Source organism: Humulus lupulus, chromosome 8 (genome assembly GCF_963169125.1).
Source record: "Humulus lupulus chromosome 8, drHumLupu1.1, whole genome shotgun sequence".
Lineage (NCBI taxonomy): Eukaryota > Viridiplantae > Streptophyta > Magnoliopsida > Rosales > Cannabaceae > Humulus > Humulus lupulus.
The window spans coordinates 69,111,659-69,183,747 of NC_084800.1; the positions used below are offsets into that span (position 1 = coordinate 69,111,659).

The following is a 72,089-nucleotide window of genomic DNA, read 5'->3' on the forward strand; positions in this document are numbered from 1 at the left end:
CTTTATTTAATTAGTTACATATATATATATACTTTTATACAAATTATATACATTATCAAATAATTGATATATTAATGAAAATAAAAAGAATTTAAAAAATTACATTTCAATATATTTTATTTAATAAAATTGGAATATATTTATGCATAATGCATCCGGGTTTTGAGTTATATTATTCTATTTAGTGTTATGTAAATTATAAAAGATATAGTTTTAATTATTATTATTATTATTATTATTATTATTATTATTATTATTATTATTATTATTATTATTATTATTATGACCTAATAATACTCAAAAATCGTCACCATTCCTACTTTTAATCAGTTGGTCAACAAATACAAAATAGAAATTTATTAGAAGATTTTATTGATAAATTTTATAAATATGGATTCATTCTTGATTGAGCAAAGCAACAAGTAATAATAACACTATTTAATATTAACAAATAAGATGAGCCAGAAAAGCCCTTAAACAAATAAAATATTATTAATGATAACAAGTTTGGCATGAAAATGAATTGCCACCATTGACTATATTGCAAGCGTAAACTATTTCATCATTGATTCTGCACGTGTGACATGACAATGAATCATCTGCACGAGGCCACGAGTTTCGCTTCCGTTTTGGAAATTGGTACTCAAAAAATTTTGGTTTGAGAAAGTCATGATTTGGAGTAAGCCACAACGAGTTGGCTATCTCATTTAGTTTCTCTCGACACTCTTGCATTTGGGCACTTGTTTTAATAGTGCCCAACAATTGTAACTCTTTCTTAGTGCCACTTTCATCATCTTCTTTACAAATTAGGATGATACCCATGAAATAACATGCCCCAAAGTGGCCTGCATTGACAACTTTTTTCAATAATTCTAAACCAGACTCTTTTTTCTGATGGAAGTTCAGATATTCAATCTGTGAAAATATAATAAAGTAAAATTAAGTGATGATAAATACATATATTAAATTAATCTCTTTTTTTTATTGAGTAATAAATAAATAAAAATTGACTAAGGAATATAAAATTTATGTGCTTACCACACCTTGTCGATACATAGCTTCTGAATTTTAATTCTTTAGACACTTCATAAAGAGGGAAGTTGCTTCCTTGCACAAATACAGGTCCAGTGGGTGACAAGAAAGCTCATCAAGTGATAGTTTGTTGTACATATAGTCATCACTATCTTTGGCTAATCTACTGAACAATTTCCAACTGCACAAAAGTGACATATTTATAATAATTAGGAATATTTCTAATATAAAAGGCAAATAATCCTGATACTAAATTTGAAATAAAAATTAGCTAAAGATTATATATTTGGCATAATATTGTATATAATATTATTTGTAAACAAAAAAAATATATAAATCAACAATATTTAATTACGTGATAGACTATATGAGAATGAAGTTTAAAAAAACAATAATTTGATTGATTAAAACCGTAATTATTATAATATATGTATTTACTAAGAAAAGAAAAGAAAGAGAGATAGTTACCTTAGTTTAGCGTTGAAGAAATCAGAGATGATTGTAGCAGAACATGACCTAATATATCCACAATCAAATCATTGGGAAGCCAATCAATAGTCTTCATTGAATTTGGAAGACCATTCTCATCAACTGTAAATTTTGGGTCACTCTTGCTTTTTTTCTGTATTTTCTTTGCAGAAGTCATGCTGATTTTTGAGTCATTTTTTGTTTTCCTGATCGGCCTCATTATTCTTCGAGTCCTACATTTACAAAATCAACATTGTATTTTATGTCATTGAAAAATTAGAAGAATCATATCATATATACTCATATATGAAAGCTATGTATATTTATGTATGGTGTGTTATGGAGAGGTCGACGTATGAAAAAATAAAAAAGAAAGGTTATAATTTGTATAGTAACAGTGAATTAACGTACCTGAAGTTAAAAGAAACTGCTAATAATTTAATGGATGGAGGGTGGTATGAGAATAAGCAGATTTTTTTGCTTGAGAAAACTATGAAATATTTTGATGGGATTATAGGTCCTTAAATAGAACTTAAATAGAGTAATTACTAACCCTAGTATGATTAGGAGATGTCCACACATAATTCATGGGGGGATATTTTGTTAATTTTAGGACTTTCCTAATAGGATTAGAATTCAGTTTCCTCTTTAGATTTTATTAGTTTGACTAAGTTTCCTTAATTATCTTATTTTATAAAGTTTGAAATAGATTTAAATAGAGATGATATTATTGTCACTCTTCATGGATAAAAAAATAATATATTAAATAATTGTATTTTTTTATTTTAAAAATTATTATATTTTAATATATTTTTTAATAACTAATTAACATTTCAAAATAACAAAGGATTTAATAAATATTTAATTCTACTAAATTAGTATAATATTGTAAATTAATATTAGTAGATAATAAAAATAATTAATTAATTATTGAGCAAGTAACATATTCTTTAAAGGAAAATTATTTTTAGTGTAATATTAGGTAAGTTGTGATAAATAAAATTATGAATCTAGACCAAACGAGTGTAAAATAAAAGTTACACAAAGATTATGTTAGTGATTGGAGATAATCTAAATAATTGTATCATTTGGGTTGATACTTACCAATTTAGGATCTTATACTTACTTGTGTATGTTTATTCGATATAAGTTGAAGAAAAACCATTCAAACTAATGAAAATACAATATACGGGAATATATAATAAGTTTATGTAAATATTGCTTGATGGTTACATACCATATGAACATAGATTTTTAATGTTAAAATATTATTTAATTGTATGATCACATTCTTATCATTTTGGGTAGGAATATATTTCTGGGCTTTTGAAGTTGCAAAAACACTTTAATTTTGGTTAGATTTCTAATGCATTTTAGATTTGGCTATTTAGGGTTTTTACCCCCCGAACTATTACCACTACCGTATCGTGCCCCCTAATTTTTTCAGGCCGTTAAAAATTTCCCTTGAAATATTCACAGTAATGTAAAGAAGGACTTCCGTTAACTTTCAACACAGAATAATAACTTCTCTGAATTCGGAATACGGCATATTGTTTCCTCTGAATTCGGAAAGCCTGCCGAGGGCGAAGGAGGGTATGCTAATCAGCGACAATGTAATGAGGAAGATCGAAGGTGGTGGTGGGAAGAAGGAAGAACTGCACAAAATGCAGGACTCACCTTGTGGGTATGAGTTTCCACTCAGCCCGCACTCGACTCCTTCAGCACGAAATCGCAGGTTAGTGATTTTGATGTCGTCGTCTTTCTTCCTCTGGTTTTCTCCAGTTGCTTGAGGAAGACGAAAAGGTAAAACGATTGTTCCTTTCCTTTTACCTCTTCTATTTCATTTATTTAATTCTTTTTATTTTTAGTTTTTCTTTATAATATATTAAATTCATTAAATAAATTTTCTAGTCTTTTAAAGGGAATTTACTAATTTGGTACTCTTTGTTTGTGCAAAGTATCATTTTGTTACTATCTATTTTTAATAATGCTCATATGGTTTCCTGAATTTTAAAATTATACATATTTGATACCCTAGACTCCGATTTGATAAATAAAATTTTGTCAATATAATCAAACTGTCATCAATTATATGTAATTAAGTAATTAAATTTAAATTTGGAACTTACATAATTGACAGCAGTTTGATTAAATTGGTAAAATTTTATTAATTGAATTTGAGTTTAGAATACCAAATATGTACGATTTTAAAATACAGGGTACCATATGAGCATTATTGAAAACAGAGGGTACCAAAATGATACTTTGCAAAAATACAGGGTATCAAATGATTACCTGCCCTATTTTAAAACCTAAAAACAGAGGGTATTTTAGGGATATTTAAAATTTTGTTGACCAAAATTGATTTCAGGGGCTTATTTTTTCTATTTTAATAAATACAAAGTCCAAAAAATAATTAAACAAAATACGGGGTCCAAACGTGTAAGGGAGAAAAACACAAGGACCAAAAACGTATAAACTCTTTGAATAATAAAATTATTTGTGACAAAAAAAAAACTAAAATACTTAATTCCCTACGTATCATAAGTTGTTCCTAAAATTTAATCAAATCATTTAAATTTTTTTTGGTCAAAGTTAATGTTAGTAGTACATCAGCCATACCTAGACATAACGTGTAAATGCCAAACAAACCGCAACATTTTAAAAAAAAAATTATAATTGTAGAGAATTAAACCTTTAATTATAAGGTAAAAATGCAACAATCAAGGCATCATATTGCATGATAATTATGATTTGAGGTGCTATATATCAATTTTATTTATTATATTTCTATATAATAAACCATATTTAAAATAAAAACAATATAAATTCTCCTCCCCATTCTCTCCTATATATACAAAATACCAAAATATAAATTTATTTCATGACTTTATTAATAAATTTGATTCTTTCATGAATTAGAAAACGTTGGGATAAGAAAATTCAAAGGTGAAATAAGAAAATGATCAGTGTGACAAATGCCCAATGCCATTAACCAAATAATAAATCTCTAATAACAAGCTAGACATGAAAATGAATAGCCACTAGTGGCTATGTTGCAAGCGTGAACAATTTCATTATTGACTCGGCACGTGTGACAGCACAACGAATCATCCGCACAAGTCCACGAGTTTCAGTTTTGTTTTGGAAATTGGCTCTCAAAAAGGTATGGTATGAGAAAGTCACGATTTGGAGTAAGCCACAACAAGTTGGCTATCTCCTTCAGTTCCTCTTGGCACTCTCGCATTTGGGCACTTATTTTAATACTGTCCAACAATTGTAACCCTTCCTTAGTGCTACTTTGGTTTGTGTTACTTTCATCCTTGATACCCATGAAATAAGATGCTCCAAGGTGACCAGCATTGGCAGCCTTTTTCAATAGTTCTAAACCGAACTCTCTTTTCTACTGGCAATTCAAGTAATTAATATGTAAAAATATAATAAAATAATTTTAAGTTATAATAAATAAATATATTAAATTAATTTTTTATTTTTCATTGAGTAATAAATAAAAGAAAATTGAGTAAGAAATATAAAAGTTTTGTACGTACCACCCTTTGATGATACATTGCTTCTGAATTTTGACTCTTTAGGCACTTCATAAAGAGGAAAGTTGTTTCCTTGCACAAGTACATATCCAATGGGTGACTAGAAAGCTCATCAAGTGATAGTTTGTTGTTAATATAGCAATCACTATCTTAACAGATTGTTGTGTTCAAGGTAACGAAGTTCAAAATAGTGAGCTTAACAGATTGTTGGTCGAAGCTTTATGGGTTTTGGGGAGATTCAAAACTCCAAATGCTTCCTTTGCTTCTTGTTATTCACCCAAAGTAAAGAAACCATAGAAGTGGAGCTCCAAACCATGGATTGGGTTTTATTTCCACTTTGCATCATGGTTGATTTAGCAATTTTTTGTTTCATTCTTTGTATTTATGAAAAAATCTAGCTTTATGAATTTTTGGGTTTTTTATGTTTTGAATTGAGTTTGGTAGAGATTGTTGGGGGGAGTGAGATTACACCACCACAATATTATGAATCTTGACGGAGACCAATAAAAGATTGAGTTAGATGATGCAAACCCTAGTTTGTAGACAAAACTTCTTGAGTCTTCTTGGAGATAAAAAAAACATTGCTTAGAACACCACCTTCAATTTCTTCTTCCTTTGCAAAACCACAACCAAGACTTATGCACGAGATGTGTCGATGTCCTTATTCTCTATTTCCTAGCCCTCAATGGATGCTTGAGGCTTTTCTAAGAGGAAATGAGAGTTGGGATTGAACAAGTCTTTTAAACTCACAAAGTTAAGCACTTTCTTTATGAATTTCTTGGAGAAAACTTGAGATCTTGAAAGCGAGAGGGAGAGGGAGGTTAGAGAGTGATCAAGTATATCAAAACCCTATGAGATTTTTTTTATAGATAGGTTTAAATAATAGGAATTAGAGCCTCAAAAACACATCATTTGGAGTTAAAACATGTGTCTGTGCAGACACGTTAGGCAACGCGTCGACTGCCAGCACGCAATGCATCGACTGCTAGGTTTCTTGAAACCTTAAGGCACTAGGCGATGTGTCTCTTACTAGGTGGCGAGGTTAAACCTCTCAAAAATGACCTTAAACCCCTCCAAATGCTCCAGAATTTTTTGGGCTTCCTTAGATATCTCATTGTATAACTTTTGACCGAAAAACACAATTTCTAAGTGTCTACAATTGAAACTCAAATTTCACATCCTCACTATGTGAAATTTTTAAGTGTTTTATATCTAGTTTGTATAACAACATACTTATTATTTTTATTTAATTAATCATAATCGAGATTATGTTTCTTTGGTGGGAGAAATCTGGGATGAGAATAGAATATTGATTTTGATTTTGGGTTTGGTTATTCAAGTCTGAGATGGGATATTGATTTGATGATGATAACATTTTGTTTTTCTTTGAATTTGGTTTTGAGATGAACTCAAGAACACATTTTCATTATTTTTGGTTTAGTTATTTCTTTGAATATATGGGTTTGAGATATTGATTTTGTTTTAATTAAGTTTCATTTAACATTTTAGTTTAATTTAATTAAGTTTACCATAAAGATTAAAATTTTAATTTTGATTTTGAATTAATTTTTAAATTAAATATTACATTTTTTAATTTTTATTTAATATAATTTAAAATTAAATATTGATAAAACTCGAGGGAATTTTAGTCTTATTAAAAAATTATTTGACCAAAATTAGATCCAACAAATTACTTTGTTCTATTTTGCAAATTACAAGGTCTGAATTGTCATTTAATTTAATAAAACATAGGGTTCGATCGAGTACTTTTGTACAACACATGAGCCAAAATGATTTTCACCCATAAAATAATTATCTTTATTTAATTAGTTACATCTCTTCTCTATAATAAATATGTAGATAACGGTAATTCTTGGTGTTGACTGTGTTTTTAGCCAACGACGTGAGAACGTCAAATACGACAAACCTTCAAGAGAATTTAAATAATACAGATAGTTTAATCAAGAAAAGTAAATAACACAAGAGATTTTATAGTGGTTCAGCCCCGATCAGTCGGTAATAGCCTAATCCACTTAGAGTTGTGATTATAGATCTGTACTCAATATTAGATGGACTGAGCTAATTGAGTTTCTTCAATACAGATTGCAAAAATACAATAATCCTTTCAAATAAGAAGAAGAAGCCCCTTTCTAATCCCATAAGCCCTCTATTTATAGGCTTAGGGTCATACATCTGATATCCCCTAGAATCGGGATATTTTATTATATTTATTACATTTAAATTACAAAAAACATTCAAAATGTAACAACACCCCCCATTTGTGGGAAGAATGAGAGATTCCCGCGTATCTTGTTGAAGTTTTCTGTGAATCTTGACTTAGTCCTCCTCTAGCTAGTTGATCCACCTCCTACTGACCACCCATGCAAGTGCTGGTCGGACATATGCATGGTGGTAGGACATGTTTTTGTGGGTCGGACAAGTGCATGGTGGTAGGACATGCACTCCTCTCCTCTAACATGGCACTCTCCTCTAGCATGCCATATCTCTCCTCTAACATGACACTCTTTTATTTGGGCAACCATGCACTTGTTGGACATATGTATAAAGACCAAATCCTTGGGCTCTCCTCGGACCACATCCTTGGGGTCTCCTAGGACCACTCTCTTGGGGTCTCCTAGGACCACTCTCTTGGGTTCTCCTCGGACCAAAGTCCCTTGGGCTCTCCTCGGACCACATCCTTGGGATCTCCTAGGATGCATTCTCCTTAGTTCTCCTAGGATGCACTCTCCTTAGCTCTCCTAGGACCACCCCCTTGGGGTCTCCTCGGACCACACCCTTGGGATCTCCTAGGATGCACTTAGCTTGGTTATGACATCTTTCAAGCAGTCCAAACTCTTCACCAGTCTACCGGGTCACTTTATCACAACTCTGAGGAGTCAATGTATTTATTGACTATTAATCTGTCTTTTACTGACCATGTACTGCCATTTTTCACCTCTATTGCCACATCATCAATCTCCATTTTTGGGGATAACACTTGGTTTTAACAGTTTTTTATATTTTTAATGTTAACTTTAACGGAATATTCTCATATTTAACATAATATTCTTATATTTAACGGTAGTTTGTAAACACTTAAACTTAAATAAAATAAAATAAATAATTAGAAAAATTAAAATAAGATATTTTTGAGATATTTGCAATGATAATTATTTAAAAATAATAAAATCATACGTTTTATAACTTAAATAAAATTTACTTAAACTTAACCTCACTAATAATATCATATTAAACATATAATATAATCTGCTGTCAATTAGCAACAAATTACTTTTTTTTAAAACTAGCAAAAAATTTAAATTTAAAATCCAGCTATAATATTTAATATTACATTAAACATATAATATATAATCTCTTGTAGTCACTCCCAAATTCAAAAACTAGAACAAACATAAACTTAAACAAAAATAAATAAATTATTTAATTAAAATAAAATATTTATTTCAAATTTATACGACATTAATATAAATTTAGTAAAAATAATTAATAAATTCTATAAATAAAACTAAGTAAATTTGCCTTGCAAGTTAATTGTATCTAATGTATATATATATATACACTTTTATACAAATTATATACATTATCAAATAATTGATATATTAATGAAAATAAAAAGAATTTAAAAAATTACATTTCAATATATTTTATTTAATAAATTTGGAATATATTTATACATAATGTATCCGGATTTTGAGTTATATTATTCTATTTAGTGTTACTTACATTATAAAAGATATAGTTTTAATCATTATTATTATTATTATTATTATTATGACCTAATACTCAACAATCGGCACCATTCCTACTTTTCATATCAGTTGGTCAACAAATACAAAATAAATATTTATTAGAAGATTTTAATGATAAATTTTATAAATATGCATTCGTTCTTGATTTAGACAATTTTGGGTTTTGGGATAAATATAGAAAATACATTTTTAGTACATCACTACCACCTAAGGAAATTAAAATGCCAAACAAGAAAATGACCAGCTTGTTAAAACATAAATTTAAGAAACTAAGAGCAAAGCAATATGTAATAATAACAATATTTATTATTAAAACAAAAATTAACAAATAAGATGAGTCAGAAATGCCCTTAAACAAATAATAAATCATTGTTGATAACAAGTTTGACATGAAAATGAATAGCCACCATTGACTATATTGCAAGTGCAAACTATTTCATTATTGACTCTACATATGTGATAGGACAATAAATCATCTGCATGAGGCCACGAGTTTCGTTTCCGTTCTAGAAAGTGGCACTCAAAAAATTTTGGTCTAAGAAAGTAACGATTTGGAATAAACCACAACGAGTTGGCTATCTCCTTCAGTTTCTCTCGACACTCTCGCATTTGGGCACTTGTTTTAATAGTGCCCAACAATTGTAACCCTTCCTTTGTGCTATCTTCCTTAGTGCAACTTTCATCATCTTCTTTACAAATCAGGATGATACCCATGAAATAACATGCCCCAAGGTGGCCTGCATTGACAACTTTTTTCAACATAATAAAATAAAATTAAGTGATGATAAATACATATATTAAATTAATCTTTTTTTTTATTGAGTAATAAATAAAAAAATTGACTAAGAAATATAAAATTTATGTACTTACCACACCTTGTCGATACATAGCTTCTGAATTTTTATTTTTTAGGCACTTCATAAAAAGGGAAGTTGCTTCCTTGCACAAGTAAAGGTGCAATGGGTGACAAGAAAGCTCATCAAGTGATAGTTTATTGTACATATAGTGATCACTATCTTTGGCTAATCTATTGAATAATTTCCAACCTGCACAAAAGTGACATATTTATAATAATTAGAAATATTTCTAATATAAATGGCAATTAATCCTCATATTAAATTTGAAATAAAAATTAGCTAAAGATTATATATTTGGCATAATATTGTATCTGTAAACAAAAAAAATATATAAATCAACAATATTTAATTAGGTGATAGACTATATGAGAATGAAATTTAAAAAAACAATAATTTGATTGATTAAAACCATAATTATTATAATATATGTATTTACTAAGAAAAGAAAAGAAAGAGAGATAGTTACCTTAGTTTAGCGTTGAAGAAATCAGAGATGGATGTAGCAGCAACATGACCTAATATATCCACAATCAAATCATTGGGAAGCCAATCAATAGTCTTCATTGAATTTGGAAGACCATTCTCATCAACTGTAAATTTTGGGTCACTCTTGCTTTTTTTGTATTTTCTTTGTACAAGCCATGCTGATTTTTGAGTCATTTTTTGTTTTCCTGATCGGCCTCATTATTATTCGAGTCCTACAATTACAAAATCAACATTGTATTTTATTTATGTCATACAAAAATTAGATAAAAAAAATGAAAAAGAAAAAATCAACATTGTATTTTATTTATGTCATACAAAAATTAGATAAAAAAAATGAAAAAGAAAGGTTATAATTTGTATAGTAGCAGTGAATTAACATACTTGAAACTAAAAGAAGCTACTAATAATTTAAGGGATGGAGGGTGATCTAAGAATAAGCAGATTTTTTTGCTTGAGAAAACTATGAAATATTTTGATGAGATTATAGGTCCTTAAATAGAGTAATTACTAACCCTAGTATGATTAAGAGATGTCCACACATAATTCCTGGGTGGAATATTTTGTTAATTTTAGGAGTTTCCTAATAGGTTTAGAATTTAGTTTCCTCTTTAGATTTTATTAGTTTGACTAAGTTTCCTTAATTATCTTATTTCATAAAGTTAGAAACAGATTTAAATGGAGATGATATTATTGTCATTCATGGATAAAATAATAATATATTAAATAATTGTATTTTTTTATTTTAAAAATTATTATATATTAATATTTTTTTAATAATTAGCATTTCAAAATAACAAAGGATTTAATAAATATTTAATTTTACTAAATTAGTTTAATATTGTAAATTAAAATTATTAGATAATTAAAATAATTAATTAATTATTGAGCACAAATGGAAAGAAAAAAAGTAACATATTCGTTTTTAAAACAGTGGAGACCTTCACAAGACAAAAGCCAACTGATGGAATGTTTAGTGGAGATATGAATTTAAAACAGTGGATTGAAAATTCATTTCAACGTGCAATAACTGAGGTCATAGATTCAAATTTATTGAGGGTAGACGAGGAACACTATGTACTTAAGAAGGAATGCCTATCCTCCATAATGGAATTGGCTCTAACTTGTTCTGCTACAGCACCAGAAGACAGGACAGATATGAAAAAAGTTGCAGCCACAATGAACAAAGTCAAAATGAAGTTATTCAGGTTTCAAAGCCTCATAAATGCATCTTATTCAACAACAAACATCCAGAGGAGCATTATAATTCAACCTACTATTTCAGGACGAATTAAACTCTAGTTGCCACAATCCATTTCACTGCTTCTGCTTCAGTCCCAAATAAACTATTCCAATTTAAAACATACTAAGAAAATCAATAATTCCTGAAAATAACTTCATTAACCTCACATAAATCGTAAATAATTTTCTCACTTCACTCACTTTTTCCATCTTCCTCTCTCTATAATGTTTTCATCCCACGATATCAACACAACATGATAAAAGACAATCTTACCATGTGACTCCCATTTAGCGCACTTCACAAGCCAAGTGTCTAAGCCGATTTGTGCCGAGGACACTCGATCTACCCATACCAGAAACTGCTTTCCCTGCCTGTCTCCATGCAAACTTTCCATTTCATCCACACACTGGTGAATATGCTGCTCAGTTCCCGAGGGATGGACCAGAGTACAAGAAGAGTGCTAACAAAATTGAAATACCAAGAGGAACCAATTATAATATCTTACTGTAGTAGAGTTGAAGGTATCACAAACATGTACATGCTCACTATCAACTTTTAGCAAAGGTAAAAGTCTTTGTTAAAAAGGTAAAGTCATAACACTATAGGATTAACAAATAATGGATTCAGGACAATATATAGTGGATTGTCAAAAACTTAATGTCTTTTGTTTTTCTCCTATCTATATTCCTTTATGATCATCATCCCACATCATAACAAATCTTCAAAGCAATTAATTGTGTTCAACACATTCATCTCAAATGATTGTGATCTATACAGTTCATGTAGGAGAAGTGGCAAGTCGAAGTGATTCAAAATGTAAAAGAAGAAAAGTTTTTTGTTTCTTTTGAAGAGAATAATCAAGGTGAAAGTTACTACTTACAAAAACTGATTTAAAATTCTGCATATGCTGTGTAGACTTCTGAATATCTGCGCACCGCCATCTCTCGTAGAACAAGTAAAATTTTACGACTTCATAACCAGGGTTGACAATATCCACTTTACACTTTTGAAAGTCCCTGATATCTCTTGGAGAGACATTTGGACCCAGACAAAAACTACCAATTCCCTGTATGATACCTGCTGCACATCTCTCAGTAGCATGGATTATACTAGGATTATTTCTCATATTTTCCGAATACCACTGTAACAGTTCTTCCTGTGCATTACTGACCTGCATGTCCAAGAAATAAGTAAGCTTTAAATCATAATAATTCAATTTAGAACTAGGACAAAAATAAGTGCAAGTATTGAACTAAGTAAACATGAGGTTGTATGTCCACAGACCATTACACCATAGACTTGAGGAACACTCAACAGTTCAGCATCATTGCCAGAATCACCACAAACAAGAGTACTGGCAGGAAGTTTTCCATCAGATTCAAATTTCTTCAGTAGATATGCAAGGGCCTGTCCTTTGCCAGCACCTCTTGGTAAAACGTCCAAAGCTATCCCACTACTATAGATTATCTTTACATCTAACTAAGCCAAACATTGATCAAAATCAGAGAAAATATCACTATGAATAGAAACATGTATAATAGATCAAACAGAATTACAGCATGCCAGAGCCAATGGGTTGCAAAAGCAAATTACTATAGAGTCACAAGGTAGAGAAACAAAATGAATCTCTTACCCCTCGTTTCTCCAAACGTTCTGATAGAACACCAATTATCTTGAGCGCTTTGTCCTTCTCTACGTAAAAGCTAACCTTATGAGGTCGTTGATCTATCTCTGACTGTAAAAGTTACACATATAAGTACAAAACTTGCTGAAATTGAAACAAGTTTTTTATGTTTGCTACAACGGGAATCAATCAAATAGTGGTCTCAAATCTTTGACGTGCTTAATCAAACGAAGAAACTGACCTGAGGAAGAAGCTCAGGAAACTTGGAGGTTTCTTCCACGACAATGTCTCTGTCCCACCTTTGATTCAGGTACTGCTCCCAGCCAGCATCGGGCACCATAGATTCACCACAGGCAATCTCAGTTCCCACAGACATAACAGTGATATCAGGGGTTAACAAGGGTTTCTCGGCCCTTAATAGTTGGTAAGAATCGGGGGATCTTCCAGTTGAAAAAACCAGAAGAGAGTCATGGCGATAATAGGCTTCCCATAGAGCGTTGAAGCGGAGAAGAGAGAGGTTCTGAGGGTCGTCATGGTCGACCTGCAAATGGCAGACCAACGAATTCGAGTAATCGAGAAGAATAAGATGAAGACGAGGATGAAAGGGAAATTAAAATGTACCATAGTAGAATCAAGATCAGAGACTATCATGAGACGCGCAGAGCCATTGAGACGATCCATCATGAGTTCTCGCAGGCTGTGGCTATGGCTGAGCTCTATACTGATTCCGAGAAAATGTCAATATCATTCCTTTTGCTTATACCATTGGTAGTAAAGAATCATTTTATTTCTCACTTCATTTTTTTTTCAAATTAATTTTACATTTTAGACTTTGAGCTTGATGATATTTATTTTGTTATTATATTTTTCAAAATAAGTATTTGAATTAGTTAATAAATATATATAATCAATTTATAATAATTTATATATATATATATATAGATATATAGTGTATAAATATATATATTATGTAGTACTCTAAAATCTCTTTAATATTTTTTATTTTCTCTTTTAATCAATATATATATTAATTTGATTAGCTTAAATATTTTAACTACTTAATTATTAAAAAATTAATCTCTACATATATCTATATAAAAATTAATCTCGCATTTGGGTACATGTTTTAATGGTGCCCAACAATTGCAACTCTTCCTTAGTGCCACTTTAATCATCTTCTTTACAAATTAAGATGATACCCATGAAATAAGACACCCCAAGGTGGCCTGCATTGGTAGCTTTTTTTGATCAGTTCAAAACAAGATTCTTTTTTTTTTTTGGAAGTTCAAGTATTCAATCTGATAAAATATAATAAAATAATATTAAGATATAATAAATAAATATAAATCTTTTATTTTTTATTAAGTAATAAATAAAACAAAATTGAGTAAGGAATATAAAAGTTTTGTATGTACCACCCCTTACGATACATAGCTTTTGAATTTTGACGCTTTAGGCACTTCATAAAGAGGGAAGTTGCTTCCTTGCACAAGTACAGATCTAATGGGTGACTAGAAAGCTCATCAAGTGATAGTTTGTTGTTCATATAACGATCATTATCTTAACAAATTGTTGTGTTCAAGGGAACGAAGTTCAAAATAGTGAGCTTAACATATTGTTGGTCGAAGCTTTGTGGGTTTTAGGGAGATTCAAAACTCCAAATGCTTCATTTGCTTCTTCTTACTCACCCAAAGTAAAGAAACCATGGAAGTGGAGCTCCAAACCATGGAAGTTCAAAGTCATTCATTGCAAGAAACTGAGGTATTGACCTAACAAATGTTTAGCATTTATATGCATATATAAAATGTGCACTAACATACAAAAACAAAAAAAAATACTTAGAAAAGACTTTTGACCATGCAAGTATACATCAAACACATGTATCCATACATCTAAATATCCCATATACTTTGGATAGTCAATAATTATTAAAAAGGAAATAAAAAAAATGCCAATTGGTTCTACTACATATTCATCTGCATCTTTTAGAGTACCTCAGACCCAACACTCTTCCTTTTTATAAATCACTGGCATTGATTAAACCTGGAACCATTCTTCTTCACTAAAAAGTGAGAATGAGGAAAAAGAATTAGCAAGTAGCAACTATACAAAATAACCCAGAAATTAAATTTTGATTAGAAAAGAAAAAACTTAAATCGTTGAAGCCAAACTTTATGTATTTCCTTGGATACCAAAATAACACACTTGAGTCCTAAATCATTATTTCTACAAACCTATTTGGCAAATATAAAGCGTTACAAGCATGTCTTTTTTTTTTTTTTTTTTTTTTAATTTTTTTGAGAAAACCCAGTCACCCAAGAGTAGTTTCAGGTACACATAAATTAAACAAGAAAAAATAGAGGATGATACTTATAGCAAAGGCAATGATGAAACATCAACTTTATTCTTGACAAATTAAGAAATGGTACAAAGATTGTCAAGGCAAGACAGAATAATAATAAAAATCTAAACCCTTTCATCATCCCAAAATAGATCATCCATAAATCCAATTTAAATAAATAACCATAACAAAAAACAAGAAATATAAACCCTTAAATCAGCCCCAAAAGAATAATAAGCTTGAAAGAGAAGGATGGAGTAATCGATCGACAAAAAAGGAAAATGTAATTTGGAGAAAGCTAATCTGAAAAGAATAAATAATTGTATTCGAATGTCATCTTCAAAATCATCAAAACAAACTTGTGAACAATATATTTAGATACAATAAAAATCAACACAAAGTTTCAGCAGTGGGCATCGAGTAGCGACACAAAGGGCACAAATACTTCATCTCCAGCCAAGGAACAATGCAATCCTTGTGATAAAGATGAGAACACGGCATCTCCACGATTTTGTGATCTTCAAACAACAAGTTTTCCAAACAAATGGAGCAATTGTTAGTACCCAAACCAGCTAAATCATCGCCATCATTCAATTCCTTTAGTTTCTTTATGGAGTCTTGCGTGGCAGGAACATTCGGAATGTCATCAAGTGTCTCTCTAAAACTACGATCAATAATCGCTTCTTCTTCTTCTTCTTCTTCTTCTTCTTCTTCTTCTTCTAGATCACTGACAGCGACAACACAAAGGGAAATGGTAACAACCTTTAAGGCCGCTAAGGTAGGATTATTGAGAAGGTTGAGCATAGTGAAAGTGGCTATTTGGGAGGTAAAGTTAGAGAGAACGGTTGGGTCCGTGACACCCATTCTAGAGAGCATGGTTCTGGTGATGTTGGAATGTTCAGAAAAATAGGTGCTCTGAGTAAGTACTACTGAGTCACGAGTGGTAAGAATAATGCGCTCAGAAGGAAAGATTGCATGGCAAAAATTGACATTAAAAACGAAATACTTGTGACCTAGAAAGTTTAGTGAAGGAGTACTATCACTATTTTCGCAGTCTAAATTTATGTTCATGTCGTAAGTGGTATTAATAGTTGCCATGATTATGTAATCTATGTATGGTGGAGCTAGACTTAATAAGGCTGTATTTGCTTTCTTGGAAAAAGATTCAGTAGAGAATTTCGTCACTGATCTAATATTCTGTTACAGTATTATAGAATAAGACTAGTTTGTTTTTCAATGTTGATTATGTACACATATTTATAGAGGAAGAATAGATATAATATCTTATAAGACAACGAAATGATTTAATTTAAATTAAGTTAGTTAAATTTGTTTTATTTGATTATAATTTAGATATTTTAATATTGTTTAGTTATATTTAAAATTAAAATTATAACAACCTATTGATCAACTGAAAAAAATATTGTTAAAAAAAACTAAAAAAAATACTTAACATTAATTTATTTTTTTCGAAATAAATAAATAACAAATTCATCAACTTCTTCTGTTTTTTTTAATAAAAATCAAAGCCTAAATTTTATTAATCCCATAACAAAAATTACAATTCATTATCTTTTGAAAATGTCACGGTAATCAGATGCAAAATCAAAATTAAATTTGACATAGATAAAATAACATAATTATTTCTTAAGAAATCAGGTGATAAGAATATGGCCAAAGTGGCCTACTTATTAAGCCTTATGAATAAAGGTAAGATAAAAAAAACATAAAGTTCTTCTCGAAGAGAAGATGAATAAGCTAAAAAATGGGCAGTTAAAAAATTCATGATATATACGCTACATTGAGTTATATAATTATAAATATATATTATATTTGATCATCTAACAATAATAATAATAATAATAATAACGAATTTGAGCACACAAAAATTAGAATCATGCATAGTTTTATTAAATCATATTCTGTAGTTTCTTTTGCATCAATTTCTCAAACACTTGAAGAGCATCAACCATTAGTTTAAGAGATCCATATGCCATGATTTCCTTACACTACTTTCAAGCTCAAGACAAAAAACATCAAAAAATTAATATAAAAAACTAACCCAAAAATATCCTAAAATTACGAGAAAATTTTAAGATAAACAAGCAAAAATTGATATAAAATAGAAAGGAAAAACTTACATGGAAGAAAAAGTTGAATCCTTAAACTGGTCTTATGTATAAATTCAAACTGCCATTTTCAAACAATTAAAAAATAAAAGAACTCAAACATTGAGTATACAGAAATAAGAACAAAAAAAGTTAGGAACAATAAAGAAGATTAAGTATGAGAACAAAGAATGGAGAGAACGGGACGAGAGAGTATCACTTTGCGCATATATTTAAATACACTTACATAATACATACATATATATATATATATATAAATTCACATACAAATAAGAAATAGATTACTGGAGGCGATATCGAGATTAACAATAAAGATGGATTAACCTTACTTCACTTTTGGACCTTTGGGTCAAAGAAAGTCCGCATATTTTATAATATAAATAATTACACTACAAGAAAGAAGGTCTTTGCCGGCGCAATTAAAAATTGCGTCGGTAAAAGAAACATTTACCAGCGCAATTTGTGAAAAGCGTCAGCAAAAACTCAATCTTTTGCCGGCTCAATTCCGAATTGGACAGAGAATTGGTTAGGTACTTTTGCCAGCGCATTTCACCTAACGCGCTAGCAAAAATCAACATTTATATTAATGTCCATGCACGTTTTAAAGAAGGTTAGTGGGCAGACTTTTGCCAGCGCGTTTCGTTGCGCTGGCAAAAGTCTACACTGCGTTGGTAAAAGTCTTACTTATTTAAATGCTACTGTTTTGAATTAGGGTTTTCTGCTTGACTTTTGCCGGCACAACAAAACACGCCGGCAAAAGTCATAACGATATTACACACAGCTGCCAAGCCTTCTTCCCCATTTTTGCAATCTATTCAATTTCTTCTCTTCTTCAAACTCCCTTCAACGCCACCACCACCACCCCGACCCTCCCTTCAACGCCACCACCATCACTACCTTCCCTTCAACGCAATCTCTTCTTTTTCTTCCACCACCACCCCCAAGCCTCCATCGCCACCCACCCTGAGCCTCCATCGGCCACCCAGACCGTCCAACGCCAACCCACCCCCAACCCTGAGCCTCTGCCTAAGGTAAGTTTAGTTTACTTTTGTATTTTTTTTTTTTAGTTTTTGTTATGTATTGAATTTCTTTTGATTTTTTTTTGTTTCTGTGGAGTCTCCCAGCTTTGTCGACCCCAAGCCTGCCGACCCACTGTAATATATATTTTTTATTTACTATTTTTTTTTTTTGGTAAATAAGATCATTGTATTGCTCAAAACCAACTCATGTACAATCTCCAATTCATGTACAACCATGTATGTTATATGACTATATATTCCCAATCTACAATTCCCCAATATATGTCCCCACTAATACTATCGTTAATACATCATTATCTTTGTACATTCTCATTAACTACTTTGACAAATTGTCTTAAACCAATCTTTATCTAAGGACTTTGTTTTGCTTGTAATTAAAGGATATATCCTCAATCTGATATCCCTTTGTATTGCCTGGACGGTATGATCTATGATCCACATCTTTTGAGACCATAGAAGGTCATTTCTCACTCTCCAAATATGGTAGATCAGAGAAGCAAGAACTGCTGTCAAAGTGCTTTTCCAAAACCTGCTCCATCTTCTAGTTTTCCCAATCCAATGCAGTAGGCGCCCATATTCCTCTGTTTTAACTTTCCAGCCCAGCCATTCTTTCACCTGTATTAGACATGTTCTACTATATTTGCATTGAAAGAAAAGGTGATGAACATCTTCACTAAAATCTCCACAGAATAAGCATGATGAATCAATGGAGGAATCATACTTGTGAATGAACATTCTGGTGCGTAATCTCTGCATCATGGCTAACCAGAAGACAAATCTGTGTTTTGGTACAGAGAACCTCTCCCAAACATACTTTGCCCAGTTTACTTTGATAGGGGAATCAAACAACAAATCATGACTTACTTTGATACTGAACTTCAGTGCTGCAAAAGATGCCTTATCGATTTTAGCTTTAAACATGTCCTTAACAGCCATCATTTTCCTCCAATACCAGCTGCTATTCAATGGAGCTTTGTAATCCCACCAATCCATTTGTTATTTACTATTTTTATAATATATATTTTTAGTATTTATTAAAAAAATAAAATAAAACATATTTGAGTATGTATTTTTTTTAATTTTAATGCTTTATATGTATATTTTAAAAAAAATAGATTAGATTATTATATTATATTGTATATTTGTATTATATTTTATTTTTTTATATTAAAGATTATTTGTTTATAAATATTTACTAAATAAATTATTTTGATGTTACCGATATAAAAAGATTTGATGTATGTTATTAATCTTAATTTATGTTGTGCATGCTCTCGAAATATTCTGTATATTGCTCTAGGAATATTATGCATATTTTTGTGTGTAGTTTGCAGGTTTTATAAAATTTTGGGATAGTTTAAAATATAGCCGTTATGATGCCCAAATTTTGTTAGTCTTAAGAAAATTAACATTAATTACAAAAAATAATAATTAAATTTTAAGTAAACTTTAATTTTTATTTTAAGTAATGTTGAAAAAATAATTAATTAAATCAAATGTAATTAAGTAAAATACAAATATAATAAAATTGTTATTGAATAATAATTAAGTAAATAATTAAATAAATTTGAGGAATAATTACAAAATACAATTAAATAAATTTAAAATTATATTTTAATTAAATAATGAATAAATAAAACCAACAATTAATTAAATGATTTACAAAAAAATATAATTGCGTAAGACATAATTGAACGATTCTTCCATAATACATCATAATTTGTTGATTTAAAAATAAGATATCATAATACATCATAAATATTATTATCACTTAGTGATAATTTGTTCTCTTAATAATTTTAGTTAAAGATGGCAAGCGACAGAAGCTGAATGAGTGCGAGGAATCGTTGGTCTCTAGAGTATAGAAATGGTGTTAAGGAGTTCTTCGAGGTCGCTCAAAATATGGTGAACGATCGGGGTTTGACTCGTTGTCCATGCAAGAAATGTGGGAACATTAAGTTCCAGCCTATAAATGCAATTTCAATGCATTTATTCAACAACGGCATCATACAGTCCTAAAAAGTGTGGCATTACCATGGAGAGGCGTTGCTGCCGCCACCAAATGTGGTACGAGATCAGGATAGAGAAGAGATAGCGGATATCCTGGAGGATGTTTACGCTGAAGATGATGCTCTCGCTAGAAACTATAATGATCCTCCCCAAGATGATGTTCAACATCGGGACAAGTATGACAATTTATTCAAGGAGATGTCAAGTGAATTGTACCCAGGTTGCAGAAAGTATTCTGCATTGAACTTCTTGGTGAAGCTAATGCATCTGAAAGTTATTAACAAGTGCAACAATCATTACTTTGATGGTTTGCTGGAATTGTTAGTCGACACTATGCCTAACGGAACAATTTTACCTAAGTCTAACTATGAGGCGAAGGCAAAGTTGCGGAGTATTGGATTGAGATATGAGTCCATTGATGTTTGCAAGCATGGCTGTGCATTGTTTTGGAAGGAGAATGTGAATTTGGACTTTTGTCCGATTTGTGGTGAATGTCGCTGGCAAGATAATCGTGGGGACGGGAAGAAAGTGGCTCATAATTAAGGTAATGCGATACTTTTCATTGACGCCGAGATTGAAAAGGTTGTACAGTTCGAGATATACTGCAAAGGATATGAGATGACATTATTCAAAAAGGCCAAAAGAAGATGGTGTGATGAGGCACCTCGCTGACAGTAAGGCGTGGAAGCACCTTGATGAGCTGTACCCATCTTTCGCAGCCGAACCTCGAAATGTTAGGCTTGGGTTGGCTACAGATGGTTTCAATCATTTTGGGAACATGAGCAACTCTTATAGCATGTGGCCTGTGATACTTGTCCAATACAACTTGCCGTCGTGGAAGTGCATGAAACCACAGTCATTAATGTTGTCTATTCTAATTCCAGGTCCTTCTTCACCTGGAAAAGATATTGATGCCTATATGAGACCTTTTTGCTTGATGAGTTGAAGGAGTTATGGGTGAATGGTACCGAAACACGAGATGCATACAATAGTACCTTATTCAATATGCGTGCAACAATCTTGTTGACCATTAACGACTACCCAGCTTATGCTATAATGTCTGGGTGGAGCACAAAAAGGTACAAGGTGTGCCCCACATGTAATGAAGAAACTCCCTCTGTAGGGATTAGAAGTAAAATTGCATACATTGGTCATAAAATGTTTCTTGATATGGATCATGAATGGAGGAGTAAATGAGCACTATTCGACGGTAACAAGGAACTCAGGCCACCACCGAAAAATTACTCTGGTGATGTTGTGTTGAAGCAATTAGAGAATTTGCAGTTTAGACAACCTGGGAAACACAAAGAATTTGGTGGTGTGAAATGCAAATAATTCTTTTCTTTTTTTTTTCCTTTTTTTTTTTGGCGTTTGACCCATTTTCTCCCCCCCTCTGTTCATGGATCCAGGCGGTGGTGATGACAACTACAGCAATGGTGTTCCATTTCGCCATTCCTCAAGCAAACAACCACAATCTTCATTTGTAAGTGGTTGAAAAAAATTTCTCATTTTTTTTTAGGTGTGGCCGGTTATAAATGTGGTTGTATATATATATATATATGTTTATTTTTTTTATATATGTATATGTATATAAATGTGAACGTGTTTATAGAATATTAGGGTTATTAAAGTTAATTAATATTTAGAAAATCAGAAAAATAATTAGTGAATTGTTGTTTATATTTGTGTGTGATATTTTATATTATAGTTGTATTTTTGGTGTAAAAAAATAAAAATAATATGGAAAACTTATTTTGAATTTGTAAATTATTATTAAGATAGTTTATTTTAGGAGGTAATGATTTTATTAGAGATTAGTCAATATTAGTATATTTATTTTGTTAAATTTGATGATACTTTGTAATTTGAATTTGTTTGAAATTAGTGTGTATATGTTGGTATATTAATTGTAATTAATGTTCTGAATGTTCTTGAAGTATATTTGTTATTATAAAATACAGGTTTAAAATTTTGCGGTAGGTTAGAATATTCTGCTGAAATTTTTTAAATATTATAATATAATGTCTAGATTAAATAAATGTGACAAAGAGTGTCATATATATTGTAACATATAATAGAGAGTTACAATATTTAAATATATGTGAATATTTAAATATTGTTTATTTTTGTGTAGATTTATTGTTATACAATATTGAGATGAATTTCTTAAAGTCATATGTTAAAAAATCCAAACCTAGCTTCTTCTATTTTTGTTTTAAAAAAAAAACCAAACCTAAATTTTATTAATCCCGTAACAAAAAATATCATTAATTATCTTTTGAAAATGTCATGGTAATCAGATGCAAAATCAAAATTAAATTTGACATAAATAAAATAATATGATTATTTCTTAAGAAATCAGGTGATGATGGATATGATTGAAAATTAACCATTAAAATCTCAAATGTAAACCGTTAATACCGAACCACACTTTCCAAATCAGATGGAAAAAAAATAACCAAACCTAAAACATCAAAATCATACACAAACTACGGACCAAACTTTAATTTGAAATCATATAAAAAATAATATCATGGAAATCAAATTCAAAATCCTTAATCACTTTATTCCAAAGCTTCGCCCTTTTGCTGCTCAAAAACTCAACCACTCCACTCCACTTCGCCTCCCCTTCTCTTTCTCGATCGATCTCTTTCTGTTATTTTAATTTTAATTTTTGAAAATGATTTTTATATAATATTTTTAAAAGTATTTATTAAGAGTTGTAATGTAATACGACATATGAATCATATCGTACGTGTCTAAGACTGCTTGATAATATTGTGTAATTAATTAAATACAATGTCTTTATTAATATTTTAAATTAGAATATATAGTAAAACTAAAAATTAAATTTAACAAGTCATAAAATAGAGCATCAAGTATGCCCAACAACAATGTTCATTATAATGTGTTATTATTCGACAAGGATATCAATGATAAAAAAATTTCTAGAGTTAGTCCTTATTCAACTATTTTCAATCTTTTTTTGCTACAACAATTATTAATATTAAACAATTTATAATGTATAGTGTAAATTTTATGTTAAATTTTGGCAAAAAAAAAAAATATTATCCAATACACATGTAAATTAACTAAAAACATCAATAATAATTAATAGTTATTTAATATTTATTGTGAATATACAAAAATTAATTTTATAGTCCAAATTATGAACTCCAATCTATTTTCTAAAGTGCTTAAAAAATAATTAATTATAATAATTAGTGATAATATGATAAATAAAAAAAGATTATTGTAATAAATTTAGCTTATGCTATATTTTGTACTAAAATTGACACAACTCTCGTAAAATAGAGATACTCAACTTATTGTCCTTGTTAAACCAAATGTATTTCATTAGTGCTTAATATGTTTATTATGTATTTTCTTATGTAGTCCTAATAATGACATGTTTAAGTTTGCAAGTTTATTTAAAGTGTATGGCTTTAGAAAAACAAAATGTGATGAACGATGAAGCAAAATTAATGTAGAACATATAATTAAGAACCTTCAGCAATTAATGTTTTATTTGCTTGCCTCTAATATACCCTTGAGGTGGTAGGAACCAACTTATTAACGCCGTCAAAGAAAATAGTATTTGCAATTTCTTCTTATAAAATTAATAATCAAACAAGGAGATGAGAGAAAAATGCATGGTCACAAAATATCAAATTTTGTTTCAAACCATAAATTGATATATTGTAGATGTTTCTGTATTTAAGACTTTTAATTTCTAAAAGAACTTGGGATCATCTTTTGTCTGTAGAAAAATAAATGCAAATGATAATTCAACCGTTTGACACTTGACTGGAATAAAATCTTAGCTAGCTAGACTTTGTATTTGACCAAAAGTCTCCAATATATATATATATATTTATTTATGGGGGAATTTAGTATTCTCAATGTGATAATAGTTTTCTGCGCCATATTTTGTTATAATCGTGTATATTGTAGCTATTTAGAGTATCTTACAAATTTTCATAAAATTTTGAATAATTTACAGTACCAAAAACTAAATTCAAATATGTTGCACGCGTGACTAATTTTTTTTTATGCGCGTGGAAATCAACATGTTTGAAACTAGTTTTCAATACTGTAAATTATTTTAAATTTTCTGAAAATTTACATAATACTCTAAATAGTTACAATATATATAAAAAAAAATCGAGTAAAAAACTATTTGAATTATCCTATATTTATATATATTGATTCAAACTATACATAATCAATCTAGAGTACATATTTTTTATTGAGTGTATAATTTTTCATTTTCGGAGAAAGAGATGGAGAGAAAAAAAAAAAAAAAAAGTTGTGTGGCGTGTGTGGAATATCTTGTTTGTGTGAAGTGACATGATGGTGTGGAAGAGTTCATTCATACCACAATTATATTTCAGTTTCAGCCCAAACAGCACGAAATGCTACGTGTCTAAACTTTAATGCTTGTTGCCTATTCAAAAGTCAAGTCACATTTGTAGAGAGTATAAGTCAACACCACATATTCATCTTTATTAATTTTTATATATATTAATCCTAACTTCATTATTGCAAATAAAAAGTTTTCATATGCGAATCAATTACGAAGACATCTTCGTAGCATGGACTAACTTGGTCAATATAAGAGAAAAAAGAGGTGTGAATTGAACTTTTTTTTCTTTGGACAAGTAAATGAATGACCAAAGGCAATATAAATCCACTTTCATATTTGGACACTTACCAACTTACTAGTGATCAGAAAACAATGGGAATCAAAATAACTATTTTCCTTATGATCTTCACGTACTTGTTCTTTGCAATTGAAGCTTACGCTGCAAAAACCAACACTTTCACAGACAAATCAGCCCTTCTTGCCTTAAAATCTGCGATCAATGACCCCCAAAATCTCTTGGAAAGTAGTTGGTCATCAAATACTTCTATGTGCCAATGGATTGGTGTTACTTGCGGTGCACGTCATCGCAGAGTTAGAGTCTTAAACCTTTCTAATATGAGTCTCACTGGCACTGTCCCTCCACATATTGGAAACCTATCGTTCCTTGTCACCTTGAACTTCAGCAACAACTATTTCCATGGCAGTTTGCCCGTTGAATTGTCTCGATTGCGCCGGCTAGAAAAAATCAGTATGGAACGCAACAATTTAACCGGAGAAATTCCTTCTTGGTTGGGGCCTTTGTCAAAGCTTCAATACTTGTATCTGAATGATAACGAGTTTGTCGGACCTATTCCTATCTCCATTTTCAACTTATCTTCGCTCCAAGTGATTAGTCTTTACATGAACAAGCTTTCAGGTGACTTTTTCCATTAATCTTTCTTTCTTATTTCGTTTTCATTTTCTTTATATTAATTTGTAACCAGTTTTTAGTTGGCATTGTTCGGATAACATGGATGGATTTATGATCCAATATATATACTAAAGGTTACTTTTACCAACCAAATCATGAATCGTGAAAGGAACAGAAGTTTTAACATCTAATAAACAGAACATATGCCCTCTCTTTCTTACTCTTTCACTTTCTTTTATGTTGTGTCATATCACTGCAGGAGCCATACCACGAGAGATTGGGAACTTAAAAAGGTTGAAGGTATTATGGCTCTCCAATAACAAATTTGAAGGAGGTATGCATAATCGGCCTTCTTTAACATAATATTTTGGAATAATATTGTTTGTTTGGAGTTATAGTTTTTCCTTTTCTGAAATACCATACATAAAAAATTTACATTATTTTGGGTCTACAAATTAAATTAAGTTACATTCATTCATAGTTTGCTGGTCTTTTGGCGAGTTGGGTGTCAATGCAGTTAAAATGATTCCAGTTTCTCCTGGAACTAAGTTTGGTTATAATTCGATCAAAAGGAAAAATGATTTTATAATGCTACTAGAATTCTGCTATGTTCAAGATGTACAATTTTGCAGAAATTCCAAGGGAAATTGGTAATCTACAAGTATTGGAGAAATTAGATCTACAAGCTAATGTCTTTGAAAAGCTTCTTCCTTTATTTGTCTTCAACATGTCTTCTTTAACTGATTTGAGGCTCGAAGAGAATGGCCTACATGGAAGCTTGCCGGATAATATATGTCAACATCTTCCTGTCATTCAAGGCCTATATTTGAGTTTTAATCAGCTAAGTGGTCCATTACCATCCATCTGGAATTGCAGAGAACTTCTTATTTTGAGACTGTCGTTTAACAATTTCACCGGAAGCATACCCCAAAATATAGGAAACTTGACTAGGTTAACCGGCTTATATCTTGGCTTCAACAATCTGACAGGTATGGTATGCAAATTGTTTATCTTAATGCCGTGATCTTGATCATTAGTAATAAGGGCATTGTTCACCAAATAAAATAAGCATTCACTTCACTCAACCACTTGAGCATCAAAGAACAATTATTATAAATCTTTCCAACTTAATTTGCAAATGAGTGACAACACAAATGTGACCTTTAGGATCATACTTATGGTATCACCTCATCCTTGATTGCAGGTAAGTTACCATATGAACTTGGGAAGCTTCAGAATCTACATCACTTGTCAGTCATGTCTAATAATAAACTCGATGGCTTAATCCCACCAACTATCTTCAACATCTCCACAATAACAAACATTTTTCTTTCCGAGAACAAGTTTTCCGGTGGTCTCCCGGAAGACATAGGCCTGTGGGTTCCAAATCTAGAAGGGCTTTTTGTATCTAGAAACTATCTTGGAGGAGTGATCCCAAAGTCCATCTCCAACGCTTCGAAACTTACTCAGCTAGAGATGACACATAATTACCTTTCTGGCTTTGTTCCCAATACCCTAAGTTCTTTGACAAATCTCCAGTTTTTAAACTTAGAGAGAAACTACTTGACCATTGAAAGTTCAGGGTTGAATATACTATCATCTAGTTTTAGAGAGTTGATAGGATTATACCTCATAGATAATTCTATAGATGCCCCACTTCCCAGTTCCATGGGGAATCTATCTGCATCTCTCGAATATTTATCTTTAAGCTACAATGAGTTGAGGGGAAAGATTCCTAACGATATTTCTAACTTGAGTAACTTGGCAGCTCTAGGCTTAGGTAACAATAACTTAAGCGGACCAATTCCAAATTCAATTGGAAGATTACAAAGGCTTCAGATGTTGGGTCTCAATGATAACAAGTTGCAGCAGTCCATACCACTTGAGATTTGTCAGTTAACAAGGATGACAGACTTGTACCTGAGAAATAATTCGCTCCAAGGATCAATTCCCATGTGCTTGGGTAATCTTGCAATGTCCCTAAGAAGTCTAGTATTGGACTCTAATGAATTAAATTCAACAATACCTTCAAGCTTTTGGGACCTGGTATATCTCTTGGAAATAGACTTGTCATCTAATTCTCTCATTGGATCTATACCCGTTGATATCGAAAAGTTGAAGACAGTAAGAGATATAGACATGTCAAACAATCAATTTTCAGGTCACATCCCAGGAAGCATTGGAGGTCTCCAAGATATGGTTACTTTATCATTGGCAAATAATAATTTAGAAGGGTTGATTCCAGATTCACTAGGCAACTTAATGAGCATGGAAATGTTGGATTTATCCAAAAACTATCTATCTGGTGAGATCCCCAAGTCTTTGGAGAGACTCAAGTACCTAAAATATCTCAATGTATCTTTCAACCAGCTGCATGGGGAGATTCCAAGTGGAGGACCTTTCTTCAACCTCTCTTACCAATCTTTCATGTCAAACGATGCTCTTTGCGGTGCCCTGAGATTGCAAGTTCCGCCATGCCAAAACACTTCAAGAAAATCTCATCCACTATTACTCAGGTATATTTTGCCCAGTATCTTAGTAACAATTTTCATAGCGGCTTTTTTTATACTATTGATATTATGGAGGAAAAGCAAGTCAAGTCCTGAACCAAATACTACGTTATCACCTCAAGCAACAAGAAGAAGAGTTTCATACTATGAACTTTTAAGGGCAACAGGTGGATTCAACCAAAGCAATATGATAGGAACTGGGAGTTTCGGTTCAGTGTATAGAGGAACACTTTTAGATGGAACAGATGTGGCAGTAAAAGTTTTTAATTTGGAACTGGAAAATGGACTTAAGAGTTTTGATGGTGAATGTGAAGTGTTGCGCAACATTCGTCATCGGAATCTTATAAAGATTATAACTAGTTGTAGTCAACCTGATTTCAAAGCCTTAGTACTAGACTATATGCCTCAAGGAAGTCTTGAGAAGTGGTTATACTCAAATGAGCTCCACTTCAATTTCCTACAAAGATTGAACATAATGATAGATGTTGCATCAGCACTTGAATATCTTCACCATGGTTATTCAACACCAATTGTTCATTGTGATTTGAAGCCTAGCAATGTTTTACTAGACCAAGATATGGTTGCTTATGTAGCTGACTTTGGCATTGCGAAGCTCATAAATGGAGAAGATTCTATGATGCAAACAATGACACTGGCCACATTTGGATATATGGCTCCAGGTAACATTTAATTTTTCTATGGGAAATTTTGTAATGCTTCTATTAGAGATATGTATGCAGTTTGTGCTAGTGAATCTATAAATTTTATATCAGATAACTTTATGTTCTAGTGCTCCTTAAAGGGTTATATTTTTTTATTCAGAGTATGGATTGGAAGGTATGGTTTCGAGGCGAGGAGATGTTTATAGCTATGGTATTACACTCATGGAGACCTTCACAAGACAAAAGCCAACTGATGGAATGTTTAGTGGAGATATGAATTTAAAACAGTGGATTGAAAATTCATTTCAACGTGCAATAACTGAGGTCATAGATTCAAATTTATTGAGGGTAGACGAGGAACACTATGTGCTTAAGAAGGAATGCCTATCCTCCATAATGGAATTGGCTCTAACTTGTTCTGCTACAGCACCAGAAGACAGGACAGATATGAAAAAAGTTGCAGCCACACTGAACAAAGTCAAAATGAAGTTTTTGCAGGGTGTTAGAGTGAGATAATGTGAAATTTAATATGTTTCTTATTTTGTCTTTCATTTGCATTTCTTTTTCTTTCACCCTTTTTTTTTTTTTGTTATGGAACCTTTGGATCTTTTAAAACTATAATAGACCATTACTGCACTAGATGGTCGTTAATATTTTTCCCATTTTACTGGAGTACAGTTGCTAAATGTGTCCATTATTAAAATTCAAGAAATAAGTCAAATGATTTGCCAATCCAAATCAATCTTAATAGCCATTAGGTCTGAATCTGTAGAGTTGCAAGAGGAAGCAATGTGCAGTATAATTACTTATTATTCAAAGGAATCCTATAAGATGCATAAGGCAAAAAATACAAAAGCAAATATGACATAGTAACCTGAAGAAAAATATCCACTGAGTATATCGATGACAAAATCTGTTTTAATATCAAAATGAAAATAAATAAACCACGGCAGTAGCAGCAAATATAGAATTAAAAGTACTCATATATATTTAGATGTGGACCTTATCAAAATCCTAGATTAACCAAGTGCCCGGTTGTTTTACCCCATAACCATCCAACCATGTTTGGTGCACGTGCAACCATACGAAGTCATTCGGTAACTCAGCCTGCAAAACAATGCAATCAATGGTGACTAGTACGGAGTACCAACTCAAGTGGTAGCTCAACAAGGAAATGCTATTTTATAGAGTTGACATTGTATTTATACCTTTGAACTCATTAAGATTGTTGTCAGACAACAATACTTCTCAGCTCCTACATAAAATTGTAAAATTAGAAAAACATTAAAAAATGAAGCCACTGGAATATTACTTATTGCATAAGAAAAACTAAGACAAAATAGTCACTTCATGCTAGCTCAAGCAGTTGGGAGGTCATTGAGTGTGTAAGTTATTCAGGGTTCAAAGCCTCATAAATGCATCTTATTCAACAACAAAACCCCAGAGGAGCTAGTTGAGGAGCATTATAATTCAACCTACTATTTCAGGACGTATTAAACTCAAGTTCCCACAATCCATTTCACTGCTTCTGCTTCAGTCCCAAATAAACTATTCCAATTTAAAACATACTAAGAAAATCAATAATTCCTGAAAATAACTTAATTAACCTCACATAAATCATAAATAATTTTCTCACTTCACTCACTTTTTCCATCTTCCTCTCTCTGTAATGTTTTCATCCCACGATATCAACACAACATGATAAAAGACAATCTTACCATGTGACTCCCATTTAGCGCACTTCACAAGCCAAGTGTCTAAGCCGATTTGTGACGAGGACACTCTATCTACCCATACCAGAAACTGATTTCCCTGCCTGTCTCCATGCAAACTTTCCATTTCATCCACACACTGGTGAATATGCTGCTCAGTTCCCGAGGGATGGACCAGAGTACAGGAAGAGTGCTAACAAAATTGAAATACCAAGAGGAACCGATTATAATATCTTACTGTAGTAGAGTTGAAGGTATCACAAACATGTACATGCTCACTATCAACTTTTAGCAAAGGTAAAAGTCTTTGTTAAAAAGGTAAAGTCATAACACTATAGGATTAACAAATAATGGATTCAGGACAATATATAGTGGATTGTCAAAAACTTAAGGTCTTTTGTTTTTCTCCTATCTATATTCCTTTATGATCATCATCCCACATCATAACAAATCTTCAAAGCAATTAATTGTGTTCAACACATTCATCTCAAATGATTGTGATCTATACAGTTCATGTAGGAGAAGTGGCAAGTCGAAGTGATTCAAAATGTAAAAGAAGAAAAGTTTTTTGTTTCTTTTGAAGAGAATAATCAAGGTGAAAGTTACTACTTACAAAAACTGATTTAAAATTCTGCATATGCTGTGTAGACTTCTGAATATCTGCACGCCGCCATCTCTCGTAGAACAAGTAAAATTTTACGACATCATAACCAGGGTTGACAATATCCACTTTGCACTTTTGAAAGTCCCTGATATCTCTTGGAGAGACATTTGGACCCAGACAAAAACTACCAATTCCCTGTATGATACCTGCTGCACATCTCTCAGTAGCATGGATTATACTAGGATTATTTCTCATATTTTCCGAATACCACTGTAACAGTTCTTCCTGTGCATTACTGACCTGCTTGTCCAAGAAATAAGTAAGCTTTAAATCATAATAATTCAATTTAGAACTAGGACAAAAATAAGTGTAAGTATTGAACTAAGTAAACATGAGGCTGTATGTCCACAGACCATTACACCATAGACTTGAGGAACACTCAAAAGTTCAGCATCATTGCCAGAATCACCACAAACAAGAGTACTGGCAGGAAGTTTTCCATCAGATTCAAATTTCTTCAGTAGATATGCAAGGGCCTGTCCTTTGCCAGCACCTCTTGGTAAAACGTCCAAAGCTATCCCACTACTATAGATTATCTTTACATCTAACTAAGCCAAACATTGATCAAAATCAGAGAAAATATCACTATGAATAGAAACATGTATAATAGATCAAACAGAATTACAGCATGCCAGAGCCAATGGGTTGCAAAAGCAAATTACTATAGAGTCACAAGGTAGAGAAACAAAATGAATCTCTTACCCCTCGTTTCTCCAAACGTTCTGATAGAACACCAATTATCTTGAGCGCTTTGTCCTTCTCTACGTAAAAGCTAACCTTATGAGGTCGTTGATCTATCTCTGACTGTAAAAGTTACACATATAAGTACAAAACTTGCTGAAATTGAAACAAGTTTTTTATGTTTGCTACAATGGGAATCAATCAAATTGTGGTCTCAAATCTTTGACGTGCTTAATCAAACGAAGAAACTGACCTGAGGAAGAAGCTCAGGAAACTTGGAGGTTTCTTCCACGACAATGTCTCTGTCCCACCTTTGATTCAGGTACTGCTCCCAGCCAGCATCGGGCACCATAGATTCACCACAGGCAATCTCAGTTCCCACAGACATAACAGTGATATCAGGGGTTAACAAGGGTTTCTCGGCCCTTAATAGTTGGTAAGAATCGGGGGATCTTCCAGTTGAAAAAACCAGAAGAGAGTCATGGCGATAATAGGCTTCCCATAGAGCGTTGAAGCGGAGAAGAGAGAGGTTCTGAGGGTCGTCATGGTCGACCTGCAAATGGCAGACCAACGAATTCGAGTAATCGAGAAGAATAAGATGAAGACGAGGATGAAAGGGAAATTGAAATGTACCATAGTAGAATCAAGATCAGAGACTATCATGAGACGCGCAGAGCCATTGAGACGATCCATCGTGAGTTCTTGCAAGCTGTGGCTATGGCTGAGCTCTATACTGATTCCGAGAAAATGTCAATATCATTCCTTTTGCTTATACCATTGGTAGTAAAGAATCATTTTATTTCTCACTTCATTTTTTTTTCAAATTAATTTTACATTTTAGACTTTGAGCTTGATGATATTTATTTTGTTATTATATTTTTCAAAATAAGTATTTGAATTAGTTAATAAATATATATAATCAATTTATAATAATTTATATATATATATATATAGATATATAGTGTATAAATATATATATTATGTAGTACTCTAAAATCTCTTTAATATTTTTTATTTTCTCTTTTAATCAATATATATATTAATTTGATTAGCTTAAATATTTTAACTACTTAATTATTAAAAAATTAATCTCTACATATATCTATATAAAAATTAATCTCGCATTTGGGTACATGTTTTAATGGTGCCCAACAATTGCAACTCTTCCTTAGTGCCACTTTAATCATCTTCTTTACAAATTAAGATGATACCCATGAAATAAGACACCCCAAGGTGGCCTGCATTGGTAGCTTTTTTTGATCAGTTCAAAACAAGATTCTTTTTTTTTTTTGGAAGTTCAAGTATTCAATCTGATAAAATATAATAAAATAATATTAAGATATAATAAATAAATATAAATCTTTTATTTTTTATTAAGTAATAAATAAAACAAAATTGAGTAAGGAATATAAAAGTTTTGTATGTACCACCCCTTACGATACATAGCTTTTGAATTTTGACGCTTTAGGCACTTCATAAAGAGGGAAGTTGCTTCCTTGCACAAGTACAGATCTAATGGGTGACTAGAAAGCTCATCAAGTGATAGTTTGTTGTTCATATAACGATCATTATCTTAACAAATTGTTGTGTTCAAGGGAACGAAGTTCAAAATAGTGAGCTTAACATATTGTTGGTCGAAGCTTTGTGGGTTTTAGGGAGATTCAAAACTCCAAATGCTTCATTTGCTTCTTCTTACTCACCCAAAGTAAAGAAACCATGGAAGTGGAGCTCCAAACCATGGATTGGGTTTTATTTCCGCTTTGCATCATGGTTGATTTAACAATTTTTTGTTTCATTCTTTGTATTTATGAACGAATCTGGCTTTATGAATTTTTGGGTTTTTATGTTTTGAATTGAGTTTGGTAGAGATTGTTGAGGGAGTGAGATTACACTACCACAATATTATGAATCTTGACAGAGACCAATAAAAGATTGAGTTAGATGATGCAAACCCTAGTTTGTAGACAAAACTTATTGAGTCTTCTTGGAGATAAAAAAAACATTGCTTAGAACACCACCTTCAATTTCTTCTTCCTTTGCAAAAGCACAACCAAGACTTATGTATGAGATGTATTGTTGTCCTAATTCTCTATTTCCTAGCCCTCAATGGATGCTTGAGGCTTTTCTAAGAGGAAATGAAAATTAGGATTGAAAAGCATTTTCAACTCACAAAGTCAAGCACTTTCTTTATGAATTTCTTAGAGAAAACTTGAGATCTTGAAAGCAAGAAAAAGCGGGAGGTTAGAGAGAGATTTTGAGAGAGTGATCAAGTCTATCAAAACCCTATGAGAACTTTTTTATAGAGTAGCCACAATCATTATTAGGTTTAACTAATAGGATTAGAGCCTTAGAAACACATCATTTGGAGTTAAAATATGTGTTTGTGCGGTTACGTCAGGCGACGCGTCGACCGCCAGCACGCGATTCGTCGCCTGCTAGGTTTCTTGAAACCTTAAGGCATTAGGCGACGTGTTGCTTCCTAGGTGGCGAGGTTAAATGTAATATCCAACATTTTCATAATACATTTATTTATTATAAATCAGAGTTTTAATACATAAAATGTACAAGTTTACAAATTTAAGAAATAGTAATGGAAAAATAGTGTTTAAAATATGATTTTATGTTTTTAATGAGATTGAAGAGAGAGAAACTTGAGTAGTCAAGTATTGGACCCAAATGTCATATAATTTTAATTGGGGATTTTTATAAAATTAAGAAAGTTTTGCTAAAGGGCTTATTTGAAAAGAATTTTAGTATTTTGGGTCCAAGTTTAATTTTAAAAATAAATTTAAAAAAAAAAAAAAAAGGCTTCAGCCTTTCTTTTTACCCGAGCCCCTCTCTCTCTCTCTCTCTCTCTCTCTCTCTCTCTCTCTCTCTCTCTCTCTCTCTCTCTCTCTCTCTCACGTGTGTGCGTCTGCCCGACCACTGAACGTCCACCAGCGATCACCGTTTATAGCCACGCGCCGGACCGTTGGATTCAGAGGCCTCCGAACTATCGACCACGCGGGAATCTAGAGCTCACTCGCTGATTAAACACCTCAACTGGTCGATTTAAGTTCAGCCACCCCGCGACTTCAAAGTTACGATTCGGCCACCTCGAGCATCCGTTTGCCGATCCGTCACCACCATCGTGTTCCTCGTGTTGTAGGCTTCAAAACCCAATAACTGGTTCCTACATCTACCATAGTTGGGTGGTGGGCCCACCACGAGCCACCGCGATCCACCGTAGACCGACGGTCGAAACTTAGTGTTCGAGGTTTTGAAGTACGTTTTGAGTCTCAGAAAATCATCATTTGACTTGTTGTGGAACCCGATCACTTTGGTATAATTTATTTGACCTATATATTGTGATTGATTAGAATAATGGTTATTATGTGTATTTATAGTATATAATTATATATTCTTGATATATGGAATATTTTTCTGTAATTATACTGGCTGTCTGGGATTATATGTATTTTTTATACAGATTTTGATTTTGGAATTGTCCACTTTATAGCCGTCGTGTTGTCCAATTTTCTAGAAAATATTAAATATTAAATAAATTATAAAAATACATATTTAATTGATTTTCCATTAATATGGAAATTATTATGATTAATTAATTTTAATTATTATTGTTATTGTTTTGTTAAGTAAATCAAGAATACAGATTCATATATATATATATGAAAAGTGTGATTTATAGTAAATATATTATTTAACCATTATTATTGTATATTAATATTTTTATTAATATTTGAATATTAAAATAATATCAAATATTAGTTTCTTACAGTTATTGATATTTGTAAGACCAGTGAATTTTGGATAAAGTATATTTATTATATTACTGGAATTGATATTATGACTAATTAATAATAATATAAATATTTATATTTATATTTATATTATTATCATTATATTGATTATTACAATTTTATGTTAAAAATATGATTTCTTTTATAAAATGACTATTTGAATATATATACATTCATATATGTATTGTTATTGAGGTATTTTGTTATTATTATTGAAATAAGTTTATTTATAGATGATAATTATTATTGTTGTTGTTGTTGTTATTATTATTATTATCATTATTATTATTATTATTATCCGGAGAGTACATTACTAAATGAGCAATGTTTTATATGAAGAGTTATTTGTATTACGTTGATAATAATTATTATTATCATTCATATAGTTTATGGTATTGTTAATATACACTATCAATAGTGTATATTTACGATTTTGATAGAATTTAATAAATGATGTGCCTTGAATAGGATTTGTATAGATTTGATTGATTGACTCTTGCTGAGCAATTTTAAAATAAGCTAAGGACCTAAGGTAAGTAAATCTCACCTTTTGTGCTTAAGTGTAAGATGCATGACTACATTGATTGTGTACATCTGATGAGTTAAGTATGGTATGATGATGATGCATATGATAAGTATGTGAAGAATGGTTATATGAACATCATAAGGGTATTGTGTGATATGTAATTGATGAATTTCGTGATATGTGAAAGATGTCTTACTTGGTTAAGAATGATATGAATTATGTGCAAGTATGTGTTCCTATGTTGATGGATATGTGGATTACTTTATGTTCATGATTTGTTATATTTCATGATATATGAAGCGTTTAAGTTTTTAGGCTGGAAACCTTAGACTTGAGCCATAGCTCTACGTTAAGGTATAACAACGCCACCAACCCAAAGCTTCATGTATTATGACTAAAGATGTTTTGAGTTATATGAGATGTGATACTATGCCTTGATTGAATACCACCAAACATGAATCATGAACATGAACATTGACATTTCAGCATCAGCATGTATGCATGGCATGTACAGTTATGTGATACATTATTATGTGATATAAGACCATGCATATAAATATGAGGACAATTGTGAAATGCCTTGAAATGTCTTATGTGAAATGAACATTTTAATGACACAAGGCTTAAGCAAAGTGATAATAAAATGTTTAAAAAGGGTGCCATTGTTTTGATGAAGCAATCAAGTAAGTTCAGTAAAGAAGACGGAGGTCTATAAGACTTATAGTGGCTGCCCATTAGTGTGGGCTAGGTTAGAGTTGACCATTCAGATACGTTTGCCATGTTTCCGTCTTTCTCCTCCATATGTGTAATAAGTATGGCAGCTATGGCAACGATGAAATGAGTGTTATGATAAGCCTAGCTGTGATGATGGCTAGTCGGAGGAGAACCCATGAGATTCTATATGATATGTGTAACAAGCCCTGCAGGCGCATTGGTCGAATCAAACAGTGTGCACAAGTGATATTGGGCCCATAAAAATGTGAAACTAAAAGAAAGAACATAAAAGTAAAGTTTGAAAGTGCATGAGCAATAAATGAAATGCATAAGTATATAAGTCAGCATATTAGTATATGTGCACTACAAACTCACGATATTCATGTGTATGTGTATGCATGAGATTTGCTTACTGAGCGTTAGCTCATTATGTTATTTTCCAACATTTTTCCAGGTGTGGCTTTAGCTGTTGAGCAACTTGTGGAGCACGGACTCAGTAGCAATGCAATAATGGTTTAGAGTTTTCATATGGCTGCCTTAAATTTAAAGTATTCATACGTGTAATAATTTCTACTAATAAGTTTATATAAAAGTTTTAAATTTTTCTGTATTTCTTCGTATCATTTTATTTAATTCTTTTGGTCAAGTGCCTAACATACTCATAAACTCTAGAATTACGAGTATGTGGCGGACGTACCCTAACTTATGGACGTTACATTAAAACTCTCAAAAATGACCTTAAACCTCTCCAAATGCTCTCAAACTTTTTGGGCATCCTTAGATATCTCATTGTATCACTTTTGATTGAAAACACAATTTTTAAGTACCTACAATTGAACCTCAAATTTCACATCTTCACTAAGTAAAATTTATAAGTGTTGTATATCTAGCTTGTATAACAACATACTTATTATTTGTAGTTAATCAATCATAACTGAGATTATGTTTCTTTGGTAGGAAAAATTTGGGAAGAGAATAGAATATTGATTTTGATTTTGGGTTTGGTTATTCAGGTCTGAGATGGGATATTGATTTGATGATGATAACGTTGTGTTTTTCTTTGAATTTGGGTTTGAGATGAACTCAAGAGAACACATTTTCATTTTTTTGGTTTATTTATTTCTTTGAATATATGAGTTTGAGATATTGATTTTGTTTTAATTAAGTTTCGTTTAACATTGTAGTTTAATTCAATTAAGTTTACCATAAAAAATAATTTTAATTTTGATTTAATTTTTTATTTTATTTTAAAATTAAATATTACATTTTTTAATTTTTATTTAATATAATTTAAAATTCAATATTGATAAAACCAAGGATACTTTAGTCTTATTAAAAAAAAAAATTACCAAAATTAGATCCAGTAAATTACTTTGTACTATTTTGTAAATTGCAAGATCTGAATTGTCATTTAATAACACACATGTATTTTTGCACAACACATGTGTCAAAATGATTTTCACCCATAAAATAATTATCTTTATTTAATTAGTTATATATATATACTTTTATACAAATTATATACATTATCAAATAATTGATATATTAATGAAAATAAAAAGAATTTAAAAAATTACATTTCAATATATTTTATTTAATAAACTTGGAATATATTTATACATAATATATATCCGGATTTTGAGTTATATTATTCTATTTATTTAGTGTTATGCAAATTATAAGAGATATAGTTTTAATTTTTATTATTATGACCTAATAATACTCAAAAATCGTCACCATTCCTACTTTTCATATCAGTTGGTCAACAAACACAAAATAAAAATTTATTAGAAGATTTTATTGATAAATTTTATAAATATGGATTCGTTCTTTGATTTAGACAATTTTGGGTTTTAGGAAAAATATAGAAAATACATTTTTAATACATCACTACCTCCTAAGGAAATTAAAATGCCAAACAAGAAAATGACCAGCTTTTTAAAACATAAATTTAAGAAACTAAGAGCAAAGCAATAAGTAATAATAACAATATTTATTATTAAAACAAAAATTAACAAATAAGATGAGTCAGAAATGCCCTTAAACAAATAATAAATCATTATTGATAACAAATTTGGCATGAAAATGAATTGCCACCATTGACTATATTGCAAGCGCAAACTATTTCATAATTAACTCTGCATGTGTGACAGGATAACAAATCATCTGCACGAGGCCACGAGTTTCGCTTTCGTTCTGGAAATTGGCACTCAAAAAGTTTTGCTCTGAGAAAGTCACGATTTGGAGTAAGCCACAACGAGTTGGCTATCTCCTTCAATTTCTCTCGACACTCTCGCATTTTGGCACTTGTTTTAATGGTGCCCAACAATTGTAACCCTTCCTTAGTGTCACTTTCATCATCTTCTTTACAAATTAAGATGATACCCATGAAATAAGATGCCCCAAGGTGGCCTGCATGGGCAGCTTTTTTCAACAATTCTAAACCAGATTCTTTTTTTCGGTGGAAGTTCAAGTATTTAATCTGTGAAAATATAATAAAATAAAATAAAGTGATGAGAAATACATACATTAAATTAATCTCTTTTTTATTGAGTAATAAATAAAAGAAAATTGAGTAAGGAATATAAAATTTATGTTCGTACCACACCCTGTCGATACATAGCTTCTGAATTTTGATTCTTTAGGCACTTCATAAAGAGGGAAGTTGCTTCCTTGCACAAGTACAGGTCCAATGGGTGACAAGAAAGTTCATCAAGTGATAGTTTGTTGTGCATATAGTCATCACTATCTTTGGCTAATCTATTGAACAATTTCCAGCTGCACAAAAGTGACATATTTATAATAATTAGGAATATTTCTAATATAAAAGGCAATCAATCCTGAAATTAGCTAAAGATTATATATTTGGCATAATATTGTATATAATATTGTTTGTAAACAAAAAAATATATAAACCAACAATATTTAATTACGTGATAGACTATGAGAATTATGTTTAAAAAAAAAAAAATTGAATGATTAAAATCATAATTATTATAATATATGTATTTACTAAGAAAAGAAAGTGAGAAAGTTACCTTAGTTTAGCGTTGAAGAAATCAGAAAGGGATGTAGCAGCAACATGACCTAATATATCCACAATCAAATCATTGGGAAGCCAATCAATAGTCTTCATTGAATTGGGAAGATCATTCTCATCAACTGTAAATTTTTGGTCACTCTTGCTTTTTTTCTGTATTTTCTTTGTACAAGCCATGCTGATTTTTGAGTCATTTTTTATTTTCCTGATCGGCCTCATTATTCTTCGAGTCCTGCATTTATAAAATCAACATTGTATTTTATTTATGTCATACAAAAATTAGAAGAATGATATCATATATACTCATATATGAAAGCTATATATATTTATGTATTGGTGTGTTATGGAGAGGTCGATGTATGAAAAAATGAAAAAGATAGGTTATAATTTGTATAGTAGCAGTGAACATACCAGAAACTGCTAATTTAATGAATGGATGGTGATTTGAGAATAAACAGATTTTTTTGCTTGAGAAAACTATGAAATATTTTGATGGGATTATAAGTCCTTAAATAGAGTAATTACTAATCCTAATATGATTAGGAGATGTCCACACATAATTCATGGGTGAGATATTTCGTTAATTTTAGGACTTTCCTAATAGGATTAGAATTTAGTTTCCTCTTTAGATTTTATTAGTTTGACTAAGTTTCCTTAATTATCTTGTTTCATAAAGTTTGAAAAAGATTTAACTAGGGATGATATCATTATCACTCTTCATGGATACAATAATAATATATTAAATAATTGTATTTTTTTATTTTAAAATTATTATAAATTAATATTTTAGTTTTTAAGTTTAAAATGCCCATTTTAGAAGTAGTTAGTCTCTACCGTTTGACTAATCTTTTTTTAAGTTACTTTCAGAATCTAGAATTAAAAAAAGTAATTTTTGGAGTATTTGTGTAAAAAATAAAAAAGTCATTTTTCAATTTTAAAGGTCTTTCTTTAAAAGTTAAGACTTATAGATTTTTTTAAAAGACCTTTCTGAGAAGTTATCTTTCAAATTAAAATAATTTTATTATTCTTAATTTTTTTCTATTGATATCCAAACTTTTTAAAAATAATTTTTCATTAGAGAAAAGATATTTTTATTAATATCTAAACACTTTATAAAATAGTTATCCAAATATAAAAAATAAGTCAAACTTTTACTTAAATGCAAAACAAAAGCTTTGCCAAACCAGATCGGTGCATAAGGTCTCAAAATTATTTATATGGAAGTGAGACTCGCTTTAATGACAAAAATAATTCAATCACCACCTGTTATTTATATTTAAAAATAAACTATTTTTTTAAACAATTTTATAAGGACATATGACAGACAAAAAATGAGTCAACTTGGATTTTAAAAACGACATCAAAGTTTTGGCGTTTTCAAAGCCAACACTTAAGAATTCCTCAAAAAGAAAATATATTAACCATAAATGGCGCACTCTAAGAAAAAAGTGCCATAACCACGAAATGTATCTCATTTCTTTTCAGCCAAAAAAAATAAAATAGAAAAAGAGATTTTCATATATTATACCTAATTTCACTAAAATTTATATTTTTATAGTCAATTTTTTTTTTCAAATTTACAATTTTAAGGAAATTTTAACATTTTTACAATTTTTTTGTGTGTTATTTTTAAGTTGTTTTTAGGTTTATTTTGGATTGATATTTAGTTGTTGTAATATATATTTATTAGTTTAATTTGAGTTGATGCAGTGAGTTGTTTTCAAGTTAATTTTAAATTATTTTTTTCTATCGTATTTTTGTAATTATAAAACTTAAAAAATCATATTTTTTAAAACTTAAGTATATATTTTTGAAGAAAAAAGTTGGGGTAGTAAAAATGCAAAATATATATGTATTTAAGAAAAATCTCCAAAAAAAAAAAAAAAAAAAAAAGAGGAATTCACGTTAAGAAATAATATTAATAACTGAGTAAACAATGTTTATAAATTAATAAAACAAAGTTATTGACTAAAATAACAACTCAAAAATAGATAATTATTCTCTTACAGAGCCATAGTAAACAAATAATGGTTGGTCTTTTACATCTAGAATACATATGGAAGAAGAGCCTTGACATTTGGGGGAAAATCCTCAAAGTGAGAGAGGTACCACTGCCAAGTGGCATAACTCCTTCCCACTAAGTATAACATTGTGCTTAAAGAGATAGACACTCCATGGATTGTTTGAGAAATGAAAGAGAAGCCCAAAAATTCTATGATCTCAAAAAGGTAATGTGGGCATATGACTAGGCCGAAGAGACCACCCTTTGGGATTTGGTACTGTTTCTCACCTTTTTGTCTAAGTTGGGAAAGAAGAAAGTGGTGGTAGAAATTGCCACTTATCCCAATTACAAACAACATGGCACCAATGTATTTCAGATCAATTTTAGGTTCTAAAAGCCCTTGTGAAAGAACTGACCATAAACCATGCTTGTTGACATTGATAAGTAGTTCATAGAGATCACAACTGCTGTGTCCAAAGCCATATTGCCACTGTATTTGTGAACAAATGAAATCTGCACAAGTGTGAATGAGACTACTATTAGTCTTATTTTTCAGTGAGTTGTGATCCACAAACTTCTCCAATTGCATATTATTTGATCACTTATTTCAGATAAATTATTTAGGATAATTATTCCCAAAAATTACATTGGCATCTTTTGTGACTTTTATGACATAGTCAAAACAAAATTATCACTACCGACTATAAAACCTTATAAATTTTTGTTGCTGCTCCTAAAAAATGTTATTTTCAAAAGTAAAAATGAGAAAGTTTAATTTGCACCAATTGTTGCCATGGTCAGACTTTGTAGGAGTCTAATGAAAAATGTAATATTATTATAAATATTATATATATATATATATATAAAAGGGTTTATATATTTTTTTTGAATTTTTATTTTTATTTATTATTTGTTTGGATCTTGCGTTTTGACAAATTATTTTATGAATTTTTATGTTTTGTAAAGTAGTTCAAATAGACCACTAGCTCAAATTTGTTCAAAGTTTTTGAGCCAAAATCACAAATAATTTACCAAACTAACAATTCAGAACAAAAACACAACTATTGTGTACAATTGTGTTGTCATATTTAATTTTTGCATCATCAAAATTGATTTTATGGGTCTATTTGAATCATTTTACAAAATACAGGATCCAAAAAATATTTTGTCAAAATATAGGATATAAATAAATAATAAAATAAAACACAAAATTTAAAAATATATATAATGACATTTTTAATGTGTCCAAAACAGGAATATAAGAAACTATTGAATACCTAAAGAGGAAATAGACCTAATTATACTTTGTGGCCACTCTTTATTTAAAACCAAGAATAAAATCAACTTTAAATTTTGAGACTTTGTGGGCTTGACTGGCCTGAGCTCAACACCGGCTCTGTACGTGATTTCTAAATTTAATTTTTTTTAGTACACCTCTTGATAAATATATACTTATTATCGTTATTATTATTAATTTCACATTACGAAGAAGGATTTGAACTTAGAACCTCTTCTTTGGAGATGTACAGTACTACTAGCCAGGCTAAGTTTATGACTACATAAATATACACTTATTTAAGACATAAGTTAAATTATAATTACAATCTTTATAAGAGTAAAATAAAATTGAAAGGATAAAAGAACATTAATTAGAGTGATAATTAGCTTTGTGCTAAAATAAGTAACCTCAATTAGTTAATTCTAAGAAGGAGAAAAATTAATTAGTACCATTTATTGACAAGTTGTTAATAACAATTCAATAATAATTTGTAGTGCCATAAAAATATAAAATATATCAGTATAGTTGAGATGTGAAGAACTGAAAGATGAGAGAGAGAGAGAGATGGAAGAGAAAATACCTCAAATAGGCGTTTGAAGAAATGGAGGAGCATAGCCACTTTCAGCATGAGCATTCTGATGGTGTTGTGAGGGAAAAGCAAGAACAACATGAGCAGAGTGGCGAGAAACGCCGGAGTGTAGCAAATAAGCATGCCCCATCGGCTAGGCACCTTGCTCATTATTATTATTTTCTTATGAGAATTAGTATTGTTGGTCTTGAGATTATTCTTCAAGAATTTCGAATACGGCAAATTGTTTCCTCTCAACTCCGACACTCCTCCTATGGCGAACGAGGGCAAGTTAATCACAGACATAGCATTGAGTAAAAGAGAAGGAGGTGGTGGGAATACAAGTTTCATCAACATCGACTCCATCATTACTCTTGTTTTGTCACAATATTGAAATTATTAAATCTCTATATTTATTGATAGTTAAGATGTTAATAATTTATTCAATTTTGGATATAGTAGTGATTAAATAATGTGGAATATAACCAACCCACAACAGCATATTTTCTTTGACTCTGGCATAAAGATTCTCCATGCAATACGCCAAAAAAAAATATTGTTGCATGTTAGGCATCCTTGCATTTTTCTCATTTTACAGAATGAGTAAAATCATATGATTATTATAACAGTTTAATCCTCTCATACCACCACGAGGAATACCATGACTACACTTGACTCTAAACGCATGCATATACCTATAACCAATAACACATTAACTAGATCTCCAAAATTCCCTAATTTTTCTCTAGGCCTTTCTATGGTAAAATTGTCATAAAAAAAACTTCATCATTGTGATACTCTCATCATCGTGAGCAAAACCCAAAAGTCTCAAGACTCAAATCGGCATTTTTGCCTAGAGTGAAGCTCTTCTTTTTAAACAAGATTTCTCATGTCCCATAAAAAATAGAGACTTATCGAAAACAGTTGAGTTCCTAATGTTAAGGGGGATTGAAACTTAGTCATATCAAGTTGAAATGTTGTCAGAATCGTCAATAGAGTCAACAGTGTCAGATATGCGTTTATTGTGGTATAGAGATCGGATTTGGGATCCGATGGACACTGGGAATAAATGGGAGATTCTGGATGAATCTCATGTTACTCTCCTATTCTCTTCATTCAGGCATCTTGGCAGTGTACCAGAGTTTGAAAGCTTTTTATTGATGGCCTGAATTGGAGAGGGACATAATGGAATGCGTGATAAAGTTCTTAACCTGTTAGCAGGTCAAGACAGAGTATCAGGAATCAGTAAGGCCATTGTAGCCTTTGAGTATTTTATAATGGAAATAAGGAAGCATCACGATGGGTTTCGCGGTGGAGCTGCCCAGGATAGTGGGTCAGCGTGAGTTGGCATTGGGTCATTATGGACCAGTCTTCCAAGTGAGTTCACTTCTACCAGTAATGATAAGTAACACAGCTGATCAGTAATCAGATCTCTCTGTAAAAGAGATAGTATGCCTTCTTGAGAATTCAAGGTCTATCTTATAGTATGAAGACTCTATTGTTGTCTCCAAGTCTTGGAGAGGTTAAGGGAGGTGATAAGTGTATAGATGGAATTCAGTACAGTTTATTATTCTTAGACTGATGGTAAGTCAGAGATAGAAAGAGAGAGAGTCATCCAGTATTGGAAAGGTACCTTATGAGATGAGGTATGTTTGAGAATGCTTAGCACCAATTCATTAGAATGAGATGGGTGAGGTGTTGATTTTGGATCCTGAGGTGTTTCAGGGGACCATTGAGGTTATTAGAGCTTGGAGCTTGGATGCTCACTTATCAGAGTAAATGGAAAAGTTTTACTGAATTGAAAAGCAGGAACATGGAGTTCCAAGTAGAAGATTGTATCTTCTTTAGAGTATCACCATGGAAAGGGGTGAGGAGATAAAGTCAAGTTGAGCCCTAGATTATTTTGATCGTTTGAGTCTTGGATAGGACTGATCAGGTTGACTTTGGGTGGGCATTAGTTTTGGCTCTGTCAACTATATATAGTGTATTTTGCATTTTCATGCTGAGGACATGGTTTAATAAGAAACTCATGAGTTGAGTCATGAGAATCTGGAGATTGAGGCTAAGTTATCCTGTAAAGAATAGCCAGTTCAGATTGTAACAGAAGAAATAAGGTTCTGAGGAATAAAGTGTACCTTGGGTTAAGGTATGTTGCAGAAACAGTGAGGTCGAAGGAGCGACCTAGGAAACTGGAATCAATTGTGCGGAATTCTTATTCCGGGCTGTTTAGATAAATTTCGAGGACGAAATTTCTGTAAGGAGGGGATAGTTGTAATGCCCCAAATTTCCTAATAAGGTTTAGGACCTTGATTAGGAGGCCGAGAGGACCATAATTAATTTATTATGTTATTAAATAATTATATGCATGTTTATGTTAATTATATTATTATATGATGATAAATGCATGCCTATGGGTTTATTTTTAATTATAAGAGCATTTTGGTAATTTGGCCCGTTGAGGGCGTAATTGTGTATTTTTGTGCATGTGGGTGAATTATGAATGGTACCATATTATATGTGGATTTGTTCGAGCCATTCGGCATGAGACGATCTTGAGTGCAAAGTAGCGGTTTAGTCATAACGAGATTAAGTTCGGGGCTCGGGGTGATTTTAATGATTAGAACATTACCGGGAATTAAAGGGTAATGAGATATGATTTATTGGTATTTGACAATATTGAGAATAGCGGGAATTAAATGGTTTTAATTATGATTAACGAAATAGGTGCGAAAGGACGATTGTGCCCTTGGTGGCTATTAAGGTTCATTTTAGACTTGAGGGCATTTAGGTCTTTTCACCCTTAAGGATTTATATCAGCCATTTAAGTTTAGAAAGCTGTAGAAAAACAGAGCCTCACTTCCTGTAACGCCCTGGCTACCCCAGAACCGTTATGGTTGACCGGAAATTTGACTCACTACCTGAGTCCTTTGGTCAAAAATGTGCTCTCTAAGTGTAATTAACAGGTTAAGGTATAAAACCAGTAAAAAAAAGAAATGGAGATTTTATTACAACTGTTCTGCAGAGTTAAACAAAACGTTTACAAGCTGTTCTCAGTACAAAAGGTCACTACTGTTGTAAAGTTACAAACCCGCCGACCTAAGCGGCAAAAATAGGGTAAACCCTCTAGTTCCTCTGAGAACACCTTGACCGTGGTGGTCAAGCGGCTGCATATGTACACACCACCACATCAGCTCTCCACTCAAGGCTAGGTGAGCTTCTCTTTCCCTTTACCTGCACCATATAGCACCCATGAGCCAGGGCCCAGCAAGAAAACATAACACTTTATATAAACATTATCAAATGATTATCATTATAATCACACTGAGCATAAAGCTTTCAAACAAATGAGTGAACACCACATGAGGTCCTGATAAACCACACTGAGTGACTGACAAGCGAGTCACTAATTCAGATGGAAGAGTGGCTGATGGGTAAGCCACTAGCCTTCAACGGGTTCGGGTAAACCGCACTGAGTGACTGCCATGCATGTCACTAATTCAAGTGGGAGAGTGGCTGCTGAGTAAGCCACTAGCCTCCAAGCACTTATTTCATTCATCGACCCTCGGGGTCGGTCTGGCATTAATGCTCTTTGAGTCATTCAATGCTAATAATCGATTAGATCCAATCTTACTGGCCTGCGTGACACACGCCAAGGCCGTCCTGACTAATAAGTCAGTTCATCGTGATCAATGCCCAATACCCCTGCCGAACCTGACTAATAAGTCACAGCTTCACAGTGATACTAGCACCCTTGCCAAACCTGACTAATAAGTCAGTGCCATGCACAAATGAACAGCATATGCTAAGCATTCTATGTTCAATCCATGTCCATATTCTCACATCCAACATGCCTCAGGAATATCCATGCATGTTACACTTGGGGTGCAGTTTTCTTACCTCTGGTTCGAGCAAGAACGAACAAAAGAACAACCCTGAGAACGATCGACTTTTTGGTCCTTTAGCGGTTACCTAATCACAACCAATTATAACCTCCATTAATGAGAATCCACAATAATAGGGTCTTAGCCTAAGCACCACCCTCGGGACCTCGAAACATGCCCACACGGTGAGTAGAATCGATCCCGGGCCTTAAGGATTGAAACCCCAAGTCAAAAACCCTTAAAAACACTCAAAACGGGGTTTGGAAGGAACAGGGTAGCGCTCAACCCCTAGCGCCACAGCGCTAAACTCAGAACCGCCCAAGTGCCAGAAACCCTCCTGAGGAGCGCTATAGCGCCCTAGGGTGGGCGCTGTAGCGCTACCTCCAGCCCAGAACACCCCTGAACCGACCTTCTTCATCTCCTTCGATTCTAACTCGATTCCCAAGCTTCCAAAGCCTATTCTTGATGCCAAATGAACCCAAAAACCATCCCAACACATCCCAAACATCACAAGCATGGGAACCCTAGCCAAAACTCCCAACAAAAACCATGAATTCACCCTAAACATTTCAGCTGCAAAACAAAACCAAAACAGAGCAAACCAGAGAAACTATGGTTAGAAACTTACCCAAAGCTCGGCTTATGATGGCCTTCACTAGTGGAACACACTTCCAAACTCCCAAGGCTTGCTTCCCAAGCTAGAATCCTCAAAGTTGGCTCAAAAACCACAAAGAACAGTGAGAGAAAGGAGGTACGGGAGAACTCTAAAACATACTCTGTTTTTCCATCACCTTTTTCAGCTAAATAAGGTTATATCTATCTTAGGGGTGAAATGACCATTTTACCCCTAGGTCAATTAATGGTTTCTAAAGACTCCCAAGGGTATTTTTGGTACTTTCCTCCTAACTCGTTAATCATAATTAACGCTCTCCAATTCCCGTTATTCTCAATAATCTCAAACACCAATAATTCACACCCCGTTACCCTTTATCTCCCGGTAACGCTCTTACCATCAAAAACACCCCGAGACTCAAACCAAGTCCCGACACTTAAACCTGTTGTGACTAAGCCGCTAATTAATAATCTACGATCGTCTCATGTCGAGCAGCTCGAACAAACCCACATCATAATGTGGTCTCAACATATATCATCGGCATGCATACAATTAACATTATATTATAATATAATTCTCATAAACATACATAAACACGTTAAATGGCATAATTAAACAATTATGGCCCTCCTGGCCTACTAATCCAGCCGTTAACCATAATAGGGAATCCGGGGCATTACACTTCCCTTCTCTCCCGATGGTCATTTTTCCTCCCTTTTCTCTCTGAATTTTCAAGCTCTCTTTGAGGATCCAAGCTAAGGAACCAAGCTGTGATAAGCTAGGGTTATGCTCTACCATTGAAGAGGGTGTGTTGCTGAGATTGAGGTGAGTTTTTAGCCATTAGAACTCTTGTTCTTGCTCTGTTTTCCTAGTTGAGTTTCAGCTGGTTTTTGAGTTGGAAAGTTGGGAATTGATGGGAGTTTTGGCAAGGGATGCTTGGGTTATGATACCTAGGTTGTATGTAGATGATATTTGGGTTCAATTGGGGGTTTAAATGATGTCGAGAAGCTTTTGGTTTGGGTTAGAAATGGTGGAGTCGAAGGGAGAAGTTTCTGGGTAACTTCAGGCTGGAGGTAGCGCTAAAGCGCCCACAAGGGGGCGCTACAGCGCTACCTGATGTGGCTCTGGGCGGTTTCGGATCTGTCTTGAGTGCTGGGGCGCTAGGGGGGTAGTGCTACAGTGCTACCCTGTTTCTTCAAATCCTCGTTTTGAGTGTTTTTAAGGGTTTTTGGCTCGGGGTTTCAATCCTTAAGGCCCGGGATTGAATCAACTCACCGAGTGGGTACATTTCGGGGTCTCGAGAGTGGGGTTTAGATAAAGATCCTATTTTTGTTGATTTTCATTAATCGGATATTGTATTTGGTTATGACTAGGTGACCGCTAAAGGATTAAAAAGGTCGATCATTCTCAAGAGTCGTTCTTGTTCTAATTCTCGCTCGAACTAGAGGTAAGAAAACTGCACCCTGTGTATATGTGACATGCATGGTTATTCTTGATGCATGTTGGATGTTTGAATGTAATTCATGTGATGCACGAGAAACATGTGACTAGGACATGCCATGAATATTAAATATGAGATTGTTTAGAGCATGAGCCTCTGTATTTATGGATGATCCTAATTATGTAGCAATTATTGAGTAAGCATGCTGAATGCCCTGTATTTGAATATTTTACATAGGATATATGTTTGGTAGCATTGCTTACTTGTGTATGGCACTTACTAGTCAGGGTCGGCACTGGTCGCGTATTACTAACCTGAGAGTCAGAAACAGCATAAGAGTCATGAACGCATGACCGATAAAAGATTAGATCTAATCGATATCAGCGTTGAATGAATCTGGGAGCATTGATGCTGGACCGACCCTAAGGTCGATGAAAATTATAAGCACTTGACTAGTCTAGGACTAGTTACTCGGAGCCAGGGCCAAAGGCCTCAGTGACGGTTTGTCACGTGGCTAGGGAGCGGAATCCCATGGTTGTGACTCTATGGTCATGCGATAGGTTATATTGGTGACTAGTTCATCGAACATCTATCTTGTTTAAGCTAGTGAAATGATCACTTATCTACAAATCCCCGGTGACCCTATCGTCACATGGCTAATAGGAACGAAACCCACCTTGGTGACTATTACAACTGTCACTCTTCTATTTGGGGCTAAAATCCCTAGATGATTATTATGATCATCAGTTGATGTTTTATATTCATCACTATTTGAACTCAATTGCCTGCTTGAATAGGGCAATATTTTATAGGCATGTGCCTTATGATTTGATGACGTGTTATTACTGTTCATGAGCATATTGAGTTTTCTTGATGGGCTTCGGCTCACGGGTGCTATGTGGTGCAGGTAAAGACAAAAGAAAGCATAAGCATCCTTGAGTTGGAGAGCTTAGGTGGCGATGTGTACATATGCGGCTGCTCGACTGCCACGGCCGAGGGTTGAAAGAGGAACTAGGGTTAAACTCTGTTTTGCCGCGTAGATCGGCTGGTTGTAAATATTTTCTTGTAATAGACATTTACATTATATTTTTGGGATCCCAATGTATACAGTAAACGTTCTAATGAAACGTTATATCTTAACCGAAATTTTTAATCCCTAAACCGATAATCATACTTAGTTACACGATTTTGGCCAAATGACTCAATTAGCGAGTTTAGCACTGTTTATAAGGTACATCGTAACAGTCCCTGGAGTTTAGGGCGTTACAAAAGTCATCACCTTCCAACCCTTTACTATCAACCGAAGCCATCTAGCTCCCAATGCGCCAGCACTTTCCATTCCCCCATAGCCAAGCAAGACTCGGCTAGCAAGCTAAGCCAAGCAAATTTCCAGCAACATCGTAGCCCGACTAGCTCCAGTTGCCAATCTTCCACGACGACGCACCGACACCACCAACTTTTGGGCCACCTCCGTCTACCATCAATGGCATCCCACCATCACCTGTGATATCGATACTAACCTCGACTTTGACTTCGCGATTACACACCCTCAACCAGAAGACCCCACCGTATAATTAAAAATATAAAGTCGGCACCGAATAAAAGAAAAAATCTAATCATCATAATTTTTTTCTTCACTTTCTTTCGCAACTCTCCTCGGTTGTAAATTACCGAATCACATAAGGGTGAAGTACGATCTGAGCCACTACAATCAACTCTTTTGGGCGGATCTCCGCTGAGCAAGGAGGAATTCGAAGGGTTCGTGGAGAACTATCCAACGGTGAATATACTTCAAGGGTACGGGTTGACTGAACTGACGAGAATTAGAGTTTCGATGGACTGTGTAGAATATACTTCAAGGGTACAGAACTGCCAGAATGTTGTCTCCGAGCATGGAGGCCAAGATTGTGTCAATAAATGGTGATGTAATTGTGGAGTCTCAGGTAAGTGCAAGCTGTAATTTTAAAAATTTATACCATAAATAAAATTTAATACAATTTTGATTTTTGTTACATAATTGTGAAAGATTTGCAATTCATTATACATTTTTATATTTTAAATTAATGATAATTTTATTTTGGAGGTATTTATTATAATTAATAGGATAAGTGATTCTTACCATATTTATTTTGGGTTTGTAATCTTCAATTAATTTAATATTTTAAACGACATTATTATGATACATATTTATTTATAATTTTTTAACTGAATTTTAAAAAAATGCTTCTACTTGAGATTATAATTACAAGTTTTATTTATTTATAGAAAAATAATATATTATCTAGTAATTCAAATTTTTAAGTTATGGTTTCAAAATTTCTATTAAGGTTCTTTTGTGCATTTATCTTATTTTAACATGAATTTTATTAGGATTGTTACGAGTGTAGATTTTGATTTTAAATGATCCTAGTGCATTTTGAGATTGTTAATATTTTTCATTAATTTTATTGACAAAATTGTTTGGATACTTTTTCTACATTATTAAAAAACATAAGTAGTTTTGTGGCTAGCCTTGTGCAACATTTGGTTTGTTTTGTGCCTGTTTAGGTTTGTCTTGTTGTAATGCCCCAAATTTCCTAATAGGGTTTAGGACCTTGATTAGGAGGCCGGGAGGGCCATAATTGATTTGTTATAAGCATTTAATGATCATATGCATGTTCATGTGAATTATATTATTATATGATGGTGAATGCATGCATATGGGTGTATTTATACTTATAAGGGCATTTTGGTAATTTGGCCTGTTGAGGGCATATTTGTAAATTGGGTGCATACTGTAATTTGTGAATGAGATCTCATTATTATGGAGATATATTCGAGCTATTCGGCATGAGACGGTCATATATAATGGGTTAGCGGTTTCGTCATAACGGTGTCAATTTTGGGGTAATAGAAATGTTTATTTGGTGATAGATTGGGAATATTTGAGATTAGGGTGAAATTCTGGAGGTTTTGACTATAATGTCCCCGGGGGTGTTTTCGGGACCCCGAGCACTAGGTTTTATTTGAGGTTACTTAAGCTTGAAGTAGCTTGTCAGATAAGAACGTACGTTAGAAAACCTCTCGTTCTCTCTCTGACGGTCCGTTTTACCGTTTGAGCATTTTTGAGGAAATCTTGAGTTCTAGGAGTCAGAATCAAGCGAGGGTCGAGGTATAGCGATCCTAGGAAAGATTAGAAGCTTCTTAACCGAAGGATTTGACGGAAAACAACCCAATCAAAGGTAATCTAAGTTTGAAGTTTTAAGTTTTTAAAGTTTCTAAGCTTAGAATTGGACTTTGTTAATTGTTGAGTTTTTGGTCGGTTTGAGCCTTGGGTTTTGAGGGTTTTGGAGTATTGGGAAGCTTGGGAACTTTGATTTGATGATTGGGGAATGTTTGGGTATGTTTTTGGAGGATTTGGAGTGCTTAAAACACGTTTGGGAATGGCCCAGGGTTGGGGGCCGCGGCCCTGTTCTTGAGCGCCGCGGCCCTAGTTCGATGAAGCAGGTGTCAGGAAATTGGCCTTGTTGGGCGCCGCGGCCCTTGCCTCAGAGAACCCTGGGGGCCGCGACCCAAGGTGCTAGGGCCGCAGCCCTTGCCCTGTTTTCACCCCGTTTGCTCGTTTTGACCCCGGGAACTTAGCTATGGGCCTCGGGAGTGTCCCTACTACTTGGGTTAGTTTGGATTGATCTCTTGGGGGCTAGGTATTGGTGTGGAACCTTTGATTATCATGTTATTGATGGTGTTCCATACTTGGTTATGATTAGGTGACCGCTAAGGGCTTAAAGGTTGATCGTTCTCAAGGGTCGTTCTTATATTGGTTCTAGCTCGAATCTGAGGTAAGAAAACTGCACCATGTGTATATGTGACATGCATGGCTATTATGGATGCATGTTGGTTGATTATTGAGCATGACATGCATGGCTATTATGATGCATGTTGGTTGGCTATTGAGTATGACATGCATGGCTATTCTTGATGCATGTTGGATGTTTAAATGTAAACATTGATAGCATAATGAATGCCTGGAAATCTTTCCCATTTGCATATGATTATTATTGAGGCATGTTGGATGATTAAGTGTGATGCATGTGATGCACGAGAAACATATGATTAGGGCATGCCATGAGTGATGAATATGAGATTGGTCAGAGTTTGAGTCTCTGGGTTTGTGCATGATCATGATTATGCTAGCAACTGTTTAGTAAGCATGTTGAATGCCCTATTCTTGGATAATTGGCATATGATACATATTGATAGCAGTGCTTACTTGTGCATGGTACTGACTAATTAGTCAGATTTGGCAAAGGTGCTAGTATCAGCTGTGAAGCTGTGACTCATTAGTCAGGTTCGGCAGTGGTACTGGGCACTGGTCACGTTGCACTGACTCATCAGTCAGAATTGGCAAATGTGTTAGTGTTAACTGTGAAGCTGGAACTTATTAGTCAGGTTCGGCGGTGATACTGGACACTGGTCACGTAGCGCTGACTCATTAGTCAGAACGGCCTTAGCGTGTATCACGCAAGCCAACGGAGATTAGATCTAATCGACCATCGGTATTGAATGACTCAAAGAGCATTAATGCCAGACCGACCGTGAGGGTTGATGAATGAAATAAGAACTTGGAGGCTAGTGGCTTACCTAGCAGCCACTCTCCCTCTTGAATCATGTGATGTTCACTCATTGGTTTGAAGCTTTACGCTAAGTGTGATTATAATGATAATCATTTGATAATGTTTATAAAGTGTTATGTTTTCTTGCTGGGCTTCGGCTCACGGGTGCTATGTGGTGCAGGTAAAGGCAAGAGGAAGCTAGACCATCCTTGAGTTGGAGAGCTTAGGTGATGACGTGTACATATGCAGCTGCTCGTCCGCCACGGCCGAGGTTTAAAGTGGAACTAGGGTTGAACCCTGTTTTGCCGCTTAGAACAGCCTATTGTAAATATTTTCTGTAATAAACTCTGAAATTATATTTTCGGGATCCCAATGTATATATTAAACGTTCTAGTGAAACGTTACAACCTAGCCAAAGTTTTTAATCCCTAAACCGCTAATCATACTTAGTTCACGATTTTGGCCAAATGACTCGATTAGCGAGTTTAGCACTGTTTACAAGGCACACCGTAACGGTCCCAGGAGTTGGGGCGTTACACTTGTGCATGTTTGTGTTTTGTTTTATGCATGTGTTAGGGTAGGTTGTGCCTCCTCATGCTAGTTGTGCTTTATGGGGCTTTTCGTATGTTTGCTTAGGCTAAACAGTGACACCATCAGATTCAAATAACTTCAAGATAAGTATTTTTAAAATAATATTCAATTCATTTTTTTTGTAAAAATCATCTTACATCAATGTTTTTTTTTGGATATAATTATAATTTTTGCTAACATCCTTGTAAAAAACTATTGGGTGGATACCCTAAACTCCAAAAGCACTTCTATTTTTATCTTTACGTTTACTTATCTTTGTTGGTTAAGAGATAACTTATATTTGTTGATTTGGGGTGCATGTATCTTATTAGTCTATTGAACTAAATAGATATAGAAGTGAAAATGCCAACTTTGGGGACTACACATAGAAGTCTTAGTTTTTTCATTTTAAAATTATTTAAGAAAATATTTTATTCTAATATCAAAGTTTTAAATCATATTATTTTTATCATTATTTAATATTTGATACTAATTCACTTTTATTTTTTATTTTGTAGGTGTTCATTTGGTGAGATGAAAATGGGTTTTAATTAATTATTTTTTAATTTTTTGTTGTCTAATTTTCCAAGTTATATTTGCTTGCTTTTTGGCTAGACAATAAAGTTAAATTATAATCTTATGCTTTTCAATTTGAATAATAAAGTTATTCCTGACAAAAAAAAATACTAAATTCCCTATGAATCATAAGTTGTTCCTAAAATTTAATCAAATCATTTAATTTTTTTTTGGGTCAAAGTTAGTGTTAGTAGCACATCAGCCATACCTAGACATGACGTGTACATGCCAAACAAACCGCAGCATTTTAAAAAAAAAATTGTAATGGTAGAGAATTAAACCTTTAATCATAAGGTAAAAATGCAACAATCAAGCCATCATATTGCATGATAATTATGATTTGAGGTGCTATATATCAATTTTATTTTTTATATTTCTATATAATAAACCATATTGAAAATAAAAACAATATAAATGCTACTTTGTCCCATATTGAATAGGGAGTAAATTCTCATCCCCATTCTCTCCTATATAAACAAAATAACAAATATAAATTTATTTCATGATTCTATTAATAAATTTGATTCTTTCATGAATTAGAAAACGTTGGGATAAGAAAATTCAAACGTCAAATAATAAAATTATCCGCACGAATTTCGCAAGTTTGGTCTAAGAAAGTCACGATTTAGAGTAAGCCACAATGAGTTGGCTATATGAGTTGGCTATCTCCTTTGGTTCCTCTCGGCACTCTCACATTTGGGCACTTGTTTTAATACTATCCAACAATTGTAACCCAATGAGTTGGCTATATGAGTTGGCTATCTCCTTTGGTTCCTCTCGGCACTCTCACATTTGGGCACTTGTTTTAATACTATCCAACAATTGTAACCCTTCCTTAGTGCTACTTCCAAGGTGACCAGCATTGGCATTTTTGGGCATCCTTAGATATCTCATTGTATCACTTTTGACTGAAAAATACAATTTTTAAATGTCTACAATTGAAACTCAAATTTCACATCCTCACTATGTAAAATTTTTAAGTGTTTTATATCTTTGTATTTAATCAATCATAATTGAGATATTTCACATCCTCACTATGTGAAATTTTTAAGTGTTTTATATCTTTGTATTTAATCAATCATAATTGAGATTATGGTTCTTTGGTGGGAGAAATATGGGATGAGAATAGAATATTGATTTTGATTTTGGGTTTGGTTATATTGATTTGATGATGATAATGTTTTGTTTTTCTTTGAATTTGGATTTGAGATGAACTAAAACACTATTTCATTTTTTTGGTTTAGTTATTTCTTTGAATATATGGGTTTGAGATATTGATTTTGTTTTAATTAAGTTTCATTTTACATTGTAGTTTAATTTAATTAAGTTTACCATAAAGATTAAAATTTTAATTTTAATAAGATTTAATTTTTAAATTAAATATTACATTTTTTAATTTTTATTTAATATAATTTAAAATTAAATAATGATAAAACCCAAGGGAATTTTAGTCTTATTAAAAAATTATTTGACCAAAACTAGATCCATTAAATTACTTTGTTCTATTTTGCAAATTGTAAAGTTCGAATTGTCATTTAATAAAACATAACGTCCGATCTAATACTTTTGCACAACACATGAGCCAAAATGATTTTCACCCATAAAATAATTATCTTTATTTAATTAGTTACATATATATATATATACTTTTATACAAATTATATACATTATCAAATAATTAATATATTAATGAAAATAAAGAATTTAAAAAATTACATTTCAATATATTTTATTTAATAAAATTGGAATATATTTATACATAATGTATCCGGGTTTTGAGTTATATTATTCTATTTAGTGTTATGTAAATTATAAAAGATATAGTTTTAATTATTATTACTATTATGACCTAATAATACTCAAAAATCGTCACCATTCCTACTTTTCAAATCAGTTGGTCAACAAATACAAAATAAAAATTTATTAGAAGATTTTATTGATAAATTTTATAAATATGGATTCGTTCTTGATTGAGCAAAGCAACAAGTAATAATAACATTATCTAATATTAACAAATAAGATGAGCCTGCCCTTAAACAAATAATATATCATTATTGATAACAAGTTTGGCATGAAAATGAATTGCCACCGTTGACTATATTGCATGCGCAAACTATTTCATGATTGACTCTGCATGTGTGACAGGACAACGAATCATCTGCATGAGGCCACGAGTTTCGCTTCCATTCTGGAAATTGGCACTCAAAAAGTTTTGCTCTAAGAAAGTCACGATTTGGAGTAAGCCACAATGAGTTGGCTATCTCCTTCAGTTTGTCTCGACACTCTCGCATTTGGGCACTTGTTTTAATGGTGCCTAACAATTGTAACCCTTTCTTAGTGCCACTTTCATCATCTTCTTTACAAATTAAGATGATACCCATGAAATAACATGCCCCAAGGTGGCCTGCATGGGCAGCTTTTTTCAACAATTCTAAACCATACTCTTTTTTCCGGTGAAAGTTCAAGTATTTAATCTGTGAAAATATAAAAAAATAAAATAAAGTGATGAGAAATACATACATTAAATTAATCTCTTTTTTATTGAGTAATAAATAAAAGAAAATTGAGTAAGGAATATAAAATTTATGTGCGTAGTACCACACCCTGTCGATACATAGCTTCTGAATTTTGATTCTTTAGGCACTTCATAAAAAGGGAAGTTGCTTCCTTGCACAAGTACAGGTCCAATGGGTGACAAGAAAGTTCATCAAGTGATAGTTTGTTGTGCATATAGTCATCGCTATCTTTGGCTAATCTATTGAACAATTTCCAGCTGCACAAAAGTGACATATTTATAATAATTAGGAATATTTCTAATATAAAAGGCCATTAATCCTGATACTAAATTTGAAATAACAATTAGCTAAAGATTATATATTTGGCATAAAATTGTATTTGTAAACAAAAAAAATATATAAATCAACAATATTTAATTACGTGATAGACTATATGAGAATGAAGTTTAAAAAAACAATAATTTGATTGATTAAAACCATAATTATTATAATATATGTATTTACTAAGAAAAGAAAAGAAAAGAAAGAGAGATAGTTACCTTAGTTTAGCGTTGAAGAAATCAGAGATGGATGTAGCAGCAACATGACCTAATATATCCACAATCAAATCATTGGGAAGCCAATCAATAGTCTTCATTGAATTGGGAAGACCATTCTCATCAACTGTAAATTTTGGGTCACTCTTGCTTTTTTTCTGTATTTTCTTTGTACAAGCCATGCTGATTTTTGAGTCATTTTTTATTTTCCTGATCGGCCTCATTATTCTTCGAGTCCTGCATTTATAAAACAACATTGTATTTTATTTATGTCATACAAAAATTAGAAGAATGATATCATATATACTCATATATGAAAGCTATATATATTTATGTATTGGTGTGTTATGGAGAGGTCGATGTATGAAAAAATGAAAAAGATAGGTTATAATTTGTATAGTAGCAGTGAACATACCAGAAACTGCTAATTTAATGAATGGATGGTGATTTGAGAATAAACAGATTTTTTTGCTTGAGAAAACTATGAAATATTTTGATGGGATTATAAGTCCTTAAATAGAGTAATTACTAATCCTAATATGATTAGGAGATGTCCACACATAATTCATGGGTGAGATATTTCGTTAATTTTAGGACTTTCCTAATATGATTAGAATTTAGTTTCCTCTTTAGATTTTATTAGTTTGACTAAGTTTCTTTAATTATCTTATTTCATAAAGTTTGAAACTGATTTAAATAGAGATGATATTATTGTCAGTCTTCATGGATAAAAAAAATAATATATTAAATAATTGTATTTTTTTATTTTAAAAATGATTATATATTGATATATTTTTTAATAACTAATTAACACTTCAAAATAACAAAGGATTTAATAAATATTTAATTCTACTAAATCAGTATAATATTGTAAATTAATATTAGTAGATAATAAAAAAAATTAATTAATTATTGAGCATTAATGGAAAGAAAAAAAAAGTAACATATTCTTTAAAGGAAAATTATTTTTAGTGTAATATTAGGTAAGTTGTAATAAATAAAATTACGAATCTAGACCAAACGAGTGTAAAATAAAAGTTACACAAAGATTATGTTAGTGATTGGAGATAATCTAAATAATTGTATCATTTGGGTTTATACTTACCAATTTAGGATCTTATACTTACTTGTGTATGTTTATTCGATATAAGTTGGAGAAAAACCATTCAAACTAATGAAAATACGAGAATATATAATAAGTTTATGTAAATATTGCTTGATGGTTACATACCATATGAACATAGATTTTTAATGTTAAAATATTATTTAATTGTATGATCACACTCTTATCATTTTGGGTCAGAATATATTTTTGAGCTTTTGAAGTTGCAAAAACACTTTAAGTCTGGTTGGATTTCTAATGCATTTTAGCTTTTAGGTTTAAAATACCCATTTTAGAAGAAATTAGTCTCTACCGAGTGATTATAGTTGATATGTGAAGAAGTGAAAGATGAGAGAGAGAGATTGGGAATACAAGTTTCATCAAGATCCAATCCATCGTTACCCTTGTTTTGTCACAATATTGAAATTGAATCTCTATATTTATAGATAGTTAAGATGTTAATAATTTATTCAATTTTGGATATAGTAGTGATTAAATAATGTGGAATATAACCAACCCAGCAGCATATTTTCTTTGACTCTGCTATAAAGATTCTCCATGCAATACGCCAAAAAAAAATATTGTTGCATTTTTCTCATTTTACATAATGAGTAAAATCATGATTATTATAACAGCTTAATCCTCTCATACCACCACGAGGAATACCATGACTAAACTTGACTCCAAACGCATGCATATACCTATTACCAATAACACATTAACTTGATCTATTATATTAGGATCTTTATGTAGTTATATAAGTGGGTGATTATGTCAGTCATACATCTAATTATTCTATATAAAAAAAAACACATTTATATGATAGGGTAATTTATTACTTCATATTGCATTATTTGAATATATATTTTCTATATCTAAAATACATATGGAATAAGAGCCTTGACATGTTGAGGAAAACTCTCAAACTTAGTTAAGTACCATCGCCTAGTAGCAACACTCCTCCCCACCAAGTAAAACATTGTGCCTATGGCTATAGAAAATGAATGCAATGTTTGAGAAATAAAAAAGAAGCCCAAAAATTCTATGATCTCAAACATGTAATGTGGACATATGACTAAGCCAAAAAGCCCACCTTTTGGAATCTTATACTTTTTCTCACCCTTTTCTCTTAGTTTGGAAAGAAGATAATGGTGGTAGAAATTCCCACTTAACCCTATTAGGAACAACAATGACCCAATGTATTTCAGATCAATGGGTGGCTCTGCAAGCCCTTGTGAGAGGTGTTGAGCATAAATCATACTTGCTGTGGATGATAAGTAACTTATACCGATGGTCATTGCAGTTTTAAGAGCCATGCTGCCACTGTACTTGTGAACACATAACACCTAAACAAACAAGATTAAACATGCACAAATAAAACAGAGAAGTTATTATTATGAGTCTCTGTAAAGAATTTGGGCTAGTATTTAGTAACATGGTTGGTTGGCCTAAGCAGTTGCAAATACATATTTATCCCTATTTTTTTTAAAAGCATCAACACTTGTGCTATGCAACATTTAACTTAACATGTTGGAATTAGTGTCTAGGGAATTAGAGAGAACAATTTGAAGTGATTTTGTAGGGATTAAAATGAAAGTTTCACAACAATTTAAGGGAGCAAAAGAGTAATTCAGCTACAAAAGGATGAAAGGTTTATCCGAAATATAGGATCTGGAATGGATGAGTCATAAGATAAGAGCCTTTTCTTATGGTGAGGGAAATTCTGAGACTCTGACTCGGCCTTTCTGGTATTAAAGGAAAAGGATTTTTAAGCCTATTTTGCTAACAGCTCTTAACACAACATTGGTAATGGTTGTGGAATCTAATTCCAAGTTGCAGTGCAAGCCTTTGATAAGTATATGAGCATTAACACAGGTAACATTCTTCCTATGTAATCATTTCCCCCAAAACAGAATAAAAAATCTTGTTACAAAACATGGCTTCCTATTTTGTATGATTTTTTAAATAAAAAATAAAAAAATTGTTACCTCAAAAATCCTCTTGAAGAAATGAAGAGCCAGAGCAGAACTGAGCAAGAGCATTCTCAAGTTGTAACTCTCTTGGGGAAAAAGAAGGTAAAAAGCCAAGCTGGCTAGAAAAGCAGGGGTGTAACATATAAGCATGCCTAATCTACTGGACACCTCTTTGGTTTTTTTCTCTTGGGAAGAAGACTGTTTCTGAAGATTAGTAGCAGTGACATGATTATTATTATTATTATTATTGGTGTTGTTGGTGAAGAATTTGGAATACGGCATATTGTTTCCTCTGAATTCGGAAAGCCCGCCGAGGGCGAAGGAGGGTATGCTAATCAGCGACAATGTATTGAGGAAGATCGAAGGTGGTGGTGGGAAGACAAGTTTCAGAAATATGGATTCCATCGAGATATCGTTTCTGAAAATGATGAAAATGGGTTTTTAATTCAACAAGTCTTCATATAGATAGAGAGTGGTAAAGTTTGGAACCACATATTGATCTGTGGCGGCAAATGTGTCGTACGTGTTTGTATTTGAAATGGTGGCCTGCGACACCTTTTTTGGCTAGAGCTATTGGACACAAATGTTACACCTTTCCACGCCTGTGTGTGCTATCTTTTTAAGAAAAAGAGAAATATATAAAAAAAAATACCTACAGCGCCGTAAATTGGGATTATACCAATAAAAAAAATTAAGATTATATCTATTTAGGAGCCGAAAATAAAAAAAATAATGTACCATTGTTTGCAAAAAAAATAACATGTAATCGTTCTATATATATATATTTTAATTGAGAGTAGCAAATACAAAATTATTATTTGATCCTAGTTACTCGTTTGTAGCAGTTTTAATATATGTAAGTTTAATACCAAGCCAAAGTAAGAAAAATCTTGAAAAGGTGGCTACCAAAGTCACCAATGGTGGTCATCTATAGTTGCCAGTTTGGCTGCCAGCTTCCACTGAGTACTTTTGTTGGCTTTTATAATCATATTTTAGTCCATTTAGAGTCGTTGTGCTCTAATTAAAACTTGTTAATTGAAAATCAGGCCCTTATAACAGATAAGGAAGTGGATTGGAGACTTTGACTATGCCACTATTCTCATATTTGGATTAAAAGAAAAGGAAAAAGACAAAATCAAAACAAAATACTTAAGAGACACAAGAGTAAAACAAAAATATTCAACAGATGTGGGTAACACAGCTCAAATTGTAGCAAGAAATTGAAAGCTAATTACAAACACAAGATCACATCACACTAGGTTTTAATTTCTACATAGATTTTGCCAAAAAAGACACCTTTGGGAATCTTATGCCCTCAAAGAGATTACAAGGGCATATGATTTTGCCAAAAAAGACACCTTTGGGAATCTTGTAGTCTTTCTCACCCTTCTGTCTTTGTTGGAAAAAAAAGTGGTTGGTAGAAGTTCCCAATTATCCCAATCAAAAATATAAAAAAACCCCAATAAATCTCAGATCAATTGGAGGCTCCTCAAGATCTTGGGATAGGTTTTCAAGCTTATTTTTGTTGTTTTTCTGAAAGAAAAAAAAATGTTTAAAAATTTCTAGGGACACTTTATTTTCTTATTGGTCACATTTTTTAGTGGTTTATATTTTGAATTTACATGCTCTCAAACTAATAACAAAGATTTTTCATTGGTAGAAAAAGATCCTTTCACCACTCTTGTGTATTTTTTATTTTCAATCATTAGGTGATAATTTCATTTTTTTTAATAAATAAATCTTAGGATAGGTTTTGATTTGAACATATATCATTGTTATCCCCAAAAATTGGAGTTCGGTGACGTGGCAATAGAAATGATAAATGGCAAAGAATGGTTTGGTGATCTGGCTTAGGAGTGACCCGATAGACCAGTGAAGAATTGTTGACTGGCCAGTCAAATGTTTGTCTGCCCAGGCATGACCATGTCCGACCAGTCATGTGTTTGTCTGACCAGTCATATGTTTGTCTGCCCAGGCATGACCTTGGCCGACCAGTCATGACCATGTCCGACCAGTCATGACCAAGTCCGACCAGCCAAGTGCGTGTCTGCCCAGTCAAGTGCATGTCTTCCCAGTCAAGATGTGGTCAACCAGCTTGAATGAGATATGGATCGACTAGATAGAGCAAAGCTGCGCAAGAGATCCCAGAAACAGCTTCAACGAGAATCGGTCTTGGCTTGCGCAGGAATCTCTCATTTATCCCACGAATATAGTGTACTGTTTCATCGATTCCACTCGGCGTTGTGATTCGGATTCAAAGCGTCCAACAACGAGGCCAAATACGAAGCTATACTGGCCGGGCTGAGGGTGGCCCGGGAGCTGAAGGCCAGCTCCGTCCAATGTTACAGCGATTCCCAGCTCGTGGTAAACCAAGTGTTAGGGGAATACCAAGCACGGGGAATCAAGATGGCTGCTTACCTGGCCAAGGTAAAAAGTGAGCTATCTGCATTTGAGCGTGGCTCAATTGAGCAGATACCTCGGGAGCAGAATGCCAATGCGGCAAAGCTCGCTACCTCTGGAGAGACGGAGACTTTGGGGTTAGTTCCAGTAGAATTCCTGGAACGGCCCAGCATAGAGGAAGTCGGGGCGGAGATCGAGATGATTGATGCCAAACTGACCTGGATGACTCCCATCTTCGAGTATCTCACATCAGGAAAGTTACCCGAGGAGCGAAATGATGCAAGGAGGGTACTTTACTAGCCCCCAAGGTATATAGTAATAGATGGGACGTTATATCGACGTGGATACTCTTTACCTCTCCTGCAATGTGTTCTGCCAGGCGAAGTGAAGACCATCTTGCAAGAGGTGCACGAGGGTTTCTGCGGAGATCACACTGGGGGGGCAAAGCTTGGCCCTGAAAATCCTAAGGCAAGGATATTATTGGCCCACCCTATCAAAAGACTCGATCTCCTATGTCAAAAAATGTGACAAGTGCCAGCGGTTTGCCACGGTTGCCCGAGCTCCCCCGGTCGAGTTGAAGATGATCTCGTCCCCATGGCCATTCGCGGTCTGGGGGATTGACTTGGTTGGTGCCCTCCCTACTGGAAAGGGAGGAGTTCGTTACGCGGTGGTAGCTATCGACTACTTCACCAAGTGGGCAGAAGCCGAGCCCCTGGCAACAATCACTTCAAAAAGAGTCCTCGACTTCGTGGTCAAGAGCATTATCTGCCAATTCGGGCTGCCAAAGAAGATCGTATCGGATAATGGAACACAGTTCGATAGCGACCTCTTCACCGAATTCTGTGAAAGGCACGGCATTGTTAAGAGCTTCTCCTCTGTGGCCAATGGGCAGGTCGAGGTCGTCAATAAGACACTAAAGGCAAGTCTTAAGAAAAGACTGGACGAAGCCAAGGGAGTCTGGCCAGAACAGCTCCCCCAGGTGCTGTGGGCATACTGGACCTCTCATCGAACGCCGACGGGTCATACTCCTTTCTCCCTGGCTTTCGGGAGTGAGGCAGTCCTTCCTGTCGAAGTAAAGGTAGCCTCCCATAGAGTCCAGGCATTTGACCAAGACCACAATGGTGAATTGTTCTGCGCATCCCTCGACCTGGTTGACGAAAGACGAGAAGATTCACAACTACAGCTCGCGCATTATCAACAAAAGATCACTCGTTATTTCAACTCAAAGGTCAGGAAACGCGCCTTTAGCATTGGCGACCTAGTCCTCAGAAGAGTTTTCCTAGCCAGTAAGGATCCCAAGGACGGAGTGTTGGGGCCGAACTGGGAAGGACCCTACCAAGTAACCGAGGTCGTTAAAGAAGGAACCTACAAATTAGCTCGGCTAAATGGAGAAGCAGTCCCACGAACTTGGAACACTATCCATTTGAAGAAGTATTACCAATGATACCTTTGTAAGGCTTAATCAGAAAAGCCATCTTTTGTTTACTAAGTAATGAGAATTAAGTCTTTTTACATTATTGTGTATATTTGTGGGTGTAAAATCAAGTAACTACGAAAGACCATTTCCTAATTACTTGGGGGGCATATGTCCTGGATATAACCAGGTGATATCCTGGATACAACCAGGTCCTAAAACTTAGAAGTTAATTCAAATTGATTGATCGATGTTTTTCTTAAAAAGCACGAGATATCGATAAAAGGATTAACATAACTAAGTTTTCAAATTAATGTCCTGGATACAACCAGGTCCTAAAACTTAGAAGTTAATTCAAATTGATTGATCGATGTTTGTCTTAAAAAGCACGAGATATCGATAAAAGAATTAACACAAACTAAGTTTTCAAATTAATGTCCTGGATACAACCAGGTCCTAAAACTTAGAAGTTAATTCAAATTGATTGATCGATGTTTTTCTTAAAAAGGACGAGATATCGATAAAAGAATTAACATAACTAAGTTTTCAAATTAATCTCCTGGATACAACCAGGTCCTAAAACTTAGAAGTTAATTCAAATTGATTGATCGATGTTTTTCTTAAAAAGCACGAGATATCGATAAAAGGATTAACACAAACTAAGTTTTTAAATTAATGTCCTAGATACAACCATGACTTAAGTCTTAGAAGTTGGTTCAAGTTGATTAGCGTGTTTTGTCCTAAAAAGGCATAAGATGTCAGTCACAACACCAACAGAAACTAAGTTATCACCAAATGCATAGAAAAGAAGTAACCATAAGGTCGGGGCAAAAATATGTAAATCAATTGAAATAAAGTTGGGAATACCAAGTGTCTCGAGGATAAAAACCTCATAATGTAAAGTTACAAAAATATATATATATAATAAATAAAAAAGGAGAGAGAGCAAAAATCCTAAGCCCCGGCTGGCCGCTCTGACGAAGTCACCCCCTCGTCATCCTGCTCGGTGGCAGTAGAAGTCTCCCCAGTCTCGGAGGGTGCCTCTTGTTGAAGGCGAGCTTTGAACTTCTCCAAGAAGGACTCCCACACGTCCGGCCCCAGGAATGAGAAGTCACCTTCCGGGTTGAAGACCCAGCAGTGGTACAGCATAGCCTACATAGACGAGCTGGAAGCTGCCCTCTCCACCGCCAGAGCAGCCTTGGCCTCCTCGGCCTCAACCTTCGCGGCGTCTAGTGCAACCTGGGTAGCTTTGGCCTCCTCGAGCTCGATCTTCGCAACGACTAGGGCGGTCTTGGTGGCCTCGGCCTTCTACAGCTTGGTCCGAGATGCCTCCAGCTCAGTTTGCGCAGCGGCCGAGGCGGCCTGCGCGGTCTTCTCGTTTTCCCGGGCAATGGCCAGGGCCGCCTTGGCGTCCTTTTCCTGTTGTTGGGCAGTTGCGAGGGCGGCCTGCGCAGCCTGGTGCTCGCCCCTGATCTCCTCGATCCGGGCCCTGGACCGAGATATGCTCCTGTGGAGGGCCAAAGCCGCTTGCAATACCAAGAGATAATAAGGCAAGTGCCTTAGAAAAAATAATAATAATAGAAACAAATAGGGAGTACCAGTAGCAAAGCCAACTTAGCGTGAGGGTCATCCCCAACAAAGACTCCATCACGTTCTCGGGGCTCCTTGTCTCGATCTCTCGCAGATCCCTCGGGGTGGCGTTGCAGCAATGATCCACCATGTAGGTCGTGGTTTCGTAGACCGTCCCCCTAAAGACCTCGGGGACTTGCTCCAAGGCCTGGGGGTTGACGGGGACGCGCACTCCGGGGGTCAGACCTGCCAAGGTCCCAGTAGACGCGTCCGGCTCTCGAGTAGAGATAGAAGGTCGCGAGGGAGGTGGAGCCATCATCTTCTCCATTGCAGGAGAGGGTGGAGGCACCTTCTCTAGAGCAGCAGGGGTTTGGTTTTTCCCATTTGTAGGAGACTTGGAGGTAGTCCCGATAGCTTTCTTCACCATCAAGAGCCTCTTCACCATGGGCCCAAAAGACTCGGAGGAAGGGTTCCCTCCAGGGAACATAGCTCGAAGATCATTTCCCTCGGGCTGCGACATCTCCTCTGTTGAAACAAAGACAGCCAAGCATTAATACACATGTAAAAATATTTGTGCAAAACAAAAAAGAAGAAAACAGAACTTAGGTATGTATTGAAAAGGGGTCCTAACCTCCGAGCTAGAGGAGGAATCTATGGTCACGACCTCCAGCCCCGGAGCTTCAGCGTGGGAGTCTAAGATAATGACTTCACGAGCTAGAAGAGGCTCTGGGTCCGGATCTGCCTCGGGACTGGACTCTTCTACGTACTGCCTGAGACCCGGAGCTACTACACCCTCCAGGAGGGAGGGCCATGACCTAAGATTGGTCCCGTACTCCTCGAAAAAGGCCGACCTAAAGGCCAAGGTATTATCTACAACTATAGTACCTCTAGGGCAGCTCATGTCATAACGCAACACGAGCTGGTCGAGGCATTGGAGTAGGGTGATGTCACGGTCTGGGTCGTTTCGGTGGCGATGAACGAGTTGGTTGGGGTTAAACCTAGCAATCAGTAGGTCGGCAATGGCCCTATCTAAGTCCCTAAATAAAGAAGGGTTACCTTGGCCGGAGGGTCCGGCTACTGCCCCGGACTGGGCCCTCTCTGCATTGACTGCTTGGGCGACCTCCAGAGCCCGCTTCCACCGTACGAGGGGCACCTCGTCCTCCTCGTCCTCATCCGTGACCGCCTCCTTGGGGATGGGCGCCATCTCACGAGCAGCAGGGATGGTCCGCGGTCTCCTCAAGGCCAGAGTCTGGCCCGGAGAGATTAACTTACACGCCAGCATCGTCTCGTCAGACACGAGCTGGCGATAATCCTTTTCACTTGGGGGGAGCCCCGCCAAGGTTTCATATTGACCCCCGAGGGTCACTGATTTGGTTGTCCTCGTGAAAATAGCTGCATGATAGTTTCTAAGTCAAGAACGAATAAAAAGAGGCTAGTCAGCAGTCAACTTACGAGCTGAAGATAGAAGGAACTTACGAGGATGGTTGAAGTAGTGGTGTTCGCAGTTGCAAAACCCCTTTGACATGAAGAACTAATCCTTAAAGTCATTGGGGTGGCTGGGCAGCTCGATGACTGCGGCCGAATTTGGAACACGGGTCAGGTAGTAGAATCCATCACCTCGCCCCCGTTGCTCCAGGCTGGCTTTGAGGCAAAAGAAGTACAAGATGTCCGCCGGCGTGGGGACCTCCCATTCCTGCTTCAGGAATAGGTACTTCAACCCCGCTAACAGACAGTAGGAGTTAGGGGGGAGCTGGAAGGGGGCCAGCTTCACGTAATTTAAAAAATCCGTGAAGTACTGGTCCAGTAGGAGGAAGGCCCCAGCCTTGAGATGCTCATCGTTCTAGGCGGCGTACTCCTCATCGAGCAGCGCGCAGCTCCGCTCACCTTCAAGGGGAGGTCGGGCGTCCAGGGCGCCCCTCCCTATCTCGATGTTATGGGAAAGCATAATTTTGTTGACTTTCCCTTGTGTGGTGATCTTCGAGGTGATCCTCTCGGCCTCGAAAAAGGCGTCGGGCCCCACCTCGACCTCCTTCTCCACAGTGGGACCAAAGGTGGGGATTGGGGAGTCCATGGCCACCTCTTTCCCTTTGCTGGCTTGCTGGGAGGACGAGCCGCCAGCACTCTTCTTGGGTGCGCTCTTCTTGGATGCCATCTGGTCGCCTAGCGAACAAAGAAGAAAAGTTTAGAAAAGGAGACCTAAGCATAAGAAAGAATCTAGCGAAGGGTTTCCTTTACACGACCTAAGGTAATCTCAGCCCGCGCCGAGTGAGACCACGCGGTTCTATGAACACGCGCCTGTCCTCCCAACGGGTCCCCGATTACTCGAAATCCGTGTGTGCCTTGGAAGTTTGCCTTGGAAGGAAAGTTTTAGTGGGCAACAGTAGGCAAAACCGCCTGTGAAGCCTGTCCCCTAAGCTACCCGATTTTTGCACCCTAGAAGCTTGTTGTTCCAAACAGGCATAAAAAAATTTTACCCAGAAAATCACCCCAGAATTTGTATCCTATGAGTCATGCTGCTAAACAGTTTCTCCTACGGTCGATACCCCTACGCATAAAATACCAGCAAAGAAAAGCAAAAGACCAACAACCTACTGCATGCGAGTAAAGAGAAAAGTTTAACCAAGCAACAGTAAGGGAAAACATTTAAAACATGCAACAAACGGAGGACTTACAGAAATTTCTTGTTGTGTAAAGACTGAAAGGAGTGTCTGGGTTGAAATCTTGCTGGAATCACTGGTCACGGAGTCACAAAAGAGCCCTCGTGTCTGAACCTCTGGGACGTTGGGAATAGTGACCGGAAGAAAGAAAGGGTTTTGAGATTGAGAAGAAAGAAGAAGATGGGAAAATTTTCAAATGAAAAGGTGGCCCATGCGTAAGGTGGCCAGCCTTATATATACGTAAAAGACCAAGAGATAAGGGTCGTTCGATTGTCTTAATGTGGGATACGAGGATCCCTACTCGAGAGACGAAACGACGGCCGAAGATAGGCTAGGTCATTTAATGCGGTTCTCGGAAGACGGACCGTCACCAACCACGATGCTCCACGTATCCGATACCAGCGTAATGGGCAGGATACGAGGAGTCCACAAAGAAGCCTAAAAGCCCCCACTGTGGCCCCAGGTGACGTCGCGCCACGAGCAGGGGCTTGGGGGAAAAATGTACGCCCTAAATATCCACGGGCTATGGGAGAGCTGAGAAAGGGCATGATTATATCAGTCACGTGGAAGACACCTACCCGGAGCTGATGTTACAAGGTCCTACCTCTTTCAGCTCGAGGTAACCAAAGGTTTATCGCGATTGTCAAGGCATCGGGTCAGCAGAGTGGGCACCATAGGCTGAGGCTACATCAAGCTCGGGGCACGAGCTTGAGTTGGCACTTCTGACCCTTTATAAAGTCAACCACGCAATGTAAACGTGCATATATCAGACATCACGTGTCTGCCCTATTCCTGAATTATCGGACACGCAGCATAAACGTGCGTGTTCAGGCTTCCCACGACTAGTCTGGGCCATGCGGCCCATTATCTCCCTTACCTATTGATTAGACCACACTTCGGTGTCAGGTTTTAGGAATTAATCATGAATGTCTCAGAAGTGACATGATGGGTAAGATGGTCACGGGATGACTTCCCTTGCCAACACCCAGGTGCCCTCTCCTTATGAATATGGAGACCCTCGGAATTGCAAGGGGTTGGCTTCTAATTTGTGAAGAAACTCCCTGTAAAGAATATCTGAGAGATATCAATATTATTGACTGGTGGACTAGAAGGATTTTAAGCTTTGAGCCACCTAAAAAAAGTATTCGTGTTACAATTTTCCTTTGAGATCATTCATCTATTACGGTTCATTATTTAGCACTAATCCCTCTCCTTATTCGTATAATTATCTGTTGCCGAAGAACCGCGTCAACACCTAGCACCAAGCCTTTTCATTCATTCTTCAAGCATTGATCAGAGCCTTCTAGGTGCTAGTGAGACTATAGAGTGATAAACACTTGGGTTGGGGTTATAAGCTTTGTCATTTTAAGCTTATTAGACACTTGGGAAGTAAGTTTCATAGAGTGTATTTTGATTTCGAGGTGTAGTTCGGTCATAGCAATTTCAAAGGTATTCTTATTCTTAGTTCCTTTTCTGTATTGTTAGTTCTTATAGTTTTTCTCTACTCAATTCCTAACCCAATCTTCTCTATTCTTGGTTAGGCATCTAAGTTCTTCGAACTTGAGATTTCTTGTTGCTAAGTTTCTTCTCGATGGTTTAGTTCATTCATCTTCATCTCTTTCTTTTAGAAAACTCACCTCTCTATTAATGGTTTTTAGGAGTGTTCCAAAATCCTGACCTTGTTCTCATCATCCTGGTATTTTGGTAAGGAAAATAGGCTAGATCGTGTATGTTTGTATGATATGTTATGTTTTTATGTTATGTTATGTTATGTTTAATATGTTATGATAAGTTTATGTTTTTATATGTTGTGTTATGATTTACCCTACCTCAAATATTAGACAGGGGATGTAGATGGGTTATCATACACTACATGTGATCTAACCTACCTCAAATATTAGACAGGGGACGTAGATGATTTATCACATGTCATAATGGCCATTATTAGTATAGTCTTATATAGTATATGTTATGATATGTTTTTAGTATATGTTATGATATGTTTATAGCATATGTTATGATATGATTTTATGTGTATGTTTATGTTGTTAGTAGTTTTTCCTTACTGAGCATTAGGCTCACTCCTTTTCTTTTAGTATGATGTAGGAAAATAGATGCAGAGGCGGAAGAATTCTTGGAAGCTTGGTGTGTGTATGGAGGTGAATGGAGTGGATGGGCTGCGTGTCGATTCGAGGACAACGTTTTTTTTTAGTCTTTTTAAAATTATGTTTTTATGTATTTTTCTGCATGTAGCTTTGTAAACAATTTTA

At 34.0% G+C, this 72,089-nt stretch overlaps 5 protein-coding genes across 9 annotated transcripts; 1 reads left to right on the forward strand and 4 right to left on the reverse strand.

Annotated features, from left to right (window-relative positions):
- Nucleotides 1-1,097: 1,097 nt before the first annotated feature.
- On the reverse strand, nucleotides 1,098-13,755 carry LOC133797689 (sucrose-phosphatase 1-like). Of its 4 annotated transcripts, XM_062235681.1 has the most exons (8): nucleotides 13,647-13,755; nucleotides 13,267-13,566; nucleotides 13,035-13,136; nucleotides 12,686-12,880; nucleotides 12,282-12,572; nucleotides 11,675-11,861; nucleotides 10,142-10,373; nucleotides 1,098-1,213 (listed from the first exon to the last, which is right to left on the reverse strand). In XM_062235681.1, exons 1-7 carry the CDS (start codon nucleotides 13,707-13,709, stop codon nucleotides 10,363-10,365), a joined length of 1,149 nt encoding a protein of 382 aa, XP_062091665.1. In that variant the 5' UTR covers nucleotides 13,710-13,755; the 3' UTR covers nucleotides 1,098-1,213; nucleotides 10,142-10,362. The 4 variants fall into 4 exon arrangements, with proteins under 4 accessions (XP_062091665.1, XP_062091664.1, XP_062091666.1 ...); XM_062235680.1 differs by lacking the exons at nucleotides 1,098-1,213; nucleotides 10,142-10,373 and having other exon boundaries at nucleotides 11,354-11,861; XM_062235683.1 differs by lacking the exons at nucleotides 1,098-1,213; nucleotides 10,142-10,373 and having other exon boundaries at nucleotides 11,663-11,861; nucleotides 12,278-12,572.
- An 11,504-nt stretch (nucleotides 13,756-25,259) lies between these two features.
- LOC133797690 (probable LRR receptor-like serine/threonine-protein kinase At3g47570) lies at nucleotides 25,260-29,655 on the forward strand. Its single transcript, XM_062235684.1, has 5 exons — nucleotides 25,260-25,827; nucleotides 26,081-26,155; nucleotides 26,454-26,810; nucleotides 27,026-29,011; nucleotides 29,154-29,655. The coding sequence occupies exons 1-5, from the start codon at nucleotides 25,284-25,286 to the stop codon at nucleotides 29,507-29,509; spliced, it is 3,318 nt and encodes a 1,105-aa protein (XP_062091668.1). The 5' UTR covers nucleotides 25,260-25,283; the 3' UTR covers nucleotides 29,510-29,655.
- A 200-nt stretch (nucleotides 29,656-29,855) lies between these two features.
- LOC133797692 (sucrose-phosphatase 1-like) lies at nucleotides 29,856-32,864 on the reverse strand. Of its 2 annotated transcripts, XM_062235685.1 has the most exons (8): nucleotides 32,684-32,861; nucleotides 32,304-32,603; nucleotides 32,072-32,173; nucleotides 31,723-31,917; nucleotides 31,319-31,609; nucleotides 30,712-30,898; nucleotides 30,202-30,248; nucleotides 29,856-30,100 (listed from the first exon to the last, which is right to left on the reverse strand). In XM_062235685.1, the coding sequence occupies exons 1-8, from the start codon at nucleotides 32,741-32,743 to the stop codon at nucleotides 30,008-30,010; spliced, it is 1,275 nt and encodes a 424-aa protein (XP_062091669.1). In that variant the 5' UTR covers nucleotides 32,744-32,861; the 3' UTR covers nucleotides 29,856-30,007. The 2 variants fall into 2 exon arrangements, with proteins under 2 accessions (XP_062091669.1, XP_062091670.1); XM_062235686.1 differs by lacking the exon at nucleotides 30,712-30,898 and having other exon boundaries at nucleotides 32,684-32,864.
- Nucleotides 32,865-57,703: 24,839 nt separating this feature from the next.
- Nucleotides 57,704-58,937, reverse strand: LOC133795565 (uncharacterized). The gene is made up of 3 exons (XM_062233018.1): nucleotides 58,708-58,937; nucleotides 58,251-58,425; nucleotides 57,704-58,126 (listed from the first exon to the last, which is right to left on the reverse strand). Exons 1-3 carry the CDS (start codon nucleotides 58,926-58,928, stop codon nucleotides 57,704-57,706), a joined length of 819 nt encoding a protein of 272 aa, XP_062089002.1. The 5' UTR covers nucleotides 58,929-58,937.
- Nucleotides 58,938-60,620: 1,683 nt separating this feature from the next.
- On the reverse strand, nucleotides 60,621-62,216 carry LOC133797693 (uncharacterized). The gene is made up of 2 exons (XM_062235687.1): nucleotides 61,795-62,216; nucleotides 60,621-61,152 (listed from the first exon to the last, which is right to left on the reverse strand). Exons 1-2 carry the CDS (start codon nucleotides 62,182-62,184, stop codon nucleotides 60,682-60,684), a joined length of 861 nt encoding a protein of 286 aa, XP_062091671.1. The 5' UTR covers nucleotides 62,185-62,216; the 3' UTR covers nucleotides 60,621-60,681.
- Nucleotides 62,217-72,089: the final 9,873 nt, after the last annotated feature.

What these genes read in the sequence shown, in the direction of transcription:
- LOC133797689 (XM_062235680.1), bottom strand. Translation starts at nt 13,709, where the DNA reads ATGATGGATCGTCTCAATGGCTCTGCGCGTCTCATGATAGTCTCTGAT. An exon ending in CTGATCTTGATTCTACTATG is followed by an intron (nt 13,567 to 13,646) that starts GTACATTTTAAT and finishes TGCCATTTGCAG; the next exon opens with GTCGACCATGACGACCCTCA. An exon ending in TTCCTGAGCTTCTTCCTCAG is followed by an intron (nt 13,137 to 13,266) that starts GTCAGTTTCTTC and finishes TAACTTTTACAG; the next exon opens with TCAGAGATAGATCAACGACC.
- LOC133797690 (XM_062235684.1), top strand. Translation starts at nt 25,284, where the DNA reads ATGGGAATCAAAATAACTATTTTCCTTATGATCTTCACGTACTTGTTC. An exon ending in TGGCTTCAACAATCTGACAG is followed by an intron (nt 26,811 to 27,025) that starts GTATGGTATGCA and finishes CCTTGATTGCAG; the next exon opens with GTAAGTTACCATATGAACTT. An exon ending in ATTTGGATATATGGCTCCAG is followed by an intron (nt 29,012 to 29,153) that starts GTAACATTTAAT and finishes TTTTTTATTCAG; the next exon opens with AGTATGGATTGGAAGGTATG.
- LOC133797692 (XM_062235685.1), bottom strand. Translation starts at nt 32,743, where the DNA reads ATGGATCGTCTCAATGGCTCTGCGCGTCTCATGATAGTCTCTGATCTT. An exon ending in CTCAAGTCTATGGTGTAATG is followed by an intron (nt 31,610 to 31,722) that starts GTCTGTGGACAT and finishes TTGGACAAGCAG; the next exon opens with GTCAGTAATGCACAGGAAGA. An exon ending in AGAATTTTAAATCAGTTTTT is followed by an intron (nt 30,899 to 31,318) that starts GTAAGTAGTAAC and finishes CAATTTTGTTAG; the next exon opens with CACTCTTCCTGTACTCTGGT.
- LOC133795565 (XM_062233018.1), bottom strand. Translation starts at nt 58,928, where the DNA reads ATGAGGCCGATCAGGAAAATAAAAAATGACTCAAAAATCAGCATGGCT. An exon ending in TTCTTCAACGCTAAACTAAG is followed by an intron (nt 58,426 to 58,707) that starts GTAACTATCTCT and finishes ACTTTTGTGCAG; the next exon opens with CTGGAAATTGTTCAATAGAT. An exon ending in CTATGTATCGACAGGGTGTG is followed by an intron (nt 58,127 to 58,250) that starts GTACTACGCACA and finishes ATATTTTCACAG; the next exon opens with ATTAAATACTTGAACTTTCA.
- LOC133797693 (XM_062235687.1), bottom strand. Translation starts at nt 62,184, where the DNA reads ATGGAATCCATATTTCTGAAACTTGTCTTCCCACCACCACCTTCGATC. An exon ending in TCTTCAAGAGGATTTTTGAG is followed by an intron (nt 61,153 to 61,794) that starts GTAACAATTTTT and finishes TTGTTTGTTTAG; the next exon opens with GTGTTATGTGTTCACAAGTA.